The following is a 72,089-nucleotide window of genomic DNA, read 5'->3' as shown; positions in this document are numbered from 1 at the left end:
TTTCTCTATCCGTCGGACGTCTCTCTTTTTTTGTTGCTTGCACTGAGGGAACTTACTCCGCCTCTGACAGCGAGTTTTGCGCGCTATCCTATTCATATGAACTCTATGAAGGATCCATTGAATTTGGACCATCATCACCACCACCACCTAACCGGGACTAAACTCTCCTCCACGCACCACACGGCACTAGCAATGGCCTCTAGTCTGCAGCCGTTGCAGCGGTCTGTGGACTCCAAACACCGGTTAGAGGTGCACACAGTATCAGACACCTCCAGTCCGGAGTCCGTAGGTAAGAATCATCCCGTGATGCAGACTACTGTCAGCACATGGCTTTTTGAGGATGGATGGCCGTTTTTCTGATGATAGGAAACATAAGACGTCTCCCTACAGCCTCTCTCAACAAAAGCAGTTTGAGACCGAGGACGTTATTAGTTTATGTATGCAAATAGTTTGGGTATTGAAAATATCAGACAGAGGATCACTCTCTTTTTGACTATGCAGATATTGTGATTGCGCCAGTAATTGATTTATTTGTGTCCATAAGTGTCAGGGAACGTGACGCTGTCGTTACTTTCATATCCACCTTTGACTCCGGTGAAGTTATATTTTTCTCATGTTTCATGTCTTCACGCATATTTTTGTAAGTGTAATAATTGTATAAAACATTTACATTTTTTAAATGTAAACCTATATTCGATTAATTACAAAATCTATAAACGTTTTTAAATACCATTTGTATTGTATTACTGTTGTGCATACTGACATTGTTTGGGAGTCACGTTGTAGGCTTTTTAACAAATTTTCATGTAGCCTACGTGCTTCAAATAAGGAATCGTTACATTATAAGTAGTTTAACCAGGAGAGTAACATTTGATCCAAAGGTTTTAAAATGGGTTCCAATTTTACGAGGATACCTCTTATAATACCACCCAGGATTGGCTACTTCACGCCAGGGACCGACCCGACGATGACTCATGTAGTATTTTGTTTACTGTTTCAACAGAGAAAGACTCAAAGGGCCAGAGCAAAACTGACGACTCTTCAGATGATCCTTCTAAAAAGAAGCGACAGCGGCGACAGAGGACTCACTTCACAAGCCAGCAGCTACAGGAACTGGAGGCCACGTTCCAGAGAAATCGCTATCCGGACATGTCTACAAGAGAGGAGATAGCCGTGTGGACCAACCTCACAGAGGCCCGCGTCAGGGTAAGGCACTTGAGAAAAAACGAACACCATTCATGTGTATAATTTCGGGTTATTTGTGCCACTCATATATGGAGTCGAGGCAAGGATGTCAATTATTACGCAGGGAATTTAGGCACGCATAATTACTCACCTCCAGAACATGTTGTCTTAGGGAAATAAAGTTGCATTCACAATATTATTGGTACATAATAGGCTGCCTGAAAACAAATACTCAGACTGGTTATTCTTTGCAATGATATGACTCACTAATAATGTCACAAAATAGTACGCCAATAATGCATTGTTATTTAGAAAATCTATAATGATAGGCCATCCACCTACTTTACTCATATATTTTCCCCTGTACAACAGTACGATTTTACTGTCAATATCTCTGCAGTGGATAAAATGGAAATGGGTGAAATATAGCATTTCACACATTTACTATATTTAGGCTATAATATCACAGTTTTGTTAGATATCTGACATTGCTGATAACTAGATAATGAGGTTGTTATTAGTTGTTTTAAACAAACAAAGCATAATTACAGGCTAATTAACGTGTTAGCTGTTAGGACTATTGACATTAATGGCTGACAGACACCAATCGTGTTACTATGTTCGTGTGAATGAGGTGCAAAGCTGGTATTTTGCGTTTGTCATTCTCGTGTTGTATAACTAAATCCACTAACGTGTTTGTCTCCGCCTATGGAGGAATACACATCCTCAGACACCACATTAAGATGGTCCAACGACAGTTAGGAACGATGGATGTGTATTGGGATTCTATTGGAATCAACCCAGATTGCTCTGCATGAGAGAAAGTGACTCAATTAGGCCTGGTAGAATTGCAATCCAACATACTATTGTTATCACAAATAGCGTTGCGCTTTTCAAGCAATACTTTTACAATCGTTTTTTTTAAAATGTAAATTAATGAAACGTTTGAGAATAACTCGTTATAGATTTTTGGCATAGCCTGTGTTAACAATAATAATAATTTAGTTGTATATTTATATTATTTTGCAAAGCCTGTGTTAACAACAATAATAATTGAGTTGTATATTTATATTATTTTGCAAATTGGTAAGGTCGAGATTGTCATTTGTGAGAAATTAATTTCATTGGTTTACAGTTGTATGTCCGATTTTGACCTAAGACACACCTGAAGACCACACATGAATACCACATCTGGGTCCTTGCAGACCCATCAATTACATTTTTGTGAATTGCACAGGATAGCCAACAAGTCCTAATATTCTTATGTTGGCCTGTTGGCTATAAAATAAAGCACATGGGGCCGCCTACATATTGCATTAATAGCCTATTATTAAATTCTGAACTCATATTTGTCTTTGTCATAGGTGTGGTTCAAGAACCGGCGAGCAAAATGGAGGAAAAGGGAAAGAAACCAGCAAGCCGAGCTATGCAAGAACGGCTTCGGTCCTCAGTTCAATGGACTTATGCAGCCCTATGAAGACATGTACCCCAGCTACACATACAACAACTGGGCCGCCAAAGGGCTAACTTCGGCCTCCTTGTCCACCAAAAGCTTCCCTTTTTTCAATTCCATGAACGTCAACCCTTTGTCATCGCAGACGATGTTCTCCCCGCCCAACTCCATCTCTTCAATGAGCATGACCTCCAGTATGGTGCCGTCCTCGGTTACTGGCGTGCCCGGTTCGAGCCTCAACAGCCTCAATAATTTAAACAACCTTAGCAACCCCTCTCTGAATTCGGGAGTTCCCACGCCAACCTGCCCGTACGCCCCGCCGACCCCTCCTTATGTGTACAGGGACACTTGTAACTCCAGTCTGGCAAGCCTGAGACTGAAAGCCAAGCAGCACTCGAGTTTTGGATACACCAGTGTTCAGAATCCAGGCTCAAATCTGAGCGCGTGCCAGTACGCCGTGGATAGACCAGTGTAATACCTGAGAATGCACGAGCCCCAGTCAGAGGAACGAGAGACTACTTCTTTTTTTTTCAGAAGGGCACTAGAATACTAAACCCCCGAAACCCGCGATGGAGTTTCAAACTTAAACGGAAGTAATTAGGCTTTTTAAAAAAAAATCCTAATTAGTATTTTGTTCTACACCGGCGAGTGGAGAATGTATGATACTTTACTTTCCACGCTTGTTTATTTTGAGGTTTCTAATTTTGGACGTTAATTGACTGAAAGGTTGTATATATATCGAAATATCATCTCCAGTTTATTGAGGCGAATGCTGTTGCTCTCCAGTTTTCTCAAGGTTCAATTTAACAAAGCATGTGAAAACCCTAAAGGAATAATGTTTTGCTTGCAAACAAGGGAATGTACATACTAAACGCACCAGTTGTGTGTTTCTAACATATTATAAATTTATTATTAAATGTCTGTGTGAATATCGATTTAGAGTAGCAATCTTGCGTATAAAAAGACGCATCAAATGTTCCTGCGAAATTAAATTGGTTTTGCTCTGTGTATACTATTTAGTACGGAATTTTGTTTCGTTTTTTTCAACAAAAAAATAAATAAACTATTGTGTTTTATTTAATGGAAGTAAATATATTGTTCAAAACGTTTTGTTGAGGATTTTTGTGCTGATCCAGGTGTTAGTGTGAGTTTTGTCGAGTCTATAGTGCAGGGAATGACAGTGTGTCTATCGGGGTTCGATTATGCTAGCTACTAGGCCTACTAATCTAAAGCAAAAACAATGGCCCTCTCCAATACACATATGAATCGAGACGCAGGGAGATGCACGGGTGGAGAGGGCGAGATGCCCCGCCAGATTAACTGCTGAATACATGTCTGCTTTTTAGCCAAGGCCCCGGAGTGATCACTGGTGCTTGAAATAACACTGGAATCAACAAACTGGAATTGGACCACACAACAAAGGCCCGAGCTCATTACCTTCTGACACATAATAATCACGAGTGCTATATATAGCCAAACAATGAGCAGCACTGGACGTTTAAGATGCGCCTCTTGATGCAGTGGAAAGTGATCATAGACTTACATAACATTCTATATCGCAAAACATTACCATAATCAATAATGCCAATACAATGTTAGCATCTTGTTTTTATTTTGACTTGTGCAATGTTCTACGAATCTCTCATAAACACAACGATTAACTATTGCAAAACGATTCTCTAGCCTATTGAGAGATTGGCTATATGACAGGCCTATGGCGTCGTGTTCTGGGCGTAGGTGTTCATATTGTAAGTATTTTCACTTTGCTATATTTGTTTTGCAGATCTACAACAATCTGTCTTTTCAATAAGATAACAACACCAATCATAATATCAATAACAATTGGCTAACTATGACTACGATAATAACAATGTTATTCTTGGCTGAATAGTACATTAAACATTTTTAAATGTGGCCTACTATTTTTTCCAGAGAGCCCATGCACCTTCCTTTACGCATTGTGTTGACATGTTCGATCCGGCATTGTAGTTTTGTCTAGACAATCCTGTTTACAATGCGCTGTGGTCCGTTATCAAATGCACCAGTGCGTTTATAGAAAATCAAAACAACTACAAGGCACCGAGAAAATATAATTCACAAGTTTGAACAAACAAAGAGAGGTATGTAGCTCGAGGACGGAGGAGGCTGGGACTTGTGATCTGATGTCAGCGCAGAGCTCGAGATCATTGTAGAGCGCTGATGAAAAATGGAAGAGTTACCACTGTTGGCCACATTGGCTAACAAGAAAAATCCAACCTTCAGCAGATGTCGAGGGAAATAGCCTTCCATTCGAAATCAAATGCACTGTGCAGGGGGATTATTTGAGGTGAGCACTTGTTCATTTGATAATGTGTTATTCATTATGCTCATACAATGTTTGAAACAATAATTTACCTAATTTAGTTGTGCTGTAGCGAAAGTCAATCACTATTTTATTAGTCCATATTAATGCGCGTTGAGGCTCATTAAATATAACATAACATGAAAGAAATACTGGTCAGAATAATTTTTGCCCTTATAGCAGCATCCACCAGCTGGAGCACCTAGGCTACACCAAACAAAACATTTTCCATAAAAAGAGCCCCCCTAAAAATGTTTCCTAAAGACCTGGAGGCAGTACATTTTCAATTTCAGATCCGCTCGAGTTTGATGGAGTCGGTAACATGAAGCAATAATAGGCTGACAAGGATAAGTCTTGCAGCCTGGCGAATATGCAGTCTGCGTCTCAATACACATCCCAATCAACATGTGGGCACAGAGGGCCTGAAGAGACAAGTCTTCAGGGAGACATCTCACTCGCCCAGAAACCGCCCAAGACTCCAGACCTCTCCTTCTGTAAAGCATGGACTACCCGGTAAGAAATATATTTCAATGTTTTCAATAAATTACAAAAATATAACAGGGTTGACAGGCTTATATTTTGGTAATTGACCACAAGTGGTTTGCTCAAACATTTTTATTCGTGACCAAATTATTTCACGTTTTTGAATTTAAAATGACGCAAAATGCTTTTAGCTTTTAAAAATTTAGGAAGGAAATCATTTTGACCAGATTTATTTTGTTGCAGCTCAATTTTACCTCCTGCAAAACGAACGTCCTTAATAATATTAAAAACGCTTCGGTTTGATAGCTGTTATTATTGAGATTCATTTTAAAGCGATGTAAACAACCATTCAAAAGTAAACTCAACTCCTTGTTTCATGTCACCAATGTTATTTCAAGAGCTTATCCTCCACTATGCTGGGCCTTCTTCGCTAATAGCCTAATAATTGTATTTATTTCACCTTTATTTAACCAGGTAGGCTAGTTGAGAACAAGTTCTCATTTACAACTACGACCTGGCCAAGATAAAGCAAAGCAGTGCGACACAAACAACGACACAGAGTTACACATGGAATAAACAAGCGTACAGTCAAACCTCACGGTTTATTAGGCTACCACACACAGCACCAATAAGATTAATAACTACTTCGACTTTAGAGTATAAGCAACGTTTTGTTACCTTTTTGAAGATGTGTTACCCTTTTGCAGGTTTTTTTCGCTTGTATGTTTTATTTCCATTGTGATTGTAGCTTACTCTTTACAGAAATAGAAATCTCACGAAACATAATGTGAATGCTGATTCAATTCGTTGTCTAATTTAGTCACCTCATGTTGGGGTTCTTATGATAAGGAAAAGTTACAGAAAACGCAGAGACCCTATCACCTCTATCCCACCCCTGGGAATTCAAATTAAGCAAGTGAGAGCACACATCCGTGCATGACTCGTTACTTCTAATCTAAATAATTAACAAGCTCTCAATATTCATGTCATGGTGTGCCAAACATGTGAGACATTTTGCCAATATGGTGTCTATTTGTTGTCCAATTACACACATCAATTACATGCAATTCCGATCTTCTGAAAGCTATTTTCCAACGACTTTGTTATGCACGTCAACTTGTTAAGGTCTTTCTGTTCTGTGCAAAATGTGCTCGACATGCCGTTGCAATTTTTCATTTCAGATACACGGGTGCACAACTTGAAAAAAATGCATCCTATTCAAATCATTTTGTATTCAAATATCAACCAATTTAGGCATAGGTTTGGTCATCTTAGTGGGTTATTATATATAATACATGAACAATCTTAAGCAAATAGAAAATTCATGTTTTCAAAATAGAAATGCAATTTTTCATGTGGGCACCAAGCGGTTATGGCGGGCGATTATTCAATAGAATCATGGAGTTTCTTCTCGTTTGAACTGGGAACGGGGTGAATTTGGTCTTAACTATTTATATATCCATCCTTTGTTTTTACCTATGTGTCAAGATGAATTATAGTATTTCAAAAGCTAACAATTTATTAACACTTTCAACACTGTTGCATTGTAGTCTAGCTTGTCAATGGCGGAATTGACGACATTATTTGAGAAGAATATGCCTACTTTTTTGTCAGATTCAACATTCTCATGCGTTAAATTGGCTAGCAATAAACAAATAGCTATTGAGCGGGCCTACATTAGAGATGTTGCCTAAACGCAAATCCCATCCATCCATGGAAATGTACACCTCTTCCTTTTGATGTTTTGATTGCATTATGCTGTACAAGGCAAATTGGTATTGTCATAATCAGTGAAATATCAAAGAGAATGGCAAGCCCTCTTGAATTGGCTGGATAGTAGGAATACACACTGAATAATCTCAGACAAACTCGTTCATGCTTATCAATTCCAATTATTCGCCTCTCACACACACAAGCACAAGAATCCACACACATACACATTGGCCATAGCACTCTGGGTCAGTGGGGGGCTTCTGACCAATCATAGCATAGGGGTCGCTGCTAGAGGTCAGATGAGCTGACCTCACATATTCTCACCCACACACACAGACACACAGACACACAGACACACACACACAGACACACACACACACACACACACACACACACACACACACACACACACACACACACACACACACACACACACACACACACACACACACACACACACACACACACACACACACACACACGGAGGCCCTCCATAACATTTACATTTACGTCATTTAGCAGACGCTCTTATCCAGAGCGACTTACAAATTGGTGCATTCACCTTATGATATCCAAGATGAAATACAATTATTCCCTCTCAGACAAAGGTGTCTTCCATAGCTAAGTGTATACATCACCTGGTCTTTGTTTGTATGAATAAAGAAAACATTACAAAAAAAAAACTATTCATGTTACACGGTAGTTGCATAGACAGTGTAATTACATTGTGGGAATACATTTATGCATAAAACATCTGTTATACCTGTTTGTGGTAAATAATTGTACATTACACAAGTAAGAACCTTGCAATAAAGGGGTTCTAAAGTCACTTGTGTGTGTGTGTATGTTTGCATGGGTGCACACCTATGTGTGTGTGTGTGCACCTGTGTATGCCTGTGTATGCCTGTGTGTGTATATGCTTATGCTTGTGCTGTGAAGCCTGGGACCATGCAAGTGTGTGTGACTCGGACAGCTCTAGCTCCTCTCGTCCCATTTCCGTGGGCCGCTGGCTGGCCAGCCGGCTGGAGCGTGTGAAAGCAGATAACCAGGGCAAATTTCATGACTCACACACTTCCTGCTCTGTGAAGTTATATTAAATGATGCAGAAAAAAACTATCTGATGTTTTGTCTCCAAATCGATTGCTACACATTGAGCATGTTGGCTTCACCCTTGAGTGTGTTCAAAGGATCGGTACCATGGCCCTAATGTGCCTTGAACAGAAAAATAATATGATCCGAGGATGGATTCAGTAGATAAATAAACAGTCTTGTGTTTTCTAACAGTCTTGCCTTCAACCATGTGGTGTTAAATTGACTATTCAGTTTTCTAGTAGTCTTCTAGAAATGTATTGGAATGAGAGGTAATAGCCTATTAGGAATGTGCACTGTGTGTCTTTTGGGTGACATGGGACCGTGTATCAAGCGTCTCAGAGCAGGAGTGCCTTATGACCACAATGAATACAATTCCATGGACAGAGGGGAACTGATCCTAGATCAGCTCTCATACTTGAGACCAGCCAGGTCACCCGTGATACAAGTCAGTATTTGATGTCCATCCATGTCTGAGGATGCCGGGAGATGACGTGGAAACCGGCCACTAGGGGTAACAGTGAGTGCTGTTACTTTCAAGTAGGTTTCGGTTTTACGAGTGTGTTGTAGGCGGGAAGGGGCGGGAATGGCGGATGGGCAGATGAAGCCTATCCCCTACCTTAACCATTCTCAGTGAATGCCTAACCTTATACATTTGGAGTTAAAGCCTGAACTTAACCCTAACTTTGTGTTTTTCTTCTGTCAGTGTGATGTTCTGTAGTTGCCGTTCGACCTGTGATCCATTTCACTGGGGGCAAAACAGAGTCAGAAAGCCTTATTTAACATGTCATAGGAATGTTTTAACATCTGCTGTACATGGTAAGACAAAACAAATAGGAATCGTACCATATGTAAGCAACTCAGATGAGCAGAAAAAGGATAACATTCGTTTATTGGTGGTAGATGGGACGAGTTATGCCTTTACAGCACAGGAGGTTGGTGGCACCTTAATTGGGGAGAACGGGCTCGTGATATTAACTGCCATTCCATTTGCTCCGTTCCGGCCATTATTATGAGCCGTCCTTCCCCAAGCAGCCTTCTGTGCTTCACAGTGTGAGGGTTTTTTAAACCCAAAATAAACAAATTCATTATAATTTATTGAATATGCAATACGTCTGTTGTGTCTCTGTTGGCTGCCCTATATAGACACATTATAAGCACATTCATAGTGCCTTTTGAGGTATGCCTAAAAAAAACGATCTCAAACACAAAGCCATATTATCCACTAATCACCCCACCTACTGCAACTACCAATATCTTCCTCTTCATGTCCCTTCATGTTAACCTGAGTCTCCCCCTCATGTGAGTCATCATGTTCAAACACCTTTAGTTTACACTGTAAGTCTGCCGTCTGGCCAAACGGCGTCAATCGCTTCTCAATGTTTTCCTTTCTGCCGTCACCTCCTATAACATTCTAAATGGCTATTACCTCTACCTCCTACTGTCAGCCACCTCTGACAACTATTCTGATACAGAACATACTTTCATGCTGGTTCAGATTTTACCTTATGTAGAAGGATACATTTCCTAAAAGGCACTTTTTATAGCAAAAAAATACACTGCTCAAAAAAATAAAGGGAACACTTAAACAACACAATGTAACTCCAAGTCAATCACACTTCTGTGAAATCAAACTGTCCACTTAGGAAGCAACACTGATTGACAATAAATTTCACATGCTGTTGTGGAAATGGAATAGACAACAGGTGTAAATTATAGGCAATTAGCAAGACACCCCCAATAAAGGAGTGGTTCTGCAGGTGGGGACCACAGACCACTTCTCAATTCCTATGCTTCCTGGCTGATGTTTTGGTCACTTTTGAATGCTGGCGGTGCTTTCACTCTAGTGGTAGCATGAGACGGAGTCTACAACCCACACAAGTGGCTCAGGTAGTGCAGCTCATCCAGGATGGCACATCAATGCGAGCTGTGGCAAGAAGGTTTGCTGTGTCTGTCAGCGTAGTTTCCAGAGCATGGAGGCGCTACCAGGAGACAGGCCAGTACATCAGGAGACGTGGAGGAGGCCATAGGAGGGCAACAACCCAGCAGCAGGACCGCTACCTTCACCTTTGTGCAAGGAGGAGCAGGAGGAGCACTGCCAGAGCCCTGCAAAATGACCTCCAGCAAGCCACAAATGTGCATGTGTCTGCTCAAACGGTCAGAAACAGACTCCATGAGGGTGGTATGAGGGCCCGACGTCCACAGGTGGGGGTTGTGCTTACAGCCCAACACCGTGCAAGACGTTTGGCATTTGCCAGAGAACACCAAGATTGGCAAATTCGCCACTGGCGCGCTGTGCTCTTCACAGATGAAAGCAGGTTCACACTGAGCACATGTGACAGACGTGACAGACTCTGGAGACGCCGTGGAGAATGTTCTGCTGCCTGCAACATCCTCCAGCATGACCGGTTTGGCGGTGGGTCAGTCATGGTGTGGGGTGGCATTTCTTTGGGGGGCCGCACAGCCCTCCATGTGCTCGCCAGAGGTAGCCTGACTGCCATTAGGTACCGAGATGAGATCCTCAGACCCCTTGTGAGACCATATGCTGGTGCGGTTGGCCCTGGGTTCCTCCTAATGCAAGACAATGCTAGACCTCATGTGGCTGGAGTGTGTCAGCAGTTCCTGCAAGAGGAAGGCATTGATGCTATGGACTGGCCCGCCCGTTTCCCAGACCTGAATCCAATTGAGCACATCTGGGACATCATGTCTCGCTCCATCCACCAACGCCACGTTGCACCACAGACTGTCCAGGAGTTGGCGGATGCTTTCGTCCAGGTCTGGGAGGAGATCCCTCAGGAGACCATCCGCCACCTCATCAGGAGCATGCCCAGGCGTTGTAGGGAGGTCATACAGGCACGTGGAGGCCACACACACTACTGAGCCTCATTTTGACTTGTTTTAAGGACATTACATCAAAGTTGGATCAGCATGTAGTGTGGTTTTCCACTTTAATTTAGAGTGTGACTCCAAATCCAGACCTCCATGGGTTGATACATTGGATTTCCATTGATTATTTTTGTGTGATTTTGTTGTCAGCACATTCAACTATGTAAAGAAAAAAGTATTTAATAAGATTATTTCTTTCATTCAGATCTAGGATGTGTTGTTTAAGTATTCCCTTTATTTTTTTGAGCAGTATATATAAAATAAATATATACAATGGCAAGAAAAAGTATGTGAACCCTTTGGAAATACCTGGATTTCTGCATCAAATTTGATCTGATCTTCATCTAGGTCACAACAATAGACAAACACAGTCTGCTTAAACTAATAACACTCTAACAATTATACGTTTTCATGTCTTTATTGAACACACCGTGTAAACATTCACAGTGCAGGATGGAAAAAGTATGTGAACCCTTGGATTTAATAACTGGTTGACCCTCCTTTGGCAGCAATAACCTCAAACAAATGTTTTCTGTAGTTGCAGATCAGACCTGTACAATGGTCAGGAGGAATTTTTGACCATAACTCTTTACAAAACTGTTTCAGTTCAGCAATATTCTTGGGATGTCTGGTGTGAACTGCTCTCTTGAGGTCATGCCACAGCATCTCAATCGGGTTGAGGTCAGGACTCTGACTGGGCCACTCCAGAAGGCATATTTTCTTCTGTTGAAGCCATTCTGTTGTTGGTTTACTTCTGTGTTTTGGGTCGTTGTCCTGTTGCATCACCCAACTTCTGTTGAGCTTCAATTGGCAGACAGATAGCCTAAGATTCTCCTACAAAATGTCATGATAAACTTGGGAATTAATTTTTCCGTCGATGATAGAAAGCTGTCCAGGCCCTGAAGCAGCAAAGCAGCCCCAAACCATGATGCTCCCTCCACCGTACTTTATAGTTGGGATGAGGTTTTGATGTTGGCATGATGTGCCTTTTTTTCTCCACGCATGGCGTTGTGTTCCTTCCAAACAACTCAACTGTAGTTTCATCTGTCCACAGAATATTTTGCCAGTAGCGCTGTGGAACATCCAGGTGCACTTTTGCAAACTTTAGATGTGCAGCAATTTTTTTTTGGACAGCAGTGGATTCCTCCGTGGTGTCCTCCCATGAACACCATTCTTGTTTAGTGTTTTACGTATCATAGACTTGTCAACAGAGATGTTAGGATGTTCCAGAGATTTCTGTAAGTCTTTAGCTTACACGCTAGGATTGTTCTTAACCTCATTGAGCATACTGCTCTTGCAGTCGTCTTTGCAGGACAGCCACTCCTAGGGAGAGTAGCAACAGTGCTGAACTTTCTCCATTTATAGACAATTTGTCCTACTGTGGACTGATGAACATCAAGGCTTTTAGAGATACTTTTGTAACCCTTTCCAGCTTTATGCAAGTCAACAATTCTTAAACTTAGGCCTTCTGAGATCTCTTTTGTTCGAGGCATGGTTCACATCAGGCAGTGCTTCTTGTGAATAGCAAACTCAAATTTTGTGAGTGTTTTTTATAGGGCAGGGCAGCTCTAACCAACATCTCCAATCTTGTCTCATTGATTGGACTCCAGGTTAGCTGACTCCTGACTCCAATTAGCTTTTGGAGAAGTCATTAGCCTAGGGGTTTCCCAACCTACACTGGGAATGTTTAAATGATATATTCAATATAGACAAGAAAAATACAATAATTTGTGTTTATTAGTTTAAGCACACTATGTTTGTCTATTGTTGTGACTTAGATGAAGATTAGATCAAATTTGATGACCAATTTATGCAGAAATCCAGGTAATTCCAAAGGGGTCACATACTTTTTCTTGGCACTGTTTATACACTACCGTTCAAAAGTTTGGGGTCACTTAGAAATGTCCTTGTTTTTGAAAGAAAAGCACATTTTTTGTCCATTAAAATAACATCACATTGATCAGAAATACAGTTTAAACATTGTTAATGTTGTAAATGACTATTGTAGCTGGAAACGGCTGATTTTTAATGGAATATGTACATAGGCGTACAGTGGCCCATTATCAGCAACCATCACTCCTGTGTTCCAATGGCATATTGTGTTAGCTAATCCAAGTTTATCATTTTAAAAGGCTAATTGATCTTTAGAAAACCCTTTTGCAATTATGTTAGCACAGCTGAAAACTGTTGTTCTGATTAACAAAGCAATAAAACTGGCCTTCTTTAGACTAGTTGAGTATCTGGAGCATCAGCATTTGTGGGTTTGATTACAGGCTCAAAATGGCCAGAAACAAAAAACTTTCTTCTGAAACTCGACAGTCTATTCTTGTTCTGAGAAATGAAGGCTATTCCATGCGAGGAATTGCCAAGAAACTGAAGATCTCATACAATGCTGTGTATAGTGGTTCCTCCTATAAAAGTTGTGAGTTTACACCGCAGGACTTCGAGGTACCCAGCGTCAAGGCTTCATTACTCCAGACCACCACAAGGGGGAGGAAGAGCACTCATTATGCATTTGGGTCCCAAGGTTTTTAATGACCAATCATTTCGAGTGGTTCCAACGACGAATTTGACGCGAGCCACATTTGTTAGGTTCTGAACTAATATTCATACCAATCTATGAACCTCAGCTATCATAGTTGTTGTATCAACTTCAAGTCTGAATGGCATTAATGAAGCCTATGGATAGAGTAGAATATAATAACTTTATTGTGCCAAGGATGCAAGTCCTATATACATGTACTGTATTTATTACCATGCATGAGATCCCCACATTGTAGCCTGTACATTGATATATTCACTGATCATGTACTCTTCCTTGGCAAATAAATGTGCGGTTCAGGTATGAATCTTTCTTTTTCAGTCATATCAAACTCCATTCTTTGAATGATGCTGTGTCTGAATGTATGTATGACAATTCTACACTTCAACAGTGTTTACCACTCTTGCTCCTGGGACATCAATGATAACACACTGTATCTATGCAATAGACTATAAACATGATTTAAGTAAAGGCTGATTTGTAATTCATATATACAGAAAAGAAACCTATGCATATCTAACTCCCTTCATCTACATTAATCTGAGGACACAGGATAGTATTTCAATGAGATACTTAATTTCGTTCAGTGGAGAATGTGAAACGCTTTATTTAAAGAAGTTCATTACTCAGGTGTTATAAATACATAATACATGCATTATAATTCTGATAATTGTAATATTATATTATAAATACAAGTTCAATCTGTACTTCACTGCACATATGTTGTGCATTGTAAAACGAGGGAGAAAGACGAGGTGGGGAGAGAGGTGTAGAAGACAGAAAGGGCAAGAGGTAAGAAGTGAGGCAGACAGCATGTGATTAATGAATTACAGTGCTACCCTAATATTCTCTCAGTTCATCACAATTACAGTGTCTCTAGGGTGTCTCCTAACCAGCTTTGGGCCCCCAGTTGGCCCGAAGGTTATCTTAAGAGTGGGTGAGGTGGCGATGACGGGACTGGCTTCCTCTCTCACATCAAAACATACCAGCAGACAAGAGACAGATGGATAGGGAGAGAGCATCATAATCATCAGGAGGTGAAATGCAAAACTGACCTTGGATCATTAACTCTGGGACTACTAAATCTCTATCTGTATTTCAATGTAATGCATCTCTTTAATAATACTTCCTTTTGACCCGACCAAGTGACCTCTCACCTATGATCATTCTGTGCCCTCTGTGTCAGCCAGTTCAGATGCGGGAGGGGTTTACCAAAACAGCTGATATAACCTAGAGGATTTAGGGAGAAGGGGGAGAGGGATGAAGTGAAGGAGAGAGACTGTTATTGTGTGTGTGTGGTCTCACCTGGTGTCCACACTAAGTGGCTACGGAGTACTTTATGCTGAAAAACAAACACATGAGGACAAACAATAGAAGATGATGTCAATAGAAGATACTGTATGTGACGCAGACACCTATCGGGGTGTACCCGAAACACTTAAATATAGAGGGCTATGTGTCTCACCACTTGGTTATTGCAAGGCTAACCCCCAGGGAAATCATGACTTGGCAGCAACAGATAGTCCAGTGAAAATGGCTGTGTTTATGTGGTGTAAATCTGAAAATTAGCAGTTGACATCTTAAGGGTTAAGATCTCATACAAGGGTTAAGATCTCGTACAACGCTGTGTACTACTCCCTTAACAGAACAGCACAAACTGGCTCTAACCAGAATAGAAAAAGGAGTGGGAGGTCCCGGTACACAACTGAGCAAGAGGACAAGTACATTAGAGTGTGTAGTTTGAGAAACAGACGCCTAACAAGTCCTCAACTGGCAGCTTCATTAAATAGTACCCGCAAAACACCAGTCTCAACGTCAATAGTAAAGAGGCGACTCCGGGATGCTGGCCTTCTAGGCAGACTTGCAAAGAAAAAGCCATATCTCAGACTGGCCAATAAAAAGAAAAGATTAAGATGGGCAAAAGAAGACAGACACTGAACAGAGGAAGATTGGAAAAAAGTGTTATGGACAGACGAATCTAAGTTTGAGGTGTTCGGATCACAAAGAACATTTGTGAGATGCAGAAAAAAGGAAAAGATGCTGGAGGAGTGGTTGACGCCATCTGTCAAGCATGGTGGAGGCAATGTGATGGTCTGGGGGTGCTTTGGTGGTGGTAAAGTGGGATATTTTTACAGGGTAAAAAAGAAGGGACACTCCATTTCGCAACGCCATGCCATACCATGTGAACGGCGCATAATTGGAGCCAATTTCCTCCAACAACAGGACAATGACCCAAAGCACAGCTCCAAACTATGCAAGAACTATTTAGGGAAGAAGCAGTCACCTGGAATTATGTCTATAATGGAGTGGCCAGCACAGTCACCGGATCTGAACCCTATTGAGCTGTTGTGGGAGCAGCTTGACCGTATGGTACGTAAGAAGTGTCCATCAAGCCAATCCAACTTGTGGGAGGTGCTTCAGGAAGCATGGGGTAAAATCTCTTCAGATTACCTCAACAAATTCACAACTAGAATGCCAAAGTTCTGCAAACTTGTAATTGCTGCAAATGGAGGATTCTTTAACGAAAGCAAAGTTTGAAGGACACAATTATTATTTCAATTAAAAATCATTATTTATAACCTTGTCAACGTCTTGACTATATTTCCTATTCCTTTTATAACTCATTTCATGTATGTTTTCATGGAAAACAAGGACATTTCTAAGTAACCCCAAACTTTTGTATATATAAAGTATATATATATATAAATATATATATATATATATGTCTTTTTTATTTTATTATTATTATTTTTTTTACAGTTGCTTAAAACAAGTAATTATTTGCAATGCTTGAGTTTGCCTTTACTGTTATTCCTGTCAACAATTAAATGGTGAGAGAAATGACAAGACAACCCAAATACAGCCCTCATTTCAGCTGAGACACTCAAGACAGAATCCCTTCACTGTCTTGAGGCCCCCTGAAGCCAACCTAAGTACTGCTTTCAAAAAAAATTGCAATCTTACCTAGATTGATAGTCTAGTATTGAAATAATGAAGGTAAAATTACGTATTTTGATCTCGCTTGCCCATAAAATGCATCAATATATTTAGTCTTGTATCAAGATATTCTGATTTGTATCAAGGCTTTTTTAGGTTAAAATAAGGTAAATTGTCTGCCAGTGCAGTAAGATAATTTATCTGGGTAAGACATCAAATCAGTGCATTCAAATGGTACGCGATATGTAGGTAAGACTGACATTTTTTGCAGTCTTGAGGTTGGCAGGTATTGAGTGTCTATATGGCCCAATTCCAAACCAAAAACGTGTTCCCTTGCAGATCTGCAAATAACTAAATCATTGTCATTATCAGAAACTAGACCGTGTCAACGAAAAGACCTTCCCAGATCTTTACGATCAGTAGAACATGGGTAATCAACAAGGAGAGAGGGTAGAGACCAATGGATAGTATTGGAACCCAGAAGCGACTTATTGGCTCAAGCTATATGTCACAGATGGTACAATCTCAGGAAGTTGATCTAGGAAATACACTGAGGAATATTGATCTGTGGTAACATTACCTATGCCTGATCTCCACAGGATGTCCACTTCCACTGGGGGCTGCAGTGAGACAAAGCTACTGGGATCTCCTATAGGACCTACGGTCTTCTGACAGACACCTGCTACAGTACAAGGGAGAACCATGGCACCACGGTCCTCGGCTCTACCTCTATTCATCTGCAGTGGAACATGATGCCCAGTAATACTGCATGACTATTCTAATCATATTGAAAATAGTTTGTTTCAGTTCAAGTTTCATTCTACTGTACCAGTGTTCATTATATGCAGTTGCTAAAACGTATATGGTTTGTCTTGACATGATGCAAGCAATGATTATTACATTGTTATTCACAAAGATGATTATTGTCTCAATAAATAAAGATGTCCATAAAACATGTTGGGATTAAAAAGGTTTAAACTGTTCCCATAAGTGACAGGGTGTTTATATTGCTTTTCACCACTCTGTAATTCAGATAATATCCAACACTACCAAATAACTGTTCACATAAAGTAAATATTTAAGCGACTTTAAAATACTTTAAAGTATTTCAAATATGCTTCATTTAGCTTGGAGATTGCACTTTTAGGACTATATATTCCATTAGTTACATTGTAAACATAATCAAGTGCATCTCAAGTATTTGATGTATGACTTGACCCAGGTCTGGAGCACTGTCTGTGACAACCAACCCATGTCTCAAGTTACCTTACTTTATTACAGAGCTTTAACAACCGCAGGAAGACAAGACAAGACATGCCTCATTTGATGAGCATTAAAAAGAGTTCAACTTCTGACACACATTAAAGGGATAGTTGATCTTCTCACAAACATTAAAGGGATAGTTAATCTTCTCACAAACAAAACACAGTTCAACCTTCTTAACATTATCACATAGGCCTGGACTACTTTGCAGGTTAGAGCATGTGCATTGGGTTGAGGCGGCTGAAAGCTAATTTTTGTGGTGCAACAAGGTATATTGAATTGACACCCTATAGTTTCTCACTCAGCAATACTAAACCATGAATAGCAGTCTCTCCTAAACTGGTCAGTTTGACATGACTCCCTTCAATTGTTTGCTGTGAAATTGCACACCGGTGAAAGGGCCACGCACGAGTACATGTGACGGGCAGGTTGCGATAATAAGCGTATAAATGTACATTGCATTACTTTTTATGTCCATACAACCAAACAACCATTAGCAGTTACCTGGCCACCTCCAACCTCCCTCCCTTTGCCAATTATAATATTTAATAAGGAAGGCACGTCCGAACCCGCTCTCACTCTAATACACTCTGGTGAAAAGCAATCTGCTGCACGCTCCCATAATGGGAGTCCCATTCCAACATTGCTGCTCATTACCGGGCGCAGTGGGAAATCCACTGTGTGCGACGCGGTAATCCCGGCTGGAAGGCGCCACGATCATTAATGGAATGGACGGAACGGTAAGGCAAGACACACTAGGGATTGGATGGATGGAAGATGGATGTGACTCCCAACACATAACCACAGATCAAATGCGTTGGTCTGCGGGAGAATATGACGTGGCGCCTCTGAAACGGCCTAACAAATATGTTTTCTCTTTCGCTTGACGTGTAGGCAGGCTGCCACTGAGGTCTAATACTATGTCCTTTAACATGAACATGTTCCTTCCTGAATCAAGTGTGTTGTTGAACTTTTGCTGGACTTGACTTACTTGACTTCTTCCTTTCAGCTCCTATGGTGGAGCAAAAGGCCTCAGCAGTCGCATCTTCAGCTAACTCTGGTCTGGGTGGTTTTCTCCTGCCTTCATCTCTTCCGCATTCATCCTTCCCCATTACTTCCCCAACCTTCCTTTTTCTGGACCTGTGAATACATTTTGGGACAAATATGTCCATTCTTAATAGGACTGTATGCTTTAAAAAAAAAAAGGGTAGCTTCACACAACCCCAGTCCTCGAGGAGCATGCAGTGTGTTGATGCACACATCTAGCCAGAAGAGGGCAGCAAATTTAGTCAAACCAATTTAAATGGTGAAAAGCGTCATCATTTGAGAAGTTCGTATGGTCATGACAAGTTCAATGAGCTTTGGTGTTTGGGTCATTGGAAAACGTTTTAGTTAACTGTGCTTGAAATGAATTAAACCACTATTATCATCATCAATAATTTGCATTATACACTCTGTAAACATTGTAACATGACAACTATGTGTTCATGTTAAAACTATTTTATCTACAATTAGTCACAATAGTGTGCTGCCTATGGTCACAGAAAAGGTTGCCTCACTTGGTTGGACTTGCAATTTTGGCAATTTATCTGGTATCCTTCAGGTTACTGAAGCACAAAGGTCAGGCAAAATGTATTTTATCCTCACTAAACCGATTGTATTGCCACTTGCCCACAGCACAACCCTGTGACAGCAACTGATATATTTTGGTTGAAGCGCTCCCGCTCGAAATGATCACGGTTGTTTACCTTGTTCAATCACACATATCACCCATTCTCATTCTTATTGAAAATGCCCCCCCCCCCCCTTATTTCTTAAATGTAACTTGGAGTAGAGTTTTTGTGAGGTACAGAGTTGATTGTATATAGAGTATAGAAGGGGAGGCCATGTCATGAATCCTGATTGTTGAGGTGAGTGAATAGTTCTGTTCTGCTCCTTGAAGTTCACTGCTAATATATCACCAGCAGACGGCACTCTACTGGAACAAACCAATGACTGAACGGAACATGCAGACAAACTGTATACCTCTCATTCATTGCCTTGAAGACACACAGACTTGTCTACTCTTAAACAATAGTGCGATTGTGCTTGTATAATGTTGCCATCATGCAATTGAACAAACCTTACTGTTGTGTGCCCTCAAATTTGGTGTCTGGATATTATAAGGTTACTAAACTTATTTCAATTCAGTAGGCTAGTCACACATAGAAAATGAACACTGCTCAACACTCAAAGCATTCTGAAACGCTTTTGTTACATACGCCTCTTGGAGGAGGGAACGCAACACCCCACTGCATCTCAACTCCCCGTGGAGTGAAAAGGTATGTGATCGTAGGTGCGGGGAAGGACGACAGAGAAAAATACAGTTTAAAGGGTATTGATTTATTCCTTAACACGGTAAAGTGTGGAAAAGGGGCTGGACGGAACCAAAGCAAAGAAAGTAAAAATTAAAGAGTCCCCTCTCCTACCTTACCTGTCTTCCCAGTACTTACCTAACCTTTAGCACCACTTGGCGCACTAACCAAAATACAGGGGGGTGGTCCGCCCAGGTCTTACCTAGTGTGCATAGACAGATTAACTACTACGGGTTATGTATGCCCGCAGGACTCTTGCCTAAACACTCCCAGGGTGCGTTCCCCCCCCCCCGGGAACAAATGAAACAGAATAATTACTAAGACTTTAAGTGAACCATTTTAATAACCAAAAACACTAAGTCCTATTGGCATACACATACCTCTGAAGGAGCGGCTACAAAATAACGTCAACAAAACTTTCACTGACCAACAACCAACACAGGACATAAAAAGAAGCTCTCTTCCCTGGGGCAGGAACACTGGCTTTTATCAAGCTGGAGAAGGAGTTGGTAATTGCAGAGACAGCTGTATCCCCTGACGAGAGAGAGGGGTCAGAGCTCCAATCTGCTATGGGGCTGACCAATCAGCTGCTTAGAATCCAGGAAGCCATTTCCTGAAATACACACATACAAACCCACATCAACACAGAAACTGGGGAACATAACAGCTTTCTATGGAGATCCAGATGGAATTCACACCGGGTTGGGAATTGCTTAGCTTTGCAGGGCTTCCACAATTACGGGGTCTCATCAAAAAGTATACATAGAACACCCATTTGGAGTTAATATAAAGCCTATGCCGTGAAGTTCACACTGTCCTGCAGGATTTCCAAAAGCAACCCCACTGAGCTAGCTATCAGCTACCCCATCAATCCGTCCAGGCCTAGTTAATGTGAACCGCATAGTTCATGTGAACCGCATATTTAACGTAAACAGCATAGTTTATGTGAACCTCATAGTTAATGGCACCACAGAAGGTTTTGGAAAAAGTGTATTTTTCATGAAAAGGTGCAAGATGGATATTCAATTGGAGTTCTACTTCAATTCGGGTGCTCGGCTGCGCCTCGGAGTCGGATCCCTGGATTCCTGTGTCAAGGTTTATGGTGTGGTTCATTTCCTTAGAAATGCATTGTTGGTTTTGGTACCTTCTGTAACTGCATGTGGAAATGGTTTATGTATATGACAACTTTAAAGGATTCAACAGCCAATGGCTGCTTATAGGAGCAATTATAAATGCATAAAGGGCAAAAATGCAACACAAACGCGCTATTGTAGAGTGTCAAAGATTTGTTTATAATTCACAGGCCGTGGCTCCTTATAAGAGCCTTTCTGAAAGAGAATCAAAATTGAAAGCACTTTCAAGTCCTGGACTAGGCTTAAAGTCCCAATGCAACCGTTTTCATATTACTATAAAATAGTTTCTGTGTAACAATAATGCCGTAATAGATTTCCTTTAAAATGGGAAAAAATAACTTGTTAGCAAAACATTTTTTCTTAAGCAAGAATTTTGCTCAGACTGTCTGGGAGTGGTCTGAGAGGGGAGGGGAAAACTTAAAACTAACTGTTATTAGCAGAGAGGTTTGGAACTCTTTGTTATTGGTCTATTAACCCATTTACTGCATGGTGATGTCACCAGGCAAGCCAAAACTCCGCCCATGCAAACCTGCTGATTAGAAGGTCCTGTGTAGATTGTGTTTTCACCCAGAAACTACACTACATGGCCGAATGTATGTGGACACCCCTTCAAATTAGTGGATTCAGCTATTTCAGTCACACCCGTTGCTCACAGGTGTATAAAATTGAGCACACAGACATGCAATCTTCATAGACAAACATTGGCAGTAGAATGGCCCCTACTGAAGAGCTCAGTGACTTTCAACTTGGCACCGTCGTAGGATGCCACCTTTCCAACAAGTCAGTTCGTCAAATGTCTGCCCTGCTAGAGCTGCCCCGGTCAACTGTAAGTGAAGTGGAAACGTCTATGAGCAACAAGGACTCAGCCACAAAGTGGTAGGCCACACAAACTCACTGATTGGGACCGCCGAGTGCTGAAGCACGTTGTGTGTAAAAATCATCAGTCCTCGGTTGCAACACTCACTAACGAGTTCCAAACTGCCTCTGGAAGCAACGTCAGCTCAAGAACTGTTCGTTGGGAGCTTCATGAAATGGGTTTCCATGGCCGCACACAAACATAAGATCACCATGTGCAATGACAAGCGTCGGCTGGAGTGGTGTAAAGCTCGCCGCCATTTGACTCTGGAACAGTGGAAACGCGTTCTAAGGGAGTGATTAATCATGCTTCACCATCTGGCAGTAAGAAAGACAAATCTGGGTTTGGCGGATGCCAGGAAAAACGCTACCTGCCCCAATGCATGGTGCCAACTGTAAAGTTTGGTGGAGGAGGAATAATGGTTTGGGGCTGTTTTTCATGGTTTGGGCTCGGCCCCTTAGTTCCAGTGAAGAGAAATCTTAACGCTACAGCGTCCAATGACATTCTAGACGATTCTGTGCTTCCTAGTTTATGGCAACAGTTTGGAGAAGGCCTTTTCCTGTTTCAGCATGGCACTGCCCCTGTGCACAAAGCGAGGTCCATACATAAATGGTTTGTTGAGATCGGTGTGGAAGAACTTGACTGGCCTGCACAGAGCCCTGACCTCAACACAGCCGAACACCTTTGGGATGAATTGGAACGCCGACTGCGAGCCAGTCCTAATCGCCCAACATCAGTGCCCAACCTCACTAACGCTCTTGTGGCTGACTGGAAGCAAGGCCCTGCAGCAATGTTTCTACATCTAGTGGAAAGCCTTCCCAGAAGAGTGGAAGCTGTTATAGCAGCAAAGGGAGGACCAACTCCATATTAATGCCCATGATTTTGGAATGAGATGTTCAACATACTTTTGGCCATGTAGTGTATTTATGTGATAATGCCTGAGAAGCCGATGTTTGGAGGATATATTGGCACGGGTGTTAGGCCCGAGACTTACATTTTTCTGTACCAATATTCTGTACATCCGGGAGACGATTCTACAAGTAGATAACACCTATCACATCTATTCTCTCTGACTCTCTCCACATGTGAGTGCTGTGTAATCTTGAATCTCTGACTTTCAATTTATACTTCAGTTTGAGCATGACATCATCGGTTCTGCATGGTCTCTATACAATTCCCCCTCAGTGCCACCTCAAGGATCCACAAAGAGGTGCCCAGTACAAACAAATGCAAGGGCATAACAGACACACAGTATGTAGATTCCCCTATGGTCCACTTAAGCATCTGTAGGGTGGCAGGTAGCCTAGCGGTTAGGAGTGTTGGGCCAGTAACTGAAATGTTGCTGGTTCGAACCCCCGAGCTGACTAAATCTGCTGATGTGCTATTCGCTCTGGATAAGAGTGTCTGCTAAATGTTTCACGTCATGAGCAGAGGGGAAAAGCAATACATGAAGTGTTTATTTAATGTCAAATTATTCATTTTCTCCTTCCCTCTCTTTTGCCGAGAAGGCAAGGGGACTTTCTCTGTTTCTCTCTACTCTCTCCCTCTCTCTCCTGCTCTCTCTCCACACCCGCTCGTCTCTCTCTGTTTCTAGCACTCTCTTGCCCTTTCTTGATATCAGAAAATAACAATACATTCGTGTGAGCTGATGTTGCTGATGTCTCCCTGTACATCCTCTCTCGCTCTGTCTCTCACACCCAGATGAATTTCCTATCCCCCAGAGTACATTTGAGGGTTCTCCTATCCCAGCTGTGCAGAATAAGGCCCAGATGCCTGGCATGCCTGACCAGAGAAGCTGGATACTCCCTCGAGGCAAAGGACACAAAAACAAGTGGACACACACACACAATGCAGACCAAACCAGTTCATCCTCCCCTGGACAATGAACACAACTTCATTCCTTTTTGATCCTTCTGTTGAGTTGTCCCTGAAGCTTGGTCGGCAGGTAGCCTAGTAGCTAGAGCATTGGGCCAGTAACCAAAACGTTGCTAAATCGAATCCCCAAGCTGACAAGGTAAACATTTGTTGTTCTGCCCCTGAACAAGGCAGTTAACCCACTGTTCCTAGGCCATAATTGTAAATAAGAATTTGTTCTTAACTGACTTGCCTAGTTAAATAAAAATACATTCATTTTAATGATCACTTGAAGTGAAAGAGCGATGTGCACTTATATTATCTCTAAGGAAGGAAAAAACACAATCCAAGTAGAAAGCTTTGTGGGGTGTCCTTAATGTAATGAGCTCAGTCACTGACAGGCACAGGGTCATCTAGCTTTGTGTTGTGTCCTTAATGTAATGAACTCAGTCACTGACAGGCACAGGGTCATCTAGCTTTGTGGGGTGTCCTTAATGTAATGAGCTCAGGCACTGACAGTCAGAGGGTCATCTAGCTTTGTGGGGTGTCCTTAATGTAATGAGCTCAGGCACTGACAGGCAGAGGGTCATCTAGCTTTGTGGGGGGTCCTTAATGTAATGAGCTCAGTCACTGACAGGCAGAGGGTCATCTAGCTTTGTGGGGTGTCCTTAATGTAATGAGCTCAGTCACTGACAGGCAGAGGGTCATCTAGCTTTGTGGGGGGTCCTTAATGTAATGAGCTCAGGCACTGACAGGCAGAGGGTCATCTAGCTTTGTGGGGGGTCCTTAATGTAATGACCTCAGTCACTGACAGGCAGAGGGTCATCTAGCTTTGTGGGGTGTCCTTAATGTAATGACCTCAGTCACTGACAGGCAGAGGGTCATCTAGCTTTGTGGGGTGTCCTTAATGTAATGAGCTCAGCCACTGACAGGCAGAGGGTCATCTAGCTGTGTTGGGGGGTCCTTAATATAATGAGGTATGTTAATCTAGGCTGTATCACATCCGGCCGTGATTGGGAGTCCCATAGGGCGGCGCACAATTGGCCCAGCATCGTCTGGGTTTGGCCGGGGTAGGCCGTTATTGTAAATAAAAATGTGTTCATAACTGACTTGCCTAGTTTAATAAAGGTTACATTTAAGGTCTGTGGGGTATCCTTAATGTAATGAGCTCAGGCACTGACAGGCAGAGGGTCATATAGCTTTGTGGGGGTTCCTTAATGTAATGGTACACATTATACACTGAAACAGTCATCACGTTTATGCAGCCATGCAGTCATAACTGCTTTGATTGAGTTACTTTTCATAGTTACAGGAAGGCGCATCAGTACACCACCCTGAATCCAGGACTCCATACGAGTCACAGAACTGTGTTAGACCACAGAGTTAAAGCAAAGGGACTAGCTCAGGGAGCTAATGCAAGTCTTCAGGTCTCAGGTGAGGTTACTCATCAGGCGAGCTTGGTTTACCGTACCTCCTCCGTTACACAGACACGATGGGTAACTCTCAAAATGCATACTACCGTGCTTCGAGCACACAAACTGGAGCACAGGAAGGTCAGAGTATGAGTCCAAATAAAAGTATGGGAAACGGAGCACGGAGGGCACTTCTCAAATGCGTACTCTATTTGTATATATTTAGAAGCATGCATCGATACAAGCTTCAATTGAAAGTATGTTAAGAAATATGATGCTACCACGTAAAAAAAACGACGCAAAATGTTTTCAAATCAATGGCGGACACTATTTGAGCTAAATCTAGAGAAAATACACTCCAACTTCAGAATGAAATGTTGCCTATATTATCTTGATACGTTAATAAATGCTGTGTTAATTTTGGAACGCTTACCTGCCTACGTACCGTAGATCCCAAGTCAATAGGGCTAACTGGCTAGCTACTACTAATAGCTAGCACACATTTTCTTTTACATCTACCTTGCATAACATGACTTTTAGGTCATTTTTGTCTGTTTAACTAGCTGGCTAGGTATATCATTATGATTCACATATCTAGCTGATAATTATGAAGTAAAACATTTGCTTTGTGTAAATCTTGTTGCCATTGTCCTGGCTGGAAGAAGGTTCAATGAATGGGGAGGTGAAGCGTGAGGTAAAACAGTAGGAACAGTGCGAGTGATTCTCAAATGTAATGTTTTATGCGTTCTCCACACTCTCGACCTTACAAGAACATACTCAAGAGAACGTAATTGGAGAATGCACTCAGAGCATGACTGTGTGGAGAACGGTAGTATGCATATTGAGAAACACCCGATGACTCAATATGTGCAGACAGAAATATTACCACATTATCACACACTGAGGATGACAGCATTTCTACATCAGGTGATATAACCTACCCCTTTCAAATCTAGGGCAAGGTTGTGGGAGTCCACTCCATATTATATAACAGAATGTGTGTGTGTGGCGATCTGCCACCTGCTGGCTTGGGAAACACCACTCTTTGATTGCAATATTTGAGATAAGTTCAGGTAAGAACAGCCTACTGTAAACATATTGAGGTGCAAACTGATGGAGCAATTCACAATGATACTCCAGCAGGCAACCTTCCACACCCTACTACCCTGCTAATAAGCCCTAACTCGAACTAAGTTTGCGAATTTGGGGGACATCCAGGAGCAGAATAGAACCAGCAGCTTATAATGCCTTATGAATTAGTGTTATAATGCCCTGTACGAGATGATCCACATAATGACTTGGGAATCCATGCAGGAGTTCCGTATTCAGGTTTTGGCTGTTAACTTCTTATGGCTTGAAGGCGCTATTTTCACGTCCGGATAAAAAGTGTGCCCAAAGTATACTGCCTGCTACTCAGGCCCAGAAGCTAGGATATGCATGTAATTTGTAGATTTGGATAGAAAACACTCTAAGGTTTCTAAAACGGTTTGAATGATGACTGTGAGTATAACAGAACTTATTTGGCAGGTGAAACCCCGAGGACAAACCATCCAGGATTTTTTTTTTTAGGTCACTCTCTTTTCAATGGGATTTCATTGAGAATCCATAATTCTACGGCAGTTGCTTGCAGTTCCTATCACTTCCACTGGATATCAACAGTCTTTAGAAATTGGTTGATGTTTTTCCTTTGTGTAATGAAGAAGTAGCCCTGTTCAGAATGAGGCTCGAGGGAAGTGTACCTGAAAAGCACGCTCCACTTTGTTTTCCTCCGGTATTGAACTCAGTTTATCCCGTCTTAAATTGTATAGATTATTTACGTAAAAAAATACCTAAAGTTGTATTAGGAAAGTTGTTTGAAATGTTTGGACAAAGATTAAAGGTAACTTATGAGATATTTTGTAGTCATGTTGCGCGAGTTGGAACCGGTGTTTTTCTGGATCAAATGCGCCAAATAAATTGACATTTTGGATATATAACGACGGAATTAATCGAACAAAAGGACCATTTGTGATGTTTATGGGACATATTGGAGTGCCAACAGAAGAAGCTCATCAAAGGTAAGGCATGAATTATATCGTTATTTCTGAGTTTTGTGTCGCGCCTGGCGGGATGAAATATGATTGTCTGTGTTGTTTGATGGGGTGCTGTCCTCACATAATAGCATTGTTTGCTTTCGCCGTAAAGCCTTTTTGAAATCTGACACTGTGGCTAGATTAACAAGAAGTTCAGCTTTAATTTGGTGTATTGAACTTGTGAATGTATGAAAGTTCAATATTTTTTATAATTATTTTGGAATTTGGTGCTCTGCCATTTCACCAGATGTTGTCAAATCAATCCCGTTAACGGGATTTGAGCCATATTAAGGCAGAGTTACGTGTGTAAGGTGGAATGACACTATATCACTTAATGAGCATTAGTGGTGTAAAGTGATTTAGTAAAAATACTTATAAAATACTACTTAAGTCGTTTTTATGGGTGTCTGTACTTTACTTTACTATTTATATTTTTGACAACTTTAACTTTTACTTCACTTCATTCCTAAAGAAAATAATGTACTTTTTATTCCTTCCATTTTCCCTGACAGCCAAAAGTCCTTGTTACATTTTAAATGCTTAGCAGGAAGAGAAAATTCACAAACTTATCAAGAAAACATCCCTGGTCATCCCTACTGCCACTGATCTAGCGGATTCACTAAACACACATGTTTCGTTGGTAAATGTGTGCCACTGGCTATCCTTAAATAAATACAAAAACAAGAAAAGTGTGCCACATGGTTTGCTTAATATAAGGAATTTGAAATGGTTTATACTTTTACTTTTGACACTTAAGTATATTTTGGCAATTACATTTACTTTTGATACTTAAGAATATTTAAAACCAAATACTTTTAGACTTTTACTGAAGTAGTATTTTACTGGGTCAATATCACTTTTACTTGAGGCATTTTCTATTAAGGTATCTTTATTCAAGTATGACAATTAGGTACTTTTTCCAACACTGACAAGCATGTGAATTTAATGTAACTCCTTAAATATGTAACTGCCTTAAATATGTAACTCCTGCATGGTCTCTGAAGTCGTTACACCCCTGTAAAGCATTTCATTCAGGGCATTATAATACTGCTTCATAAGGCATTAAAAGTTGAAAACCTTGCAAACCTGAATACGGAACTCCTGCATGGATTCTGAGGTCGTTACCCACCTGTGGAGCATTTCATGTAGTGCATTATAACATCCACAGAGCATTATGGCCAGACTGAATAACACCTTAGGAAGCAGTATAATGGCTGTAATGCTCTGAGGATATTGCACTGTATGTATGTTTATGTGCAGTGTTATCAGCACATGTTATACATAGCTTATAAGGCATTAGGAATGTGCTCCAATGCAGTATGAAGATGGTATTCAAAGGGAATATTACCAAATGATTATGCACTACTTTAAGGAAAGGAAACTTGGATTCATGTGAAGACTTATTTTTGCTGCATATTTCCCAATAGGCAGTAGGCACGTTTCCCAATAGGCTGTAGTAAGCATTTGCAGTGTCAGTGATGACATAAGCCTTATGCCCCGTACACACCGTGACGTACTTCATTACACCTTATTAAATCATCTTCACAGAGTCTTGCCCGCTACTGAATGGACAAGTGTAGTGTTTCTAACACAAGTTGGAGGAGAGTCTTTCATCAGAGATAGCATTTATTTTGGGAGATTGTAAAATATTACCTTTTCATTCAAGACAGGGGAAAAAATATTGTTTCAGGTGATAATAAAACATGTTTTGTTTAGTTACTTTTTCTTCAACTTGTTTCTCTAACTTTGTAGCAAGTCAAGCTAGCTTGCAGATCAGCTAGCTAGCTAGCTAAACGCTAGGCAAGGTTGAAGATACCACTCTAGCTAGCGACCTCCACCCCACCTAATAATTATCATACAAAACAAACATAATTACCAACACTGACTAAATGGGAGGCAACAGTCATATAATTTAATAGCATTAACAGCCAATGTGTATTATTTAACATTACTATTAAAATAGTAATAACTTAGGGTACTAGGGGATAACTAGCCCCCCCTAAGAACAATGTTTAATTCCTGACACAAAAAATCAACGTTTGGAAAAAATGTGGCATCTGGATGAAGGTCATGCTTAGGTGAATAAACATTTTTTTAAATAATTTAACCAGGCAAGTCAGTTAAGAACAAATTCTTATTTACAATGACGGCCTACCGGGGAACAGAGGGTTAACTGCCCTGTCCAGGGGCAGAACAACAGATTTTTACCTTGTCAGCTCGGGTATTGGATCCAGCAACCTTTCAGTTACTGGCCCAATGCATGGGGGTACCAGTTACCCAGGTAGAAGATTATGGCATAGGGTTTCACACAAGTGTGTTAAAATCCATTTAATCACTTTTATTTATAATTATTTGTAAGTAATACTTAAAAGCTAAGTCTAGTTGTCTTATTTTTATTATTGAAATAAAATATGGGAGGGAAAGGGTGTTGCACATGTCACCATTAATATCTGCACTTTTTTTTGTTCTTTCTTTGTTGTTCCTTTTCTATACAATCCATTATGTACAATTCCACTAAATATTATTTGAATAATGCAAAATGTTCAATCCCAGCAGTCTTTAAAATGACATTCAGGAGCAAAAGGTTTTCAATAGATGTTTATAATTCATAAAAAAACATATTATTTGGAATATAATATTGGAATGGAATATAACTAATAACATTAAATAACTTTGGAATATAACATTTAATAACAATAATTTAACTCATTAATTCAGTGTAACATTGATGTGGAAACTCTCTTATGCTCTGCTTTTGCATGATTCTAATTTGTACATAGGTCACAAATACAGCTATCCCCAGTAAAATTGGAGCACAACTCATGAGCCCACCTCCTGCGATGCTCAAACTTAATCCAGTCCCCACCTGTGACTGAAAACGGGGAGATATGCCAATTTAAAAGCTCTCTCTTAAAAACATAGCTAGCTAGCTAGCTATATGACATAAAATGCTGTGTAAAATAACTAAAAGGCAATAAAGTAAGATTAACTGCAAAACTATCAGTAATTTTCAACTGAAATTAAGTTACGTTATCTTTTTAATGTATTTTACCTCAGACGATCTGGTAGTAAGGTTGCTAGCTAGCACTTCTAGCAGCTTATGCTAACTAGTTAGCTGGCTAGCATTTACTGCTAGTGAAGTTGCTAGCTAGCAAGTTAGCATAAACTAGCGCTAACTGTGCTAAGAAACATTCATAACAGTAAAAGGGTAACTAGCCCCCAAAACACTCATCCAACATTATTTAAAAGTTATCTACATTTTTCTAGGGAAACAAGAGGATTATTTATCTTAAGGCTTGAACATTTAAAAAACAATTATAGATCGGTATATCTATAACTTTTTCAAATTTTCAAAAAATGTGATAAACTTGCCACAAAATAGTTTTGTTGAAATATGTCCAAAAGTTGTGAAGACAGGATTTTTTTTTTGTTGAGCAAGAACAGTGACAGTCAGAGAAAGTATTTGGTAAGTACCCAAACGAGCTACCCGACGGGCTAGTTACCCCCTAACGTTAGTACCCTATTAGAATGGGTTATTGTTTACAAGTTGCTAGCTATCCCATAAAGCCATCACCAAAAACCACACATTTTCATATTTTTCTGTGGTTGGTCACTTCCTGTTCTTCCACGGACTCTGGCTGGCTTGAAGATGATGCAAAGTTTGGAAAAATTAAGTGTGCGGCGTCCTTCTCGCAGCAGAGCCTTCAACCGCACGGGGGAGTTGCGATTCCACTTCGTTGTGGACGTCGCCATTTAAATGAATGGCATCCTGCGCAATTTAACGGGGTTCCCTATGGTTAACGTGAACGAGGCATCACAGTGACAGTCTACTTGCAAAACAAACGCGGCATCTCAGGCTTTAGGACCGTGAATCCACCTCCTTGGTGGAGAGGGCCTATGCCGGCTCGAGCTGTCATATAGTCGGACGTTCGCGTTCAGTTTGATAGTTTTTGGCAGTGGCAAGAGCGATGCAAGACAAGGAGTGTAGATGAGATAGAGAGATAAAGAGGAAACCAGTTAAATATAACACCCCATTAGAATATAACTTTGTATCCGTTTACAGGAAAGCGCACAGTGAACATGTCGGTGTTGGCGCTACAAGAGTACGAATTTGAGAGACAGTTCAACGAGGACGAAGCCATACGATGGATGCAAGAAAACTGGTAGATATAGTCTATGAAATATCATATTGATGTGGGGAGGATTGTTTGTGTATATGTGACACCATTTCCTCATAATCTTATTAATAGAAACAGGAAATGAATGAATAAGAATAGCAGATTCTGGATGCTGCTAACGTTAAGCTTGCAAATAGCGTATGTTGTGGTCTGCTTAGGCTTTCCTATAATAACATCTTTCTCATAAAGCTGCTAGAGGATCATCCGCACACAGACAGTAGCCTACCCTATTCACAACATATGCAGGCCTGGCTGTGAATTAGTTACAATGAATCAAGAAAGTGCCCATTGGTGAATAGCCTACCAACTGAACCTATCACTCTATTATTAGGCTACATCTCGTTATAATTTCCTTGCCTTCTGATGTGACTTTCAGTGATTTGCCTATGTAGAATGTTTATTTTAGGCATCAGATTCCAGGTATTCAAGGTGATGCGGCGCTACTGTTATCTGTCTGCTGACCAGATAATTCCATCCTCTTACATTTACCGCTGCCCAATAGCCCTGTATTACAACCGGTACGCTATGAATGAAATAAATACCACATGCCGAGAGTTGACAGAGGTAGACCTTTCGTTTATTAGCATACTATTTTATCTAGTCCGTTGCGCTCCAAAAACGGATTACATTTAGACCTACAATACACACCATACCGGTTTGGAGTCTGTAGTCTCGTTTCTCTGGCCAAACAGACAGAATAACTAAACAAACGTGTTCATTCATTGACACAGAGCGCATCAGTGCCTGTGGCAATAACCTTCCTAGCCTATATGTCTAAGGTGCTAACCATTATAAACACATTCCTAAAGAAAAGATGACCAAATTATAGGCAAACACTCAAAATAACATCACTGCCTGGATAGGCTATATGTTCATGTTCTGGCCAAACCCTTAACATAGACATATGCTCACCAAAGACAGGGTAAGAGCATTATATATCCACCACAGACTGAATAAATAGCAAACTAACAAAACTTGGCTTGGTAATGCCTATTGATGCCGGTGATGAGCACCGCCATAATCAGGTTATGCTCAGGTTATGCTCCATCTGCAATCACACCCTACTAATACCTGTAAGTGTCTAGGAAATAAATCATCATTTTTATAATTGACTGTTATCCATGACCATCAGTGTCTAATTAGTCTCCTGAGTTTACCATTGTAATAGCCTATGGGAGGTTACCAATTATGCATTGGTTATAAACTGACTTAAATAATGATTCAAGTATTTATACCTGTTGAAAACCTTCAATAGACAGGTAAAAATCTCATTTGTAATGCAACAGGAGCCTTCACTAATGCCACATGCTGATTTATGGGTAGGCTACACAACTAGGAAATAGCAAAAAGAAGTGTGGTAATTTGTAATAGCAGAAACATTTCTGTTTCAATTAAACACTTCTTTAAAAAGGGCCATTTAACAGAAGTCCAAATGTGTCCCTTTTCAGAATCAAGCGTGTGGAAACATTGTGCAGGAGCTGCCCATAAGTTGGTGCTACCAACTGACCAATAGAAATGATCTTATGATGTCTGCTGACAGAGTGCTAGCCAATCACATCGCAGCTGATGATCTGTGCCCACTCTTCTGGGCAGCGTTTGCACTGCAGCAGGGATGTCTGCTCTGACAAGACCATATCGCATGGTTTTGAGAGGAAATAACCACTGCACACATCCATGAGTGGTTAGTCATATTCGCCCAAATTGACATTACACAATAAGTGTATGAACATGTTTTGAGAGATATGTTATAGAGTAGTCAACTTAGTTGTAAATAGGTGCAGCCCTTCAGCATAAACTCCTAAAGAGAAAAATAATAATTGAATGTTAACCAACCTGTTTCTTTCTCTGCCGTACAGATACAATAACAATGCATTGCTTCATGGGTGTTTTCTGGCACATTTCAAGTGCCTTTAACCTCAATGAAACAAAATACCATAATGGCACTTTCTGATGCATGTACTCATTAAAACAACACTTTCAAACTCTACAGCATTGTAATTGAAGCATGTGTTCTCACAATGCAGGTGACCTCCCTCTCTCTCTCATCACATTTCTTGAATGGGATACTGTATGTTGAGGCCTACCAAACACCAATGGGAAATAGAGGAAAGGTTTAATGTTAGGCTGCTGTAGTCTATTGACTACTGTGTGATGAAATAGTTGCAGGGACGGCCTCTGTAGCTCCCAGTACGAACAAACTCAGAGGAAGTGCACCTTAGTCCAGCGAGGAAAAAACCCCTGGGGAAAGTGAGGACAGATGATAAGCTCTTTTGGGAATGACTGCAAAGAATCAAGCTTATGCAAACCTTGCCTCATTGTTATAACAAGGCTTGCTCTTTGCTATTGGGGTGTTCAATCCAAATGGGATAAAAATGTCATGGTTGACTCAGCATGTCTGGAAATGACATCTGATCTTCAAATCACTGCTTCGGTTTCAGGGGGCAGTATGCAGTGTGCTTAACTTGAAAAACAGCATATAGCTACCCTCACATAATTGCTAATTAAACTACCCTCACTTGCCATTAGCTCCTGCAAATACCCTCCCCCTCAGGACAAATGTTTTTGGTTGAGACTCAGTGAACTTATAAAATCTCCCACTGGGCACACCATGTCATTTCAAGGTGGATAATTGGGTAATATTTGGGTGCGATGTTGATCAATGAGATTACAATCACTCAAATGGGAATACAATGTCAGATATTTTGTTTATTTACACAACAGATTGTGATATCACTGTGCTTCATCTAATAGCACAACCACATGACCTTGATTGCAGTTGAGATTACATTTAAAGTACATGGTGCAAGTGATCAATGCTGTTTGAGATTCTGCGCAGATTATTACAGCAATTGTGAAGATCTCCACAGACCTGCGACCACCTATGCATGCTATCTTGAACATGCACACTTTATATTATTACATAAGAATACCTTTATAGTTACAGTAACCTCAATATGGCCATGGATGTGTTTCTCATTTTAAGGTTGAATGTTACAGTAATTTGTAAGAGCCTTAATTTAAGGCTATTTTCTGTATTACAAAAGTAGTATTGAATTGTATTTGTTGACAATGCAACCAAATATCAACATTTAAAGGAGATGTATCTACTGCTTGCATAGTTCCATCTGAGCCACTGGCTTCATCCCATTCTTTAACTTGTATTTTTGGTTGAGTTATAATTTATTTTCATCTATTTATTTTTTATTTGGGTGGGGTGGGGGGGTGTAGATCAGCTTTAATATTGTAAATAGATTGTGGCTTATATCAATGTTATTGGTTGAGAGAATGCCAAGAGTGTGAAAAGCTGTCATTAAGGCAAAGGGTGGCTACTTTGAAGAATCTCAAATATAAAATATGATTGGATATAAAACTGGAATATCACATTTACGTAAGTATTCAGACCCTTTACTCAGTACTTTGTTGAAGCATCTTTGGCAGCGATTACAGATTCGAGTCTTCTTCTACATCTGCATTGCTTGCTGATTGGGGTTTTAGGCTGGGTTTCTGTACAGCACCTTGGGACATCGGCTGATGTAATCAGGGCTTTATAAATACATTTGATTGATTCTTGGGTATGACGCTACAAGCTTGACACACCTGTATTTGGGTATTTTCTTCCATTCTTATCTGCAGATCCTCTCAAGCTCTGTCAGGTTGGATGGGGAGCGTCACTGCACAGCTATTTCCAGGTCTCTCCAGTGATGTTAGATCGCGTTCAAGTCCAGGCTCTGGCTGGGCCACTCAAGGACATTCAGAGACTTGTCTCGAAGCCACTCCTTTGTTGTCTTGGCTGTGTACTTAAGGTCATTGTCCTGCTGGAAGGTGAACATTCCATCCAGTCTGAGGTCCTGAGCACTCTAGAGCAGGTTTTCATCAAGGATCTCTCTGTACTTTGCTCCGTTCATCTTTCCCTGGATCCTGACTAGTGTCCCAGTTCCTGCTGCTGAAAAACATCCCCACAGCAGGATGCTGCCACCCCCATGCTTCAATGTTGAAATGCTGCCAGGTTTCCTCCAGATGTGACACTTGGCTATTCAGGCCAAAGAGTTCAATCTTGGTTTCATCAGACCAGAGAAACTTGTTTCTCATTATCTGAGAGTCCTTTAGGTGCCTTTTGGCAAACTCCAAGCAATCTGTCATTTGCCTTTTACTGAGGAGTGGCTTCCGTCTGGCCACGCTAACATAAAGGCCTGATTGGTGGAGTGCTGCTGAGATGGTTGTCCTACTGGAAGTTTCTGTGCCTTTCCAAATCATGTCCAATCAATTGAATTTACCACAGGTGGACTTCAATCAAGTTGTAAAAACACTCCAAGGATGATCAATAGAAACAGGATGCACCTGAGCTCAATTTCAAGTCTCATAGCAAAGGGTCTGAATACTTATGTAAATAAGGTATTTCTGTTTTTAATGTTTAATACATTTGCAAACATTTCGAAAAACCTGTTTTAGCTTTGTTGGGGTATTGTGCTAGATTGATGTCAATGTTTTATTTAATCCATTTTAGAATAAGGTTGTAACATAACAAAATGTAGAACAAGGGAAGGGGTCTGAATACTTTCCCAAAGGCACTGTATATACTTCCCCAGAGTCAGATGAACTAAAGGATATCATTTTTATGTCTGTGTCCATTATGAAGGAGGTTAGAGGTAGTTTTGCGCATCAATGCTAACTAGCATTAGGAAGTCTGTGCATATTTACTAGGATGCTAGAGACATAAAAATGATATCCACTAGTTCATCTGACTTTGGGGAAGTAGATAAACGCCCTCATTGTCAAAGTCCCAAAGTATCCCTTTAACTTGTGGACAAGTTAATAGGCTATTTATTGTATTTCAGAAGTGATTTCAAAAGTAATATTGAATTATGTTTGGTTGTCAGCACAACCAAATATCATCATTTTAAAGGGGATTTATTTTCAGCTTGGATAGTTCCATCTGTGCCACTGACTTAGTCTGTCTTTAATTCCAGTTTTTCTACAAATTAATAATTGATATGTTGGATTCACGTCTCCATCTCAACCAACAATCGAAGTTAAAGAATAGGATCAAATCAAAAGTTAAATGCACTTTAAATCAAATTTGATTTGATTTAGTCCGATTCTTTAACTTAGATTTTTGATTGAGATGGAGACGTGAATCCAACGTATCAATGTTATACTGTAAATAACAGTAAGTAACATTCAACCTTAAAATGAGTACCACATTCATGGCCAGAGCCAACCAGAGCTTAAATCCTTAGACCTATTGTATTGTCTATTTTAGTTGAATTCTGGGTTGAATTGGAACAATAGCCGTTGATGACCTAAAATAGTATCATTTATGATATATGAGTGATAAAGTATTGTCCCATTTCATTTGGAATGACTTGGATAACAACAGTGAATCTATTTAGTTTTTAAGAGATGTCTCAACAAACATTCTCATAATAGCACATCGTAATAGTGACAAATATAATATCTAAGGAGGACAGGGCTTGGTTAAAACCCTGGATTAGTGACCAAATGGTAGCTGTAGATAGATCAATTTTCCAGTAGGTGTTGAACAGCCTATAGTTTTTTTTCTGATAGTGGATATAATGATCTGACGTTGTTTTAATAAAGGTACAAATTTTACGTATTGCCTATGTTGAAATTTGGTTACCATGATGAAATAATTCTGTGGTTAAAATTTCAACCTTAAAACAACAGTTTACTTTGACTTACATTGACAAATGATGTTGAAACAAACAAAGAATCTCAGTCCTGGGCACATACAGCATTTTGGCAACAGACACTTGTTCTTTTGGAGTTAGTCAACAAAGTGGCACTGTGACATTTTGATGATGGTTTGACATTAAACAGATTAATTCACAAGGTCACTTTGAGATCACCGTTCAGTGGCAATAGAATGCACGATGTGGCTATAACTGAAAATAATTGTACATTCAAATGTCTCAATATTTTGAGGTTTATAAAGAGGACGCTGTTTGTTCTCTGTGTGGTCTTAAGTATAAACCTGATGAGACATTGCCCAGTGAGAGAAAAAAAATTAGCAAGGAACTGTTTTTGCTCAGCATAGCGTTATTAACTATCACATTCCCTCCGGGCTCAAACCCTATAGCACCAGACCACCCTCTTCTAGAGGTTGGAACTGGTTCAAGGAACAGAACCGAAAACTGAAAAAGAACCATTTTTAAAGGAACAGAATCAGAACCGGGAATGAAAGTGATCTACAGTATACTGTTCCGGAACAGAACCGTCATTTTAAACCAGTTAATAACATTATTTTAGTTCTGGGAATTTTTTTCCCAGTCCCACAAAAGATGAAAAAAAGTTCCTATGCAAAGCCCTCTCTCTGTCAATCAGAAACTTCTTCCAGTGTCTTCCTGCCAGCTGAAAATCTTTGCCAGTGTGTGTGTGTCTAGGCAACCTGCCTTTCCCCTTCCGAAGCATAGCAGTAGCCTACTGATGTTACAAGCGTGATTCAGAAGATAGGGAGAGAGATTTTTTTATTATAGAAGAATAGATTAACTTTTTCAATGCTAGTTAGGGACAGTGGTGTGTGTTCATGGCTGCCAAGGGAAGCAAGGCTTCCCTAAAAAATGGAATAGAAAAAACATATCATAATTTATATTTTGTGTCTCTGTGTTTCATAATTTTCCTTCAATTTGCAAGAGGCTGAATGTATCTCACCGGAGAAAGCATCCGAGTGAGCAAAATAGCTCCCCTCTGTCTCTGTATGTGTAGGCCATCTATCTGATGCTGTCTGGTCAAAAAGAGTATGACATTGTTGCATTAAATGCAAGGGAAGCCAGTGAGCATTTGGCCTCCCTTGAACATTTTTAAAATAAAATAATAGCCAATTAGCATTGAGCTTAACTTAGTGAGCTCAACTGTGAATTGACCTGGCACACATAAAAAAGTGTCAAGGGAAGCCAGTTTGGATTTGGCTTCACTCCTATCACATCACATTGCGAGAAATATGTCATTGACAGAAACAACTTGAATTGTTGCATCTCGTTGTATTGTTGTCCTCCGGTGGCTAACTAGCTAGCTTGAATTGTCCCTTTCCTAAATTAGCCATGGATGGCGATAGGGATTTGAACTTAACTTAATTCTCCGTACTGGCCAGTGATTATAACGCTGATTCTGATCCAACCATAAATTCATACATTGTGCCTCTGGACTGAGAGGATGGAAGTTCAAATCAAATCACATTTTATTTGTCACATATGCCTAATACAACAGGTGTAGACGTTACCGTGAAATTCTTACTTACAAGCCCTTAACCAACAATGCAGTTTTAAGAAAAATAAGAGTTAAGAAAATATTTACTAAATAAACAAAAGTAAAAACATAAAGTAACAATAACGAGGCTATATACATGGGGTACCGGTACCGAGTCAATGTGCGGGGTACAGGTTAGTCAGGTTAGTTGAGGTAATTGAAGTAATATGTACAGTTGAAGTCGGAAGTTTACATACACTTAGGGTGGAGTCATTAAAACTCGTTTTTCAACCACTCCACAAATTTCTTGTTAACAAACTATAGTTTTGGCAAGTCGGTTAGGACATCTACTTTGGGCATGACACAAGTAATTTTTCCAACAATTGTTTACAGACAGATTATTTCACTTATAATTCACTGTATGACAATTCCAGTGGATCAGAAGTTTACATAGACTAAGTTGACTGTGCCTTTAAACAGCTTGGAAAATTCCAGAAAATTATGTCATGGCTTTAGAAGCTTCTGATAGGCTAATTGACATCATTTGAGTCAATTGGATGTGTACCTGTGGATGTATTTCAAGGCCTACCTTCAAACTCAGTGCCTCTTTGCTTGACATTATGGGAAAATCAAAAGAAATCAGCCAAAACCTCCGAAAAAAATTGTAGACCTCCACAAGTCTGGTTCATCCTTGAGAGCAATTTCCAAATGCCTGAAGGTACCACGTTCATCTGTACAAACAATAGTACACAAGTATAAACACCATGGGACCACGCAGCCGTCATACCGCTCAGGAAGGAGACACGTTCTGTCTCCTAGAGATGAACGTACTTTGGGGCGAAAAGTGCAAATCATGTCCTCTGGTCTGATGAAACAAAAATAGAACTGTTTGGCCATAATGACCATTTATGTTTGGAGGAAAAAGTGGGAGGCTTGCAAGCTGAAGAACACCATCCCAACCGTGAAGGACGCGGATGGCAGCATCTTGTTGTGGGGGTGCTTTGTTGCAGGAGGGACTGGTACACTTCACAAAATAGATGGCATCATGAGGGAGAAACATTATGTGGATATATTGAAGCAACATCTCAAGACATCAGTTAGGAAATTAAAGCTTGGGTCTTCCAAATGGACAATGACCCCAAGCATACTTCCAAAGTTGTGGCAAAATGGCTTAAGGACAACAAAGTCTAGGTATTGGAGTGCTTCTACACCTGCATTGCTTGCTGTTTGGGGTTTTAGGCTGGGTTTCTGTACAGCACTTTGAGATATCAGCTGATGTAAGAAGGGCTATATAAATACATTTGATTTGATTTGATCACAAAGCTCTGACCTCAATCCTATAGAAAATGTGTGGGCAGAACTGAAAAAGCATGTGCGAGCAAGGAGGCCTACAAACCTGACTCAGCTACACCAGCTCTGTCAGGAGGAATGGGCCAAAATTCACCCAACTTATTGTGGGAAGTTTGTGGAAGGCTACCCAAAACATTTGACCCAAGTTAAACAATTTAAAGGCAATGCTACTAAATACTAATTGAGTGTATGTAAACTTCTGACCCAATGGGAATGTGATGAAATACATAAAAGCTGAAATAAATAATTTGCTGTACTATTATTCTGACATTTCACATTCTTAAAATAAAGTGGTGATCCTAACTGACCTAAGACAGGGAATGTTTACTTGGATTTAATGTCAGGAATTGTGAAAAACTGAGTTTAAATGTATTTGGCTAAGGTGTATGTAAACTTCCGACTTCAACTGTACGTATAGGTAGGGGTAAAGTGACTATGCATAGATAATTAGCGGCGAGTAGCAGCAGCGTAAAAAAATAATAAATAGGAGGGTGGTCAATGCAAATAGTCCAGGTAGCCATTTGATTAGCATTCTTATGTCTTGGGTTAGAAGCTGTTAAGAAGCCTTTTGGACCTAGACTTGGCTCTACGGTACCGCTTGCCATGCGGTAGCAGAGAGAACCGTCTATGACTAGGGTGGCATGAGTCTTTGGCAATTTTTAAGGTTCCTCTAATGCAACCAGTCAGGATGCTATCGATGGTGCAGCTGTAGACCTTTTTGAAGATCTGAGGACCCATGCCAAATCTTTTCAGTCTCCTGAGGAGAAATAGGCGTTGTCCTGTCTGCTTCACAACTGTCTTGGTGTGTTTGGACCATGATAGTTTGTTGGTGATGTGGACACCAAGGAACTTGAAGCTCTAAACCTGCTCCATCACAGACCCGGCGATGAGAATGGAGGCGTGCTCGGCCCTCCTTTTCCTGTAGTCCACAATCATCTCCTTTGTCTTGATCACGTTGAGGGAGAGGTTGTTGTCCTTACACCACACTGCCAAGTCTCATCGTTGTCGGTGATCAGGCCCACCACCGTTGTGTCGTCTGCAAACTTAATGTTGGTGTTGAAGTCATGCTTGGCCACACAGTCGTGGGTGAACAGGGAGTACAGGAGGGTCTAACCATGCACCCCCAAGGGGCTCCCATGTTGTGTTGTTGCCTACCTTTACCACCTGGGGGCGGTCCGTCAGGAAGTCCAGGATCCAGTTGCAGTGGGAGGTGTTTAGTCCCAGGGTCCTTAGCTTAGTGATGAGCTTTGAGGGCACTATGGTGTTGAATGCTGAGCTGTAGTCAATAAACAGCATTCTCACGTAGGTGTTCCTTTTGTCCAGGTGGGAAAGGGCAGTGTGGAGTGCAATAGAGATTGTGTCATCCGTGGATCTGGGGCGGTATGAGAATTGGCGTGGGTCTAGGGTTTCTGGGATAATGGTGTTGATGTGAGCCATGACCAGCCTTTCAATATGTAACTAGCTAATGTTTCCCATGAAAGGAAGTAAGGCTAGCGAGCAAGCATTTTATCCAGGTAGCCTAGGACAACAAAAAATACAAATGTGTACTGTATGACAGTCATAGACCTTTTAGGCAACATGAAAGAGAGAAGGATGGCATTGGCATTTCTCTACCTGTAGGGTGAGATATGTTTTTTTCTATTTGCACGAACACACACACACACACACACACACACACACACACACACACACACACACACACACACACACACACACACACACACACACACACACACACACACACACACACACACACACACACACACAGAGAGAGACACAGACACAAATCAGAACAATGGACAGCCACATCATAGTTAGCTTACGTTGATTGAACTAAATTGTTTTGGTATCTTTTAGTTGTCACTGTATTAGACTAAGCAGAGGTGATTTGATGATGTTGAAATGTGGAAATGGTGCTGGAATAGTGGAGGCAGCTCCTGTTTTCTTTGCGACTTGCTGTAACTCTCCGTGGTTTTGTTTTTAAAGTTATTTAGTGGTCCGAAAATGTCGGAAACATTAACTTGCTTGACCATGCTATAGGTCATGTAACTGTTTGTTACATGCAATATGCTTTGCGGGCTTCACTGGACAGTAGTTGCTCTCCAGTATTGTGAACCAAGGTGTGGTTTAATTTATTCTGCCACGGTGTCTTCTCATTGTCTCAGCCTTCGTTCTATATATCACAGTGTCAAGACATATGAACAAACAGGTTATAGAGCAAACAACACAATTATCACAACACAGGTTTTAATAGTGCTTTTTTTTCTGTTATCACAGTTGACATTGGATTTATTGACTACAAAAATGTAAGACGGGTTTTTAATTCAGGTGCTGCTCTGACCACACAAGCTTGTTAGTTAGCTAGCTATCTCTGGTCCAACGTTAAATAAACTCTTAAATTGAAAGACATTCAAAGTTCCTCCGTAGAAGCCGCTCCTCCGTAGGTATAATGCTGTGGGCCTAATTCAAATGATGCATGTCATAACAAGATGCCCAGTGCTTCAAGTCAAGCCTCCTCCTCCACCCTCACTCGCTCTCTCCCCACCCGCAAAATTTCAGTTGCCTCTTGTCTTTCTGTCATGCATGTAAACATCTCACTGATCTATAGCTTGCCTTCTCCATTGCAAGCTGCTCTATCTGCACTGCATGATTGGTGAAGTAATTTAATGTTGAGTTAAATGTAAAAAAAAATGTCCTAACTTGTTAAGATTAGTACAGATTTTCTCAGGGGAACCCACATAGGGCCCTGACCCCAAGTTTGGGAACCACTGTAATAACCTCTCTCTCTCTCTCTCTCTTTCTCTCTCTCTCTACTTGCTTCCTCTCGCTCTTTGTCTCCTCTGCTTCCTCTTGAATGCATGGCAGCCTGCCTCAGCCTCGCCAGGTATTATGAGAACTTAGTAGCCTATTTTTTACTCCTGTTGAGGTAGACTCCGTTTAATGTTAGCTTCTTACTTCATCCTAGCTGGCTAATACATAGCCGGAGCCCTTCAATGTTACTGCAATATAAGTTTCTGCCGGAAGCTAGCCACCTGACTGACTGCCATCTCTAAGCGACTATTTACCAGTTGTGTACTCGTTCTCCGAGAGCCGTTTATTGTTTGTTTGGAGGATGTCTATAGACACGGCAGGAGTCGCAGGACGGTTTCAAAAATTGCATTTTGTCCGGCATCTCACAAATACACTGTCAGAATCTTCTCTGGTTGGTTGCTTGAACCGACTCCTGCTAGGGTAGTTCATTTCATGTCTAATTCCCTCTGCCTGTGCTGCGAGAGAGCCGTTTGAGAGAGCCTTTTGAGAGAGCCGTTTGAGAGAGCCGTTTGAGAGAGCCGTTTGAGAGAGTGGTGAATGTGCTGCTAAAGGTAAATTCGGGGGAGGCAGGCGAACATAACAAACACACCACTATTCTTGATTCCACTCATTCGCAAAGAGGCAGGCGCAACTTGAACTCAGTCAGATCAAGAATATAAGCGTTCTGAGCTGATTGACGCTGGGAGCAATATTTAGATGTCGATCTATATATTTTTTTATGATTGTGTACAAAATATATATTTGTATTATTTAAAAAAATTCTAATTAGAAAACATTACAGAGGTCCGGACCTCGGTGTCCTCATATGTAGTTACGGCCTTGGCCCCTGTGTGTGTGTGTGTGTGTGTGTGTGTGTAGGCCCCTGTGTGTGTATGCCCCCGTGTGTGTGCTTGTGTAACCAAGAGTGTAAGTATGAGTGTATGGCTCTGTGCCAGCAAGTATCCAAACAACACACAGATCAGTCCATAATGTTGTCTACTTACAGTACAGCTGGCTGGTGTCAATGTCCGACACACTGTGGCTGCCTGACACTGAAGTACACATATATTCCATTTACCTGCTGAGTCATTCCCAGTCAATGACCCCACAGACGTCACCATTTCTCAGAGTCAGTGATGGTTGCTCAGGTTGTGTAGTGTATTCAGTCGTTGAAACCCTCAGTGGACTTCCAAGCAATCGGACACCATCCTCTTGGATGATTGCATGTCATTGTAGGATCAGTTGTTTCATGCAATTCTGAAGGAAGAGCTGTAGACCTCTACAAAACGTGATGGGATAGATACCATGTTAGCTTACTGCGTGGACATACAATGAGAATACAAAACATTAAGAACACCTGCCCTTTCCATGACATTGACAGACCAGTTGAATCCAGGTAAAAGCTATGATCCCTTATTGATGTCACTTGTTAAATTCACTTCAATCAATGTAGATGAAGGGGAGGAGATGGGTTAAAGAAGGATATTTAGGCCTTGAGACAAGTGAGACATGGATTGTGTGTGTGTGCCATTCAGAGGGTGAATGGACAAGACAAAATATTTAAGTGCCTTTGAACGGGGTATGGTAGTAGGTGCCAGGCACACCGGTTTTTGTCAAGAACTGCAACACACATTGCTTATCTATCCAATTGTTTCAGACCAACAGCAGTTCCTAGGGTTAGTCTTTGGACAATACCCAGTATTATCTTGCCATCACATTCCAACTTCCTAAGGAACCTTCCTCTCCCCTCAGTAGCTAATACTACATCGTCACTGATTGTGACTTTCTGAGTAAGGTTAGAATTTTCCTTTCGCAAAGGTTAGGCCAGCTAGCTGGTCCCCAATGAGTTATGGTGTCGACTGGGAGGGATGTTTTACATGCTGCTTTTCCCAGAAGGATAGGATGCGATGATGGTGATTGCTGCTGACTGCATCGACCCAGAGCCTACCTCTGGCTTGATGTTGTCACCCAGCAGTTCACCTGGATGGAGGATACAGAGAGGGAGATGTGGGGTGACTTTGCCATCTTGTCAAAGTGTCAGCTGAGAGTCAGGGTTCAGACAGAGGAAAGAGCAGTCATTCCATTGTATTTCATCAAACAGCTTTTGCAGAGGCAGATATTCATTTTCAACCTGCCAGTGAATGAAATTAAATGTGTTTTTTCATTTGCTCAAGTAAAATATACATCTAATTTGCACTGCTCACCTTGCATATTTTTATTCGCTAATGATCTACACTTGGCAAAATGCAATAGGTCTCATTCAAACCTTCTAAAGCTTTCATTCTCTTCCTACTATAAATAAACCAGCCACTCACCATTACACTTTAATCCCTTAACAAGCTGAAACGATTATCTGCCAGTGCCAAACAAAATAATTTGCCTAGTTGTACAGTTATTATCAGCTCAACTGAAATAGGCAGTGTAACTAACAGTGTACATTTTAATGTATCATTATCAAACTCATTCTTCCCATTGAATAGACTGCCGTAAATGTTTTAAACTGTATCATAACACTAGTGCCAGAGGTAACACTTTTTAGTGTTAGGCTTTGTATGATGTAACAATGATGTTTCTTGCTGTATGTCCAGTTCTAGACTTATAGTTCTCTGTTCACCACTGAATTAGACTCCCGCCTCAAGGCCACCAGTTGCATCAAACTCTTTGCATTCCGGCGGAAGTCATTCATTGTCAGTGGAGCTGTCTGCAGCTCTACATTGGGGGTGCCGTACTAGGCGGCGGTGAGTTCTGTATACCGCATGTGTTCAATATTTTCAACTCGTGCATTGCTTTACCGTGCAGTGGTACAAACGGAGGTACACACAGACTCCAACTAGCTAGCTTTTAGCAAGTTGAAAAGAGAAGCACGTGTGCATCAAGCACGGAAAATGCAGGATAGACATCCAGCAAAACAAAACGCATATGCATCTGGTGGACATCGGGCATCAGGGTGGTTCTTACTGGACTCTCTAATCTGTTATATCCAGGGCTTATTTATATCTTGGCCTTATGTAGCACTTTGTTACAGAACCGAAAGTTTGGTGTACCTCAAGGGTATGCCTTGACGCCACAACTGATTCCACTGCTACTGTGCAACCTACAAACAACTAAAGCAAGCCAAAAGACAAGGCCATTCACCCTGAACTGAGTTGCTTTACTGTGAAGGCAGCGCTCAGACCGAACACACACACACTCATCCTTATAGTCAGTGTTACGTAAGGGGTGAAATCTCCTGCTCCAGCTAATACAGATCCAAGATATACATCAGGTTAGCCAGCAGCTTTGACCAACACAGCTAGGGGAAGGGAAAGGGCCACAAGTGTGACTAGCCTAGTTATTGTGAACTGCTAACACTAGGTTAGCCCAACCATTAGAAGGTGCATGCAGATCTAGCCATCAATATTGAAAGACTCCTTTTGCATTAGAAAAGTGGAGTCAAATAGTTCCTGCCATGGTCCAGAATCATGATCAGGTGTGATTTAAGTCTTCAGGTAAGATTTGTTTAGAGATCTGTCCACACATTCCCTATCTAATCTCTCTCTGAAATAGGCCACTTACACTGTTAAATATTTACAGAGCGAGATACCTATTGCAATGATTTTTCAAACAAGCCCTAGACCAGGGGACATATTATTCCAAAATAAATGCACACAGGTACAATATTGTGCAATCCTACATTATGATTATAACCAGGCTCAGTCATTAGTTCTGTGACCTCCTTCATATTAAATATAATATTTATAGCTCAAGCCACTAGCTAGCTCTGTTTGGCAGGATGACCTGATACACTGTGCAGACATGGAAGGGAATGAGATCCCCAGGCAGGCCGCCACTGCTTTGCTCGCTCTATCAGAAAGCATTAGATCAGCCCCTAATGTTTGCTTAGCTCCAGCAGAGGCTCTGGTACAGACTCGGCCACCGCCCAGCAAGTCTCACTCAGCGATAAGGGAATGCATGGGAGGTGGCTTGCTCTCCACGAATGCTGATGATGACTGGCAAAATGGAGCAGTCTGCAGCTCTGTTGGATAGCTCTCAGGGATGTGAGAGGTACAATATAATAATGAAGAAAAAGGCCTCCAACTCCATTTTAAAGCATAGGAACATTTCAGGAAATATGTCCCAAATATGTCCCCGCTCATGGTTTTGTTTGAAGCCTCAATGCTCTATGTGACGTTTACTATTTGTAAAGGTATTTTGAACAATTAACTGTTTCTGACTCATATTGATGCCACATAGGCCGTTTTCAAAGGGTTTCATTGCTTTTTAACGGTAGTCGGTCTTTAACATGCAAAACTGACCATAGATCAACATCTAGGTGATGACCTCTGACCCCTAGACCTAGGTATAGAGAGGCAGCAAGAGACACTTTCAGCCCCCAGCCCCTAACTGAAGCTCCGACGTGAATGCTTTAGCCACATGCAGGCACTACGAGGCGCGGAGGCATGATGTGAATTCACACTGACGTCTCAAATTAATTTCCATTCCTGGAGGCATTGCTTAGCCACAGCTGGCCCGATTGAGCAAGGAGAGAGACAGCCCTCGAACCCATTTGTCAACTTTGACCATGCCCCAGGTTTTCTCTGACCTTAGTGGGTTTTAGTCCATGTTATTGTACCTCATTCAGACTGTACTCTGTAGGGCTTTACACACTACTGAAACAAACCAAGCTGAACCAAACCAAGCTTTACTGTGCTGACCTGGTTGAGTATCCACCATAGTTGCTGGGAACTGTGCTGAATAGGACCGCGTGAAAAGATCACAACCGGCACAGTTTGGTTTGGGTTCGATGGTGTGAACAGGGTACTTGGTGCTCTACTTCCTAGTATCTACATCTCTGAAGCTTCAGCTGTACTGTTCTGAGGAATCTGTTTATCATTGTGACCTTTAACCTTTTTGGCTGTGAAGACTGTCTGAGGAATGTGGGTTGTTGCTCGTCTGGAATTCGCTCTGCCTCACTATAAGGTGCTTACTCTGACTCTCTCCATTCTTCACCCTTGTTTATTTTCTTTGAAACAAGAATGTCATTCTGCGCTCTGTACTGTGCTATCATTGTGTGAAAGCAGCTTCTTTGGATTTTCACTGCACTGCTTTGTCCTTTGTTCAATCAGTTATCAAGCCTGCAAGCAAACACACTAACTGTTTGATTATTTGCATTTTGCACAAAGGGGATACTCGTTGTCAACAACAGTAATGTTCTTTCAGGATATTGTTCTTGGTGAGGTTGTTCAGAAGTGTTAGTTCTGGTCAACACAGGCTAGTGAGTTTCCCTATAGGAAGTTAGGATCTATTACATTTCTATAATGTTAGATTTACTTTGTTTGCAGACCCTTTTTTGAAGATTTCTTCCGTTTCTTCAAGGCAAATATTCTGAGCAAAAAAATAAACGCAACATGTAAAGTGTTGGTCACATGTTTCATGAGCTGAAATAAAATATCCCAGAAAGTTTCCATACTCACAAAAAGCTTATTTCTTGCAAATTCTGTGCACAAATTTGTTTACGTCCCTATTAGTGAGCATTTCTCCTTTGCCAAGATAATCCATCCACCTGAAAGGTGTGGGATATCAAGAAGCTGATTAAGCAGCATGATCATTACACAGGTACACCATGTGCTGGGGACAATTAAAGGCCACTCTAAAATGGGCAGTCTTGTCACACAACACAATGCCACAGATGTTTCAAGTTTTGAGGGAGCATGCAATTGGCATGCTGACTACAGGAATGTCTACCAGAGCTGTTACCAAATATTTGAATGTTAATTTCTCTACCATAAGCCGCCTCCAACGTCGTTTTTGAGAATTTGGCAATACGTCCAACCCGCCTCATAACCACAGACCACGTGTAACCATGCCAGCCCAGGACCTCCACATCCGGCTTCTTCATCTGCGGGATCGTCTGAGACCAGCCACCTGAAACTGAGCAGTGTTTCTGTCTGTAAAAAAGCCCTTTTGTGGCGAAAAACATATTCTGTTTGGCTGGGCCTGGCTCCCCAGAGGTTGGGTCTATGCCCTCCCAGGCCAACCCAGGGCTGCGTCCCTGCCCAGTCATGTGAAATCCATAGATTAGGGCCTAATTCATTTATTTCAATTGACTGATTTCCTTATATGAACTGTAACTCAGTTAAATCATTGCTATTGTTGCATGTTGCATAGTTTTTTTCAGTAGATCTAACCAGAATCAGATATAGTACCCAAATGTAAACTTCCCTACTTCCAATATGCTAGGTACCTCTGGTTCAGGGAAAGATGATAGGGGCTATGTGGGGTGAAGTGCCTTGACAAGAAAGGGGGCATGATCTTACTTAGCCCTATATTGCATCTGAGAATTAGTTCTTAAACAGTTTTATATGATGGCCAGGGCAAAGTAGGTGGAGTTATGAATGGGATTTTAGGTAATATTCCTGACAAATTAAAAGACAACTCCAATCTGGCCAGGGGGAATGGCAGAGAGGCTGAGAGGAAAAGCCTATGCTATCATAGAGTTATAAAACTCAAGCATAATGACAAGCCACATTTTCTTCCTCAATATATCATCATTACCCTAGATAAGCTCTCCTTTTGCCTCTCTTCAGCCATTTTTCACAGGGAAGCAACGTCAAAAAAAATGCACCTCCTGGTTTTAAGTTCTTGTAGACCCACCTAGTCAGCTGAAAAGATCAAGAAATAGTGCCGTTGTCACCATATGAAGCTGAGGTTGCAGAATGGAGAAGGGGGAGTTATCTTTAGGGTTTTGGTTATAACATATGGGAGCCCAAATTCTGGGTACCGCTTGGTTTATAGTTAACATCATCAGCCACCCAAATGTGATTGATTAGACCTCAAGTCTCGTTCTGAGCCCACTGGGACCAAACAAAAACAAAACTTTGAAACAAGACTTTATTTTGGGCCTCTCAGCATCCAACCCCTCAGATGATAATGCTGAGCACTTCAGTATGTAGCTCATTAGATCTGAACTGGCCCGGTGGTGTATCAGCTGGTGATCAGTGTGGAAGTAATGGAGTAGTCTACTCCAAAATCAAAGTTTGTCAGATGCTTTCGTACCACCCCAACCATGATCTAATGTTGCGCTGCTGTATATTTTATTCTGTATATTTAAGGCCATCTGTTCTTACACTATTTTACGCTAGTAAGTCCTGATTATGTTCACCAAACTCCATCCTTCCTTTACAGGAAGAAGTCCTTCCTCTTCTCAGCCCTCTATGCTGCCTGCATTCTAGGCGGCCGCCATGTAATGAAACAGAGGGAGAAATTTAATCTGAGGAAACCGCTGGTGTTATGGTCCCTCACCCTCGCAGTGTTCAGGTAAGAGGGCAAACATTTACAACACTGGTCCAGTCAATGCACATACTGTAAGCATCTTGTGGCCTTAGGTATAGCTACCTCTTAAAGGAACAGTCAGGATAGTTTGGAGTAAAGAAGTCATGCTGCCAGTTTTCAGAATTACAAACTCAAACAACGATGCTGCACAAACATTGCTGTGGCAGGAGAGACTGGAGAGAGACTGTATACCAGAGTCCTGGGGCTTGACTGTATACCAGAGCCCTGGGGCTTCACTTACACCATTCTCTCTCTCGCTCTCTCTCTCTCTCTTTCCTTCTCTTTCTCTTTCTTTCTTGTCCAGTATATTTGGTGCTGTTCGCACTGGAAGCTACATGACATACATTCTGATGACTAAAGGGCTCAAGCAGTCAGTGTGTGATCAGAGCTTCTACAACGGGCCTGTCAGCAAGTTTTGGGCCTACGCCTTTGTGCTCAGTAAAGCACCAGAATTGGGTAAGTTGACTGTTATTATTTCTACTACTGCTACTGCTGCTGATACTACTACTACTACTGCTGCTGCTGCTACTACTGCTGCTGCTACTACTATTACTACTGCTGCTGCTGCTACTACTACTACTAACACTGCTACTACTACAGCTACTACTGCTACCACTGCTACTACTACTATTACTACTATTATTACTGCTACTACTACTACTAACACTGCTACTACTACTAACACAGCTACTACTGCTGCTACTACTACTACTATTATTACTACTGCTGCTGCTACTGCTGCTGCTGCTTCTACTGCTGCTACTACTACTGCTGCTACTACTACTACCACTGCTGCTACTACTACTACTACTACTAACACTGCAACTATTACTACTACTACTAACACAGCTACTACTGCTACTACTGCTGCTACTACTGCTATTACGACTATTATTACTACTACTACTGCTGCTACTACTACTATCCTTATCTATAATACATCAATATGTTTTACATGTGCCTTTTTCTGTCCATAGTGTCCATTGTGGTTAGAAAGGTTTATGAGACTGTGGCATTGGCCATATAGTATGTTGAGATAATACCCATGAAATATCTGTAATGGCTGTTGAAGGGAGTAGACCAAGGCGCAGCGTGGTGAGTGCTCATCATTTAATATATATTCTGAGAACACAATAAACAAAGAGAAAACGACAGCCAAACAGTTCTGTCAGGTCTACAAAACACTAAACAGTAATTAACCACCCACAAAACCCAAAGGAAAATAGGCTACCTAAGTATGGCTCCCAATCAGCGACAACGATGTACAGCTGTCCCTGATTGAGAGCCATTACTAGGCCAAAACAAAGAAATACCAAACATAGAAAAAAGGACATAGAATGTAACCCCAAAACACACAGAAAAACACCCCCTGCCACGCCCTGACCAAACTACAATACAAATAACCCCTTTTACTGGTCAGGACGTGACAGAACCCCCCCCCAAAGGTGCAGACCCCGAAATGCACCTCAAACAAAAAAAAAACACAAAAACAACCCCAAACTAAAAGGGAGGGAAGGGAGGGTGGCCACCGTCAACGACGGTTCTTGTGCTACACCCCCACCCTTCCCAATCATCCCCCCTATGGAGGTGGCTCAGGAGCGGGACGCAGATCCCGCTCCACCACTGGCTCACCCCACTTTGGTGGCGCCTCTAGAGCGGGGTCCCTCGCCGCCGACGCCGGACTGGCGGGGGGCTCTGGCTGCGCCGGACAGGCGGGCGGCTCTGGCTGCGCCGGACAGAAGGCGGCTCTGGCTGCGCCGGACAGGCAGGCGGCTCTGGCTGCGCCGGACTGGCGGGCGGCTCTGGCTGCTTCGGACTGGCAGGCAGCTCTGGCGGCTGGTCAGGACTTGACAATATCTCTGCTCTCATTGGCTGAAAGAATCCACCCGAGGATCGGCACACGGATCTTTAGGCATGAATCTGTATTTTCTGTCCTCCAATGACCTCAGAGACATGGGTGTCATATCACCCCAACCGGTCCTAGTTTTAGTGACCTTTCCCTCGTACCCAGAGTCTGGCCTTTTTGTGTCTGGGAATTCATTTTCTGCCTGTTTGGCCCTTTTGTTATTGCCCAGTCCTGCCGTCACTGGGACTCCACACCCTGTCAGTTCTGAGTACGATGCCCAGAGCAGGAGCCCCCTCTCAGGGGCACAGGGAGGGGGATAGAAGCCCCTACCCCTTGCCTGGCTCTCGCTCTCTGGTTGGGTGGAGTACAAACCTGCTGGCCCAAGCACTGATCGCTGTCACGGAGGCATATGGGAGAGAGAGAGTTAGAGAAAGAGAGTTAGAGAGAAAGAGAGTTAGAGAGAGAGAGAGTTAGAGAGTTATAGAGAGAGAGTTAGAGACATAGAGAGAGAGTTAGAGAGAAAGACAGAGAGAGAATGATGCTGTAGAAACACACTCTCACACACAGACTGAATCCTCTGGTAGTGTTCCACTGTCGAGCAGTGGGGTCACCAATTAGTCAGATATGGTATGATAAGAGGTAAGGTCACCTTGAATGCATTGCATTTATTTGTTAGGTGGTTTTCCTGTATAACCTGTAGCTGAGACGTCTGATGTAAGTGTACCCTGTGGGCCCCATTTCACAGAGCAAAGCTGAAAAATTTTCCCAAAGCTTTTAAACAAGATACACCCTGGAGACTGCTCTGCTTTAAAACGAAACAAAAATAGTTCATCTTTATTTAACCAGGTAGGCCAGTTGAGAACAAGTTCTCATTTACAACTGCAACCTTTTAAACAGATACACCCTGGAGACTGCTCTGCTTTAAAACAGATACACCCTGGAGACTGCTCTGCTTTAAAACAGATACACCCTGGAGACTGCTCTGCTTTAAAACAGATACACCCTGGAGACTGCTCTGCTTTAAAACAGATACACCCTGGAGACTGCTCTGCTTTAAAACAGATACACCCTGGAGACTGCTCTGCTTTAAAACAGATACACCCTGGAGACTGCTCTGCTTTAAAACATATACACCCTGGAGACTGCTCTGCTTTTAAACATATACACCCTGGAGACTGCTCTGCTTTAAAACATATACACCCTGGAGACTGCTCTGCTTTAAAACAGATACACCCTGGAGACTGCTCTGCTTTAAAACAGATACACCCTGGAGACTGCTCTGCTTTAAAACAGATACACCCTGGAGACTGCTCTGCTTTAAAACAGATACACCCTGGAGACTGCTCTGCTTTTAAACAGATACACCCTGGAGACTGCTCTGCTTTAAAACAGATACACCCTGGAGACTGCTCTGCTTTTAAACAGATACACCCTGGAGACTGCTCTGCTTTAAAACAGATACACCCTGGAGACTGCTCTGCTTTAAAACATATACACCCTGGAGACTGCTCTGCTTTAAAACAGATACACCCTGGAGACTGCTCTGCTTTTAAACAGATACACCCTGGAGACTGCTCTGCTTTAAAACAGATACACCCTGGAGACTGCTCTGCTTTAAAACAGATACACCCTGGAGACTGCTCTGCTTTTAAACAGATACACCCTGGAGACTGCTCTGCTTTAAAACAGATACACCCTGGAGACTGCTCTGCTTTAAAACAGATACACCCTGGAGACTGCTCTGCTTTAAAACAGATACACCCTGGAGACTGCTCTGCTTTAAAACAGATACACCCTGGAGACTGCTCTGCTTTAAAACAGATACACCCTGGAGACTGCTCTGCTTTAAAACAGATACACCCTGGAGACTGCTCTGCTTTAAAACAGATACACCCTGGAGACTGCTCTGCTTTAAAACAGATACACCCTGGAGACTGCTCTGCTTTAAAACAGATACACCCTGGAGACTGCTCTGCTTTTAAACAGATACACCCTGGAGACTGCTCTGCTTTAAAACAGATACACCCTGGAGACTGCTCTGCTCACACATATTGTTATTTTATGTTGACACTTACAGCATAACAATTCTGAGAGGCCACAGTGCGTTTATCTGTGATTAAATTTGATTAAACATGAGCACTGAAAATATTTATTTGGGTCCTCGCTTTGTCTTATCACTCCTAAATGTTGCCATCATGATCTTTTAACACTGATTTACCAAGAACATGAGGGTATTAGAAGATGACGCTTAAATAGCACTTAATGCTAGTAATAAGTGTTACCTGAAGTTGATGACTTGCTATGTAAAGGTGTGTGCTTTGGTTCCTTTCCAATTGTAACTACATTCTCTCTCTCTCTCTCTCTCTCTCTCTCTCTCTCTCTCTCTCTCTCTCTCTCTCTCCACACCCACCATGCAGGTGACACCCTGTTCATCGTGCTGCGGAAGCAGAAGCTCATCTTCCTCCACTGGTACCATCACATCACTGTTCTGCTCTACTCCTGGTACTCCTACAAGGACATGGTGGCTGGCGGCGGCTGGTTCATGACCATGAACTACCTGGTCCACTCCGTCATGTACTCTTACTACGCCCTGAGGGCGGCCGGGTTCAAGGTCTCAAGGAAATTTGCCATGTTCATCACACTCACGCAGATCACCCAGATGCTGGTGGGCTGCGTGGTGAACTACCTGGTGTACTCGTGGATGCAGCAGGGTCAGGAGTGCCCGTCTCACGTGCAGAACATTGTGTGGTCCTCGCTTATGTACCTCAGCTACTTTGTGCTCTTCTGCCAGTTCTTCCACGAGGCCTACATTGACAAAACCAAGAAGGCCGCCGCAGCTAAAGCAGAAGCCGCTGCCGCAGCCGCCAGGAAGACCCAGTAGACGCGTTTTGAGAGGGAAAGAAAGAAGGGAGACTGATGGACACGAAACGCGAGGACCAAGAACTGATGAGATGGGGAGAATTATCGGCAAATGGATGGATGAATGATTTGACGGATGGGTGGAGGAATGAAAGAGGGAGGTTGGGGAGGGGGGGTAGAACACGAGGGAACAAAAGGTGGGACTGCTGTCCATTTGTGCTTGAGCATACTACTAACGCGTAGATGTAAAATCCTTCACTTTGACGGAGGTGCCATCTCTAGAGAGCTGTATTGAGGAAGGAAGCGCTACCTACCAAGGCGACAAACAGTCAGTGTGTCCTTTACCTGATGTTTCTTTGGCTCCCACTTGATTCTCCATATTAATGGGAGAGTTAATTTTTTACCTGATAAAGGAAGTACATCTACTTGAAAAGGTGTTACTTGATAAATGGGAAATGTATTGGTACTTATGAAGAATGCGGGGACTTAAATGTATGATTGAAACCATCTAGGTGTTTTTTGTCATTTCTTCGTTGTCTTTTGCTTTTCTGTTTTTTGTTGAATCGTTTTAGACACTGGGAGTGTGTGAGAGGTAGACTTTTGTGTGACTTTTGTGTGGCGATGGAGCGAATGACACTGTAACTTCTGTACCCATCATTTCAACACAATATTTTTTCAGGTTTTAGGTTTCCCTCAATTTTTTCATATTATATGCATATCATCTTGCTAAAGGTCAGATATGGGCTTAAACGATGCCAAAAGGCATCAAAGGGGAAGGTTGCTTAGTTACATACAAACATCTGATCTGAAGGCCCATTGGAGAAAATGAATCTTGTGACCACACTGATTCAATGTGTGGCATGATGGGAAACGGAGTCTGACAGTGATCTGTTCACCTGCCAGTAATGACCTCACAAAGTCGCAGACCACATTTGAAAGCGAGACGCTATACATTTCCAAAGACTTTAAAGAAAGAAACGGTAACGGAAAAATGCCTCAAGACCAGTGGACATCGAAGTGTATTGAATTTAAAGCATATTTATGTTAAAAAAAAAACATGCAATTGTCAAAATTCAATGTTATAACTTTACGTAACCTGTATCTTTTAATGGTGTCTGTCATGTTATTGTGCGTTCACACTGTATCAATGTAAATCATTGTTGCTAAAGAACCAAGAGTGCAAACAAGGAGTGTTATTACGCCTACAGTGTCATGTCTGCTTATTTTAATCTCAGCAACGACTGTCTTGGCATTGGCATCACATATACCATTCACTCCATATCAATTAGTCATTGTGGTTTAGTTGTATGTCAGTAAAGGTGAAGAGTACAAATCAAGGGGAAATCAGGCCTCAGCCTTTAGCAGCTTGTATATCATTGGAGTTTATTCACAGTGTGCAGAGAAGGTGTGTGTGTGCATGCACATGTGTGTGAGAGCTGCATGTGTATGAGAGTGTGAGAAAGAGAGCTTTTGCACCTCATCTATTTTGCATAAATCTTAAAGGTCCAATGCAGCTGTTTTTAATCATCATATCGCATCATTTCTGAGTAACAATTAAGTACCTTACTGTGATTGTTCTCAATTAAAATGGTCAAAATGAAACAAAAATAGCTTGTTGGCAAAGAGCGATTTCTCAAGCAAGAATTTTGCCAGGACTGTCTGAAAACTAGCTGTTATTGGCAGAGAGGTTTGGTACTCTCTTATTAGTCTATTAACAAATTGCATTATCATAATTTTCTAAATTTCACAGTATTATTCCAACCTCATAGTGTGGCAATATATATAGAACACAGGGAAATCATGTTTTTGACTGCACTGGGCCTTTAACCAAGAGCTAAACTGGTTAAGTTGCATACCTGGAGCGTGGTCTGACCAGAAAATTGCAGAGATTCCACCTGCTAGGCTGAGAATCCAAAGCCACACCATCATAATAGATTATGGTTCTAGTGTCTGTTGGATACTGAAAACAGCTTCACACACAGCTACACTACATACAGAACATACCTTGAAACATGCATCATAGGTACAAAACAAATTAGGTTGTTTAAAGTTTAGACTGAACTAAATGTCCTAAGGTTAAGGAAACGTTGTTAAATCACATGCAGAAGTAACTGCATCTCACAAATGTCAATGGAAGTAATTCAAAACATGCATTATTCTATAACAAAATAAACATGTAATTATATCTTACGTGAGAACATTTCATTGCTCATTACAGCTGAAGAGAATGAAAACACTCAATGGCAACAAGCATATCTGTCTGCACTGGTGTCACAAGCAACAATCAGGTACTGTATAGGTGCCATAACACTGTAACCTTTGGCCGTCACATGTATGAACCCTGCTATTAGTTTAATTATAGTCACATATGTATCAACCCTGCTATTGGTTCAATTATAGTCACATGTGTATCAACCCTGCTATTGGTTCAATTATAGTCACATGTGAATCAACCCTGCAATTATGGTCAGTAGCTGTAGGTGGGTGATAAGCAGTCATACCATACATGTGGAATTAGGCTGCTATCATCATAGAGATTAAGATAAGCAAATTCATGTCAGATAAGCTCAATATCCGCTCTATTCCGCCATATCTCTGGTGTTATCATAAACACTGCATTTTGTGTGTGTGTGTGTGTGTGTGTGTGTGTGTGTGTGTGTGTGTGTGTGTGTGTGTGTGTGTGTGTGTGTGTGTGTGTGTGTGTGTGTGTGTGTGTGTATATACAGGTGTGCATTTCTGGCACTCCTACAGTATAATACAGTGCAGCCTTTTCATATATAGGCCTACTCTGCATAAGACTACTCCACATTGGATTTATTTGATTGGGGAGAAGGATCAAGTAAGGTGAGGAATATGAAGCCATAGTAATTCAATCAAGTCAATGTATGTTCAGCCAGACTGCTCAATGTATACTTATGCTTATCTAACAAATGGTTAAACATTGCACCAATGCAAGTTCCCCAACCCCCACAATGTCAAGTGATTCAAGCTCATACACATCATGAAACCGATGAACCAATTTGAGCCCTTTCAAACTACCCTCATTAAATATTCACAATGAGGCTCTGGGGGGGGGGGGGGGGGGGGGGGGGTTGCATCTTCAACATAGCAGTAACTGGAACAACATATTACTTAAATATGTAGGACTATGGACAATTATGGAAGATATAAAGACTGGATATAAGACAACATTTCATCAAATTAAATGCAGTAGATGTGAAAAAGTGAGTACTTGTCGAGCATGTTACCGTGCTACTGGCACTATCAATTCCATTAAAAATAGGAAATCTAAAGGAAAAGATTTAGGCTAAAAGACCGGCATAGGAGAAAGAAAGAAATGGCACTTGACAAAGTTATGAACTGAGTTAGAATGAATTCACCATTTCACCCGAGATACATTACAAATAGATTACATTACTGATACTTACTGTGAACATGAGGAGAGACCAATAACGTAGTCTGAACAAAAATATGAATGCAACATGCAACAATTTCAAAGATTTTACTGAGTTACAGTTCATATAAGGAAATCAGTCAATTGAAATACATTAATTAGGCCTTAATCTATTAATTTCACATGACTGGGCAGGGGCGCAGCCATGGATGGGCCCAGGAGGACATAGGCCCACACACTTGGAAGACATACCCACCCACCGGGGAGACAGGCCCAGCCAATACGAATGAGTTTTTCCCCACAAAAGGACTTTATTACAAATATATTCGTCAATTTCATCAGCTGTCTGGGTGGCTGGTCTCAGACAAGCCCACAGGTGAAGAAGCCGGATGTGGAGGTGAGGCCGGTTGAACGTACTGCCAAATTCTCTAAAACGATGTTGGAGGTGGCTTATGGTAGAGAAATAAACATTAAATTCTCTGGCAACAGCTCTGGTGGACATTCCTGCAGTCAGCATGCCAATCGGACATTTCCTCATAACTTGAGACATCTGTGGCATTGTGTTGTGACAAAACTGCACATTTTGTTGTGACAAAACTAACTTTTATTGTCCCCAGCACAAGGCACACCTTTGTAATGATCATGCTGTTTAATCAAATTATATGCCACACCTGTCAAGTAGATGGATTATTTTGGCAAAGGAGAAATGCTCACTAACAGGAATGTAAACAAATTTGTGCACAATATTTGAGAAAAATAAGCTTTTTGTGCGTATGGAACATTTCTAGCATCATTTATTATTTATTTCACTGAGTACTGCCCCTATATATAGGACTTTCCACCCCCACCTAGGATATGGATGCCTGATGAAGACCTAAGGGTTGAAACTTTGTTATAAATAAAATCACCTGGGAGCATAAGCAGCAATGTGCAGCGTTTTCCTTTCTGTTTTTCATTATTTATTTCAGCTTATGAAACATGGGACCAACAATTTACATGTTGTGTTTATATTTTTGTTCAGTGTTTATATAACCCTGGATTGCTCATGGTATGTATTGCCCAATGAGAGGCTTTAAAGTCACTGGCGGCCAAATTGGTACTCCCCAGCTGGGAGTACCAATTCTACAGTATTTCAATTTAATGTTTCAAGGACAAAATGTATTTAAGTATGTTTGTTGTTGTAGTGGGGACAGTAACATTAGTAATATCTTTAAAAATACTTTAACGTTCCAACGCAGCTATTTTTTATCTCAATATCAAATCATTTCTGGCTAACAACGCAGTATCTTACTAAGATTGTTTTCAATTAAATTGTTCAAAAATAGCTTATTCTTTTATTATTATTTTTGGTATTGTTATTATTTTCCCATAACGCTACCACCCTCCCCTAATTTGAGTAAACTAATGGACAACAACACTTAGGCTCCTACTTCCAGCTTAAACATACTATATACATTTGACAAGAATAGTATATTTTACATTAGTTATCTTTTGTTTGTTTTTAGTCCCATCCTTCAGCTACGCTCAACCCCTCCCATCTATCTGTGAAAACCATCCAGTTGTGATTTCTATTTTCCATATTTTTTTGTAAATTTTCTTTGCAGTATTGACAATGGAATGTCTGAGTGTTACGAGAGAGAGAAACTTTGCAGTACTTTAACATCAAAAGATTGAACATACCCCCAGGGGAACGCGCAATGCCGTCGGGGGTACGCCAAATAAAAATGTGATTCACATAAAAAAATTTAAAAAATGCAGTCGCCCTTTAATTTATAAGTCCAAAAATATATGTAGCAACTGCAGTTTGCCCCTTTCATGAATATGTTTTCATATATCTTTTTATTTAACATTATTATGTTTAGTTCACATAATCATTATGACAGGGGTACGTGCAATGCTTTTGGGGGTACGCTAAATAAAAATGTGATTCACAAAATAACAAAAACGTGTTTTGTTTTTTTTCTCCACATTTTCACAGTCTATTTCTATTTTCCAACGGGGCTATACATTTGGGTGAGTTTTTTTTCTCACCTGAGTAGCCTTGTTTCACTGCCAAAAATAAAATTAAACCATCTAGTGTTCAGCAAAATAACAACACAATGTCAAATACAGGTAACCTAGTCAAATAATTAACATCCAATCACATTAACCGTTACTCTCTCGCAGGAATTCCACTAACGGTCCGGATGTGCGTTACAAAATTGAGGCTATGATTAAGAAGTTGGAACTCTTCTCTGTCTGCATTAACAAGGACAACACACAGGTCTGTCCATCATTGTATGATTCTTTGTGTGCAAATGAATTCAAGCTTACGGACAATGTCAAATGTGATATAGCGAAGCACCTGAGTGAGTTGGGTGCGCAATTACACAGGTACTTTCCCGAAACGGATGACACAAACTGGATTCGTTATCCCTTTCCTGCCCTGCCTCCAGTCCACTTACTGATATCTGAACAAGAGAGACTCATCGAAATTGCAACAAGCAGTTCTGTGAAAATTGAATTGAATCAAAAGCCACTGGCAGATTTCTGGATTGGGCTGCGCTCAGAGTATCCTGCCTTGGCAAATCGTGCTGTTAAGACACTGATGCCCTTTGCAACCACGTACCTATGTGAGAGTGGATTCTCGGCCCTCACTAGCATGAAAACTAAATACAGGCACAGACTTTGTGTGGAAAATGATTTAAGACTGAGACTCTCTCCAATACAACCCAACATTGCAGAGTTATATGCATCCTTTCAAGCACACCCTTCTCATTAACCTGTGGTGAGTTATTCACAATTTTCGATGAACAATTAAGGTTTTATATGTAAGATGGTTAAATAAAGAGCAAAATTATTGATTATTATTTGTGCCCTGGTCCTATAAGAGCTCTTTGTCACTTCCCACGAACCAGGTTGTGACAAAAACTCACACTCATTCTTATGTTTAATAAATATATCGTATGTGTGTGGCAGGCTTACAATAATGGCAAAAAACAACATTTGAGAGTGCGCTGACCCTGGTGCTAGAGGGGGTACAGCTGGATGGTGAATGTTTGAAGGGGTAGGGGACTATAAAAAGTTTGGGAACCATTGCTCTATACCATGCTGCTGTACTTACAGCAAGCAGGACTTATAGCACTACATTAACATTTCATTTCATACTGAAAGAAATCTTGTACCCTAACCATTCACATCATGTTTTTGCAGAATTGCTAGACGACCCATCAATGGAGGAAGAAACCGTCTGTTCACAGCAGAGCAGGAACAACACATAGTGAATAAGGTTATTTCAAACAACAGCATACGTTTACGACTACTGCATCACCACATCATCACTGACAACACAACATTCAGTAACATAAATAGGGTGAGTTTATCCGCACTTGGCAGTCTCCTGAAACGCCATGAGATTCGTGTGAAGCAGCACTACAGAGTACCATATGAGCGAAATTCTGACAGAGTGAAACAACTGCGCTATTAATACAATAATGTTTTGTCTTGTCTGTTTCAGAGAGTTCTGGAACTAGATGCTGCTGCCGAGCGTCATGATTTTGTCTACGTTGACGAGGTCGGCTTTAACCTAGCCAAAACAAGACGCAGGGGAAGAAACCTCATTGGACACCGCGCCATCGTCAATGTCCCTGGAGAGCGTGGTGGTAACATCACAATGTGTGCAGCCATTAGTCAGAACGGTGTCCTTCATCATCATGCCACTCTTGGTCCTTACAATACTGCCCACATTATCACCTTCCTTGACACCCTGCATAATATCCTCATTCCCAATGACCAGAGCAATGAGCCAGAGCAGTCCAGGTTTGTTGTCATCTGGGACAATGTGAGTTTCCACCGGGCTGCTCTGGTCCGCAATTGGTTCATTGACCATCCGGAAGTTGATGCTCAACCTGCCACCATATTCTCCATTTCTAAACCCAATAGAAGAGATCTTTTCGGCGTGGCATTGGAAGGTGTACGATCGCCAACCCCACCAACGCATACCCCTTCTCCAGGCAATGGAGGAGGCCTGTGGTGACACAGACGAGGGGGCACGCCAGGGCTGGATACGCCCCTCCAGATGCTACTTCCCCTGATGTTAAGCCAGAGAGAACATCGCTTGTGATGTTGATGAGGTGCTGTGGGCAGACCCAAATAGGAGACAGGATGCACCCTAATTGTTTTTTTCTTTATCGTAACAAGCCTATTTGTTTATCATCTACTGTATGTGTTTGGTCTGTTACTGTTCATCCCGAAATCTGGATGAAAATACAATGTTTTGAGAAAGAAATACATTTAATTTTCCCCCCCTTGCATTTCTGTTCATAGTGTAAATATATACTGAATATGCATACATACTGTATATATTTGTGCACATACATGTATGTGTGAGTGCTATAACAAACTGCCGTGGACTCCACTGCGCACTGAACATGCAAAAGACACAAGATAGTAGTGTTACATTTGTCACATCCGTGTGTAGATGGCGTGTGTAAGAGCTAATTATTTGATGGTTTGTGTGTAGAGTTTTAACGCAAAAAAACACAATTTTGAGAAGAGTTTAAATAGTTTTGAATGAAGCGTTTGGTTTTGCAAGAATTGTGTGACGTTTTGCATGTCGTGTCTGTGTTCTGGGGTTTTGTGTGTAGAGTCCAGAGAAAAGGAACCATAGTTTCAGAAATCTTGTGTAAGCAATTGTCAAAAACTGTAATTGTGAATGTGTGACTCAGCAGTGGATTGTCCCTAGTGGTAGAATAGAGCTGACTCAGAGCAAGAACTATTGTCAAGGTTTATTCAGTCCTCTATCGCCATCTTCTGGACAAAAGACACTTACAACTCAGATTTAGGTGACAATCTACTTCATGGCCTAGAGCACTGCATACTTCACTGATATTTGAATCTCTGTTACAGCACTCCTATCATATTTTATGATCAATCTCTTCCTCTGATTCTGCATCGGTTGGATTTATGTGTGTTTATGTACATATTTTCAAACATAGCAAACGTACATTTAGACATAGTTGGAAATGTTATATATTTAGTCAGTTTACTTTTCTTGGATAGATCAAGTTGCTTGATATTCTGTGAATATATGCTTCTTTGCACTATGGAATCACCACTTGAAGACATACTGCTGCAGAAAGGCTGATATAGGTGACCAGCGTACCATCTTGCATGGCTTAGCCCTTGGTATGGGTAAACACAGTTCACATCATCAATCCCTCCTCCCCTCCATCTCTATCGGACTCCCTCTACCACCTCTAACCTCTCGACAACTCAATCAAGGGAGCAACAAGTAACTCACTCACTCAGCTTTTTGGGCACAAGTGTTCATGCCCAAACACACTAAATAAACATTATCCCCCATTCTTTCTAAATCTGCCCAAAGGCTTGCAAAACAGACCTAAAGTGCCCAGTTTAGACGCCAGGGGGACAAAGATGTGACCTGAAGGATCAGGGTAAAGCCTTTGAGTGGACAGCTAATACTGTGTTTAGCCACTCTCATCTGTGGACCTAGCAGAGTGAACAGACGATGGCCATCTTGGGCCAACTGCTTCCATCTACCATATGACTGGGAAATTAGGGGGTAAGAATAAGATACAGTAATATTTTTCTGGGAAGGTAAGATGTTGTTTTCTCTCTCTCTCTGTCGTTCTCGCTCTGTCGTTCTGGCTCTCTTGCTTTTTCTCTTACTCTCACCGTCTCGCTCTCCTCTTTCTCTCCTCTCCCTCTCCCACTCTCTTTGTAGCTTTCTCTATATTTCTCCCTCCCTCTCTCTCTCCTTCCCTCTCGCTCTGTCTCTCTCTCCCTCTCTCTCCCCATCTCTCTCTCTCCCTCTCTCTCCCCCTCCCTCTGTCTCTCTCCCGCTCCCTCCGTCTCTCTCTCTCTCTCCCTCTGTCTCTCCCTCTCTCTCTCTCTCCCTCCCTCTCTCTCTCTCTCTCCCTCTCTCTCTCTCTCCCTACCTCTCTCTCCCTCCCTCTCTCTCTCTCTCTCCCTCCCTCTCTCTCTGTCTCTCCCTTATCTCGCTCTCTCTCTCCCTCTCTGTCTCTCCCTCCCTCTCTCGTTCTGTCTCTCCCTTCCGCTCTCAGGTGGATTATCTCCTCATCCCTTGATCCCTCATTTTAAATTCCCAACAGCTGAAGCGAAAATGGGACTGGACACACACACTGAATGAAGTAGTAGCAGTAGTAGTATTAGTAGTAGTAATAGCAGTAGTAGTAGTAGCAGTGGTATCAGTAGTAGCAGCAGTAGCAACAGCAGTAGAAGCAGTATTTGTAGTAGTAGTAGTAGCAGCAGCAGTAGCAGCAGTAGTAGTGCTATCAGTAGTAGTAGTAGCAGTATTTGGAGTAGTAGTAGTATCAGTAATAGTAGCAGCATTAGTAGCAGCATTAGTAGTAGTAGTAGCATTAGTAGTAGTAGCAGTATTAGTAGTAGTAACACCATTAGTAGTAATAGTAGCAGCATTAGTAGCAGCATTAGTAGTAGTAGTAGCATTAGTAGTAGTAGCAGTATTATTAGTAGTAACACCATTAGTAGTAATAGTAGCAGCATTAGTAGTAGTAGCAGTTGGAGTAGTAGTAGCAGTAGTATCAGTAGTAGTAGTAGTAGTAGTAGTAGAAGCAGTAATAGTATTATCAGTAGCAGTAGCAGTAGTAATAGTATCAGTAGTAGTAGTAGAAGTAGCAGCATTAGTAGTAGTAGTAGTAGCAGTAGTAGTAGCAGTAGCAGTAGTAGCAGTAGTAGTAGTAGTAGCATTAGTAGTAGAAGTAGAAGCAGTAGTAATAGTATTAGTAGTCATAGTAGTAGTCATAGCAGTATCAGTAGTAGCAGCAGTAGCAACAGCAGTAGAAGCAGTATTTGTAGTAGTAGTAGTAGCAGCAGCAGTAGCAGCAGTAGTAGTGCTATCAGTAGTAGTAGTAGCAGTATTTGGAGTAGTAGTAGTATCAGTAATAGTAGCAGCATTAGTAGCAGCATTAGTAGTAGTAGTAGCATTAGTAGTAGTAGCAGTATTAGTAGTAGTAACACCATTAGTAGTAATAGTAGCAGCATTAGTAGCAGCATTAGTAGTAGTAGTAGCATTAGTAGTAGTAGCAGTATTATTAGTAGTAACACCATTAGTAGTAATAGTAGCAGCATTAGTAGTAGTAGCAGTTGGAGTAGTAGTAGCAGTAGTATCAGTAGTAGTAGTAGTAGTAGTAGTAGAAGCAGTAATAGTATTATCAGTAGCAGTAGCAGTAGTAATAGTATCAGTAGTAGTAGTAGAAGTAGCAGCATTAGTAGTAGTAGTAGTAGCAGTAGTAGTAGCAGTAGCAGTAGTAGCAGTAGTAGTAGTAGTAGCATTAGTAGTAGAAGTAGAAGCAGTAGTAATACTATTAGTAGTCATAGTAGTAGTCATAGCAGTATTAGTAGTAGTATTATTATTATTTAGTAGTCGTAGTACTAGCAGTAGTAGTAGTAGCAGTAGCAGTAGCAGCATCAGTGGTAGGAGTAGTAGTAGCAGCAGCAGCAGTAGTGGTAGTAGTATTAGTAGCAGTATCAGTAGTAGTAGTGGCAGCATCAGTGGTAGTAGTAGTAGCAGTGGTAGCAGTAGTAGTATTAGTAGCAGTAGTAGCAGTGTTAGTAGTAGTTGTAGTTGTAGCAGTATTAGTAGTAGTAGCAGCAGTAGCATTAGTAGTAGTAGTAGTAGAAGCAGTAGTAGTAGTCATATCAGTGTTTGTAGTAGTAGTATTTAGTAGTAGTATTTAGTAGTAGAAGTAGTAGTAGTAGCAGCAGCAGCAGCAGGAGTGGTAGTAGTATTAGTAGCAGTATCAGTAGTAGTAGTGGCAGCATCAGTGGTATTAGTAGCAGCAGTAGTAGTGGCAGCAGTAGTAGAAGTAGTAGCAGTATTAGTAATAGTAGCAGTAGTAGTAGTAGCAGTAGTGGTGGTCATATTAGTTGTCATAGCACTATTAGTAGTGTTAGTAGTAGTAGTAGTAGTAGCCCTTGGTAATGGTAAACACAGTTCACATCATCAATCCCTCTGCCCCTCCCTATCTATCGGACTCCCTCTACCCTCTTGTAGAGGGAGTAATAGAAGTAGTAGCATTAGTAGTAGTAGTAGAAGTAGTAGCAGCAGTGGTAGTAGTAATAGTAGTAGTAGTAGTAGCCGTAGTAGTAGTAGTACCAGTAGTAGTAGTCATATTAGTTGTCAGCAGTATTAGTAGTAGTAGCAGTAGTAGCAGTAGTAGCTGTAGTAGCTGTAGTACTAGTAGCGGTAGTAGCGGTAGTAGTAGTAGTAGTAGTAGTAGTAGCAGCAGCAGCAGCAGCAGCAGCAGCAGTAGTAGTAGTAGTAGCAGTAGCAGTAGTAGCAGTAGCAGTTGTAGCAGTAGCAGTAGCAGTAATTGTAGCGCAACACAGGTCATGTATTCATTAGATTAAGTATGTATCCTTCATGGTCAAACAACTAGCACCTCATCGTCAAACAAATACAATTTCTTTAAACACAAAAGTTTAGATGGTGAGTATATAAAAACATCCTTGAAAATGAGAGGTTAATATTGTGAGAGAAAACACCTTTTACTTACCATTGACTCTATTGCCCCTAATACAAAATAAATTGATACGGGTCCAATTTCATCTTTATTTCATGGCCGATCTGCCACTATTTAGAGTAGAGGGCTAAAAAGGCTACAATGCAGGGCAATATACAGATGTGTTCCCTTGCCAGGAAATCAATATCGATGTGGCCTCTAATAGTTTTTGAAGGAAAGTATTTGGTTTTCTCCTATCAGCTCGAAACAAAGAAGCGACGGTGGCCCTCCATTAACCATCCCCAGTGAGTCTTGAGAGAAAGGCGGGTGCATTGGGCACCAAAGTTGCCAGAGTGTTACAGATAGAATCATTTGGTCCCTTGACGGGAAAGCATAGCCAGAGAGGCTCATGCAATCCATGAGGTATTCCATGAAATAATCACCAATAGCCTTTCTCGAAAAGGTTATTTAGAAGTTTCACAATGACTGTTCAAAGAAGTCACTGCCATTGGTTCTCTCCTCGTTGTTAGCTCTTCTTATGGCTTGAGGCATTAGGCTGATAAAGGTCATCTCCCCCCAAGGCTTTTGAACTATTCTTATACACAAGCACTGACCCATATGTAAGCTTTAACAGGTCAGTCCAGTTAAATGGAGAATGTATATGATGAACAACAAAAATACAGCAAAAGAGAATAGAAAAGGAAACCAGTTGTTATCAAGATCACACTCACTGTCAATAACTTGACCAGGTATAGACAAAGTCATATAGAAGCAGTAAAAAAGCAGAAATCAGTAGCATAACAAGTCTCCACTTTCCTTCTCTACTGTTAGTAGCGTTCTACACCAGTATTCACAGATAGTGTGTCACTATGGTTACGTCCCAAACGGCACGGCCTACAAAGTGCTCCCTACATAGCCCTATGGGCCCTGGTCTAAAGTAGTGCACTATATAGGAAGTGGGGTGCTATTTGGGATGCATTCTCTTTCTTCTTTTTTTATTCAGACACCCACAGCATCTCCAATGGAACCTTCCAGACAAAACAATGTTGTTTTAAACCAGCATCAAGGAAAAGTGACTATAAACAAATATCCTAGTTGAAACCCCAGTGGAATGAAGGACAGGCAAATGTTAGGGGTTAGAGATTTGTTTCCCCTCATAGGCCTACCTAAATATAGAGTATAGCGCTATAAACATCAAAGCAAGACAGAATCTGAAGCAACCCAAGGGTTCTCCTAGCCTGGAATCCACACTGAATATCATTCTGTTTCACTATTGTTTCAGCGATTCAGTCTGAAGCAGCTCCAATAGAAGAGTATCTGTCCTGGAGAACAAATAATGAGTTTGGATTCCAGTCTAGCAATCTCCAGGTTCCCGAGTGTGTTTTTTGGTTCTTGTTTGGTGGGTTTGGGGGCTGTGTCACTGTGGGGGCGGGCTGAGGGTCGTCCAGGAAGATGAGGTTGTAGATGGACTTGAGGTGGTTAGCGCCCTTCTTGTTGGTCTCCATGGTAGCCGATCCACAGGAGCACTCGTTCCTTCTCTTGAGTCTGGGGAGAGTCCCCGCCTCCTCTGACACAAAGCTTTCACGTGGACAATCAAAGCCTCCCGAGTGGCGCAGCAGTCTAAGGCACTGCATCGCCCGGGTCTAAGGCACTACAGACCCGGGTTCAATCCCGGCTGTATCACATCCGGCTGTGATCGGGAGTCCCATAGAGTAGCGCACAATTGGCCCAGCGTTGTCTGGGTTAGGGGAGGGTTTGGCCGGGGTGTTTTACAAGTAGGCCATCATTGTAAATAAGAATTTGATCTCAACTGACTTGCCTAGTTTAAAAATAAAATACATTTAAAAAGCCAAGCTTGTCTCAGTCCAGAGCTTTGCTTCACTATATAGGAATTGTAAGGTATTTACGAAGAAATATCATAGTAAAATCATAATGACATAGTTATAACCTATGAATTACATGTTTTGTTTGATTGGGAATCCTTAAAACAAGCATGTGTGATGGTACCTGTTTCGGAGGAGCAAGAGGGACTAACAGCTCTTCTTGGACAGCTCATGACGTGAATGACCTTTCCATCGCCACCATGTTCCAAAACAACATAGAACTAAAACAGAAGGGATAACCGTTGGGGGGCACAGTAAGGTAACATAGCCTACTAGTGCATGGTCAAACTTTCTGCCGCTGACCAACACAGCCTTTTGTGATTGGTCAGAGTATGTAAGTCACCATTGACTGGGTTCAAACTTACCCTTTGCGAGTTGGGCACTTGTGCTTGTCTCGCTCATGTCATCCACAGAGGGGTGCTTCCAAAAGAATCTCCTGGACCTGAAATCACATAGTATAAATCAAATCAAATTTTATTTGTCACATGCGCCGAATACCTTACAGTGAAATGCTTACTTACAAGCCCTTAACCAACAATGCAGTTTTAAGAAAATTCACCCCAAATTAAGAGATAAGAATAACAAATAATTAAAGAGCAGCAGTAAATAACAATAGCAGGGCTATATACAGGGGGTACCGGTACAGAGTCAATTTGTCAATGTGCGGGGGGCATCGGTGTCGAGGTAATTGAGGTAATATGTACATGTAGGTAGAGTTATTAAAGTGGCTATGCAGCGGGGGGGGGGGCAATGCAAATAGTCTGGGTAGCCATTTGATTAGCAGTTCAGGAGTCTTATGGCTTGGGGGTAGAAGCTGTTTAGAAGCCTCTTGGACCTAGAATTGCTCCAGTACCGCTTGCCATGTGTTAGCAGAGAGAACAGTCTATGATTAGGGTGGCTGGAGTCTTTGACAATATTTAGGGCCTTCCTCTGACACCGCCTGGTATGGAGGTCCTGGATAGCAGGAAGCTGTGGTGTACAAGGCAGTACACACTACCCTCTGTAGTGCCTTGTGGTCAGAGGCCGAGCAGCTGCCATACCAGGCAGTGATGCAACCCGTCAGGATGCTCTCGATGGTGCAGCTGAAGAACCTTTTGAGGATCTGAGGACCCATGCCAAATCTTTTCAGTCTCCTGAGGGGGAATAGGTTTTGTCATGCCCTTTTCACGACTGTCTTGGTGTGCTTGGACCATGTTAGTTTGTTGGTGATGTGGACCCCAAGGAACTTGAAGCTCTCAACCTGCTCCACTATAGCCCCGTCGATGAGAATGGGGGCGTGCTTGGTCCTCCTTTTCCTGTAGTCCACAATCATCTCCTTTGTCATGATTACGTTGAGGGAGAGGTTGTTGTCCTTACACCACACGGTCAGGTCTCTGACTTCCTCCCTATAGGCTATATCATCGTTGTCGGTGATCAGGCCTACCACTGTTGTGTCATCAGCAGACTTAAAGGTGGTTTTGGAGGTGTGCCTGGCTGTGCAGTCATGAGTGAACAGGGAGTACAGGAGGGGACTGAGCACGCACCCCTGAGGGGCCCCCGTGTTGAGGATCAGCGTGGCGGATGTGTTGTTACCTACCCTTACCACCTGGGGGCGGCCCGTCAGGAAGTCCAGGATCCAGTTGCAGAGGGAGCTGTTTAGTCTCAGGGTCCTTAGCTTATTGATGAGCTTTGAGGGCACTATGGTGTTGAATGCTGAGCTGTAGTCAATGAACAGCATTCTCACATAGGTGTTCCTTTTGTCCAGGTGAGAAAGGGCAGTGTGGAGTGCAATAGAGATCGCATCGTTTGTGGATCTGTTGGTGCGGTATGCAAATTGGAGTGGGTCTAGGGTTTCTGGGATAATGGTGTTGATGTGAGCCATGACCAGCCTTTCAAAGCATTTCATGGCTACAGATGTGAGTGCTACGGGTTGGTAGTTATTTAGGCAGGTTACCTTAGTGTTCTTGGGCACAGTTCTTGGTCTGCTTGAAACATGTTGGTATTACAGACTCAGACAGGGAGAGGTTGAAAATGTCAATGAAGACACTTGCCAGTTGGTCAGCGCATCCTCGGAGTACAGGTCCTGGTAATCCGTCAGGCCCAGCAGCCTTCTGAATGTTGACCTGTTTAAAGGTCTTCCTCACATCAGCTGTGGAGAGCGTGATCACACAGTCATCCGGAACAGCTGATGCTCTCATGCATGTTTCAGTGTTACTTGCCTCGAAGCGAGCATAGAAGTTACTTTGCTCATCTGGTAGGCTCGTGTCACTGGGCAGCTCTTGGATGAGCTTCCCTTTGTAGTCTGTAATAGTTTGCAAGCTCTGCCACATCTGACAACCGTCGGAGCCAGTGTAGTACGATTCAATCTTAGTCCTGTATTAACGCTTTGCCTGTTTGATGGTTCATCGGAGGGCATAGCAGGATTTCTTATAAGCTTCTGGGTTAGAGTCTCGCTCCTTGAAAGCAGCAGCTCTACCTTTTAGCTCAGTGCGAATGTTGCTTGGAATCCATGGCTTCTGGTTGGGGTATGTACGTACAGTCACTGTGAGAGCTACATCCTTGATGCACTTATTGATAAAGCCAGTGACTGATGTGGTGTACTCCTCAATGCCATCGGAAGAATCCCGGAACATATTCCAGTCTGTGCTAGCAAAACAGTCCTGTAGTTTAGCATCTGCTTCAACTGACCACTTTTTATAGACCGAGTCACTGGTGCTTCCTGCTTTAATTTCCGTTGTCAGCAGTAATCAGGAGGATAGAGTTATGGTCAGATTTGCCAATTGGAGGGCGAGGAAGAGCTTTGTACGCATCTCTGTGTTTACAGTAAAGGTGGTCTAGAATTTTTTTCCCTCTGGTTGCATATTTAACATTCTGATAGAAATTAGGTCAATCTGATTTAAGTTTTCCTGCATTAAAGTCTCCGGCCACTAGGAGCGCTGTCTTTGGATGAGCGTTTTCCTGTTTGCTTATGGAAGAATACAACTCACTGAGTTCGATTTTAGTGCCAGCCTCGGTCTGTGGTGGTATGTAGACAGCTACAAAAAATACAGATGAAAACTCTCTAGGTAGATAGTGTGGTCTACAGCTCTTCATGAGATACCGCAGGCGAGCAAAACCCCGAGACTTCCTTCGTGCACCAGCTATTGTTTACAAATATGCATAGGCCTTCACCCAGTGTCTTACCAGAGGCTGCTGTTCTGTCCTGCTGATAGTGTATAACCCGCCAGCTGTATGTTC

The 72,089-nt window shown here is 41.6% G+C and overlaps 2 protein-coding genes across 3 annotated transcripts in view; both read left to right on the top strand.

Moving 5' to 3' along the window:
- Nucleotides 1-3,743, top strand: part of pitx2 (paired-like homeodomain 2) — a 10,480-nt gene extending 6,737 nt beyond the window's left edge. Inside the window, 3 exon segments of one of the 2 annotated variants that reach the window (NM_001123682.1) lie at nt 1-289; nt 1,004-1,206; nt 2,550-3,724. The exon segment at nt 1-289 is cut by the window's left edge and continues 6 nt beyond it. In NM_001123682.1, the coding sequence (NP_001117154.1) occupies nt 97-289; nt 1,004-1,206; nt 2,550-3,113 (960 nt within the window). In that variant the 5' untranslated portion in view covers nt 1-96 and the 3' untranslated portion in view covers nt 3,114-3,724. 2 annotated transcript variants of the gene reach the window in all.
- A 27,750-nt stretch (nt 3,744-31,493) lies between these two features.
- Nucleotides 31,494-55,277, top strand: elovl6 (ELOVL fatty acid elongase 6). The gene is made up of 4 exons (XM_014199189.3): nt 31,494-31,736; nt 50,259-50,390; nt 50,710-50,861; nt 54,669-55,277. Exons 1-4 carry the CDS (start codon nt 31,654-31,656, stop codon nt 55,130-55,132), a joined length of 831 nt encoding a protein of 276 aa, XP_014054664.1. The 5' UTR covers nt 31,494-31,653; the 3' UTR covers nt 55,133-55,277.
- Nucleotides 55,278-72,089: the final 16,812 nt, after the last annotated feature.

This window comes from Salmo salar, chromosome 05, assembly GCF_965601325.2.
Source record: "Salmo salar chromosome 05, fSalSal1, whole genome shotgun sequence".
NCBI classification, from domain to species: Eukaryota; Metazoa; Chordata; class Actinopteri; order Salmoniformes; family Salmonidae; genus Salmo; species Salmo salar.
This window is presented reverse-complemented; position numbering and strand designations above follow the sequence as displayed.

Excerpts from the sequence above, each read along its gene's own strand:
- elovl6 (XM_014199189.3), top strand. The coding sequence starts at position 31,654 with ATGTCGGTGTTGGCGCTACAAGAGTACGAATTTGAGAGACAGTTCAAC. Across the intron at positions 31,737-50,258 it reads CGATGGATGCAAGAAAACTG|GAAGAAGTCCTTCCTCTTCT; the intron begins GTAGATATAGTC and ends CTTCCTTTACAG. Across the intron at positions 50,862-54,668 it reads CAGTAAAGCACCAGAATTGG|GTGACACCCTGTTCATCGTG; the intron begins GTAAGTTGACTG and ends CCCACCATGCAG.